This window comes from Ambystoma mexicanum, chromosome 1q (assembly GCF_040938575.1).
Source record: "Ambystoma mexicanum isolate Mex_15411 chromosome 1q, UKY_AmexF1_1, whole genome shotgun sequence".
Classification (NCBI taxonomy): Eukaryota; Metazoa; Chordata; class Amphibia; order Caudata; family Ambystomatidae; genus Ambystoma; species Ambystoma mexicanum.
In genome coordinates this window covers 1,545,356,284-1,545,428,372 of record NC_090922.1, presented here as the reverse complement: position 1 = coordinate 1,545,428,372, position 72,089 = coordinate 1,545,356,284, and positions in this window count along the sequence as shown.

Here is a 72,089-nt window from a genome sequence, read left to right as displayed (position 1 = left end):
GAACTCAACAGTACTCCCAACATGGCCGCTGAACACAAAACGCTGTTTACCAGTCTCCGCGTTGTACGCTCTGCATTCTACAAAGCAGACACGCCACCGCGGCCCTGCGCATCTCAACGCTACCGCTTGCAGTAGTCAGACGTGTGCTGCCGTAGTTCGTACAGCGATTCCCACTAATTCCTGGTTCCCGGTCCCCTAATATTCCTTCTCCTTCATCCTCCCCTTTTGTCCTCACCCTTGCATTTCTGGATTTCCTTGCACTCGTCTACCGAGTGCGGTCTTCGTCTTTTTCCTGGACTTTTTTCCCAGCCATCTGAACGCTCCTGGAGACGGGTCACGAACCGCACACTGGAAACCGAGGACCCACGCACAGGGTTATACAAAACCCGAACTGTGCGAAAGAAAATTTCTTCGAAGATCTCAAACAAGCAACACAGACAGGTGCGAAGGGGGGAAACCTGTGACAGATTGAGACGCCAACAAACTGATACAGTTACGGAAATGGAGGCTGCCGTTCAAGACCTCATGCGCGGCATGCAGGAGTTAACAACAGAAGTTCAAAATCTTAAGGCCGAAAATGCTGCATTGAAACAACTAGTCCTGTCATGTGATTCTGCGACCAAGGAAAGTGTGTTACTGGGCGATGTGGTGGATAAATATGATGGCTCATCAAAGAAACTTTGTGGATTCCTCGATTCATGTTTAGAGCACTTTACCTTTAAGCCCTACTACTTCTCCACCCCCAGGGCAAAGGTGGGCTTCATGATTTCACATCTTTCCGGGAATGCATTAACTTGGGCAACTCCCTTAGTTAATTCGGGTGACGCCCTCCTGGATGACTATGATGGTTTCGTACGGGCACTAAAGACCATGTTTGGCCGCCCAGAACAGGTGTACAGTGCCCAAGAATGCCTATTGGACTTCCAGCAAGGATCCCAGGATATGCTTATTACTTCAAGCAACTTGCCAAGGAAGCAGACTGGTCCTCTGAGGCCTGTTTTACCCTCTTTCGAAGAGGGTTGAATAAAGAGATAAAAGATGAACTAGCCAGGGTAGCTCGCCCAGGTTCCTTCCAAGCTCTCATGGATCTCTCCTTACAAATAGACTTTCTTATCCAGGAAAGAAAGGCGGAAAAGAAGAAAACCAAACTGCCCTACCAAACGACATCTACAGAACCCTCCTCTAGACCTGAGCCCACTCCTTCCCCGACCACAGACCCAGAACCATGCAACTAGGAGCCTTCCGCGGACCCATAACTCTGCAAGAAAGGATGCGACGGATTCACACCGGGCTGTGCATGTACTGTGCCTCTGATAAACATCTTGTGAGAGAATGTCCTATAGCCCCTCCACGGCATTCAGGAAATGCCAGCTCCCGATCCTAGATGGAGCACAGCTTCGGGAGAGAGATGTTTGCTCCACATCTATTCCATCCTTGAACTCTCCTGGACAAAACAATCTTGTCATTCTGCAGGCCTTTCTATCGCCTTCCAAGAGAGAAATCTATCCCATTCTGACACTAGTGGATTGTGGGGCCATGGGGATATTCATAGATCATGATTGGGTCACTACCCACAACTTTACATATTAAACACGAGACATCATGCAACCTGTAGAGACTATCGATAGAAGACCTCTCTCTTCAGGACCCATAACCGTTCATACTAAAGAGATCCTGCTTTCCATAAACCACCATCAAGAGAGGATCAAATTCGACATCATAAGATCTGCCCATTACCCTATGGTACTGGGTATGCCCTGGTTACAGAAGCACAACCCCTACATTAACTGGGCGGCAGGATCCTTGTTTCTTGGGTCAGAACATTGCATGTCCAACTGTCTATCCCTAGATTCCGCGTCAAGACCCTCTGAAGATATGCAAACTGACCAGCAAGGCCCAGTTACTGTCTCGAATATCATCCAGGTTCCCAGGGCCTATCAGGATTACACTGATGTGTTCTCGACTGCCATAGTTCAGGCCCTACCCCCTCACAGACCTGAAGACTGCGCTATTGATACCGAACCCTCAGCAGTGATTCCTTTTGGAAGGATGTTCATTCTATCAGAACAAGAGAAAAGAGCCCTCCGAGAATACCTGAAAACCAACCTGGAAAATGGTACTATACAACCATCCAAATCCCCGGCGGGAGCTTCATTGTTTTTTGTTCCTAAGAAAGACACCAAGGAGCTTAGACCTTGCCTGGATTATCGTGGACTTAATCAATGCACCCTCAAAGACCGCTACCCATTGCCCCTAATCTCGGATATCCTGGAAGCGGTAAGAGGAGCAGTAGTGTTCACAAAATTAGATCTCAGAGGTGCCTACCATCTGATCCGTATAAAGGAAGGTGACGAATGGAAGAGAACCTTTAGAACACTCTTTGGTCGTTTTGAATACTTGGTTATGCCCTTCAGACTTGCCAATGCCCCAGCAGTCTTCCAACGTTTTATGGACCGGGTGTTCTCTGATATGCTGTTCCTCTTCGTCATAGTCTACCTAGACGACATACTGATATATTCCAAGGACCATCTGAAGCATGAAGAACATGTTAAAGCAGTCTTACAGCATCTACGTGAACATAAGCTCCTGGCTAAACTCGAAAAATGCCTTTTCCATGTGTCCACTGTTCACTATCTCGGATTTGTCCTTTGCCCATAGGGAATCGGAATGGACTGCTCGAAAGTAGACTCCATTCTATCCTGACCTGTTCCAACTACTGTGAAACAGATTCAATCCTTCCTGGGGCTTGCCAACTTCTACCGGAAATTCATACCTTCCTTTTCGGAGATAGTACATCCGATCATTACATTGCTGAAAAAAGATACTCGCTTTCATTGGACAACACTCCAGGACGAGGCCTTTCAACGGTTGAAGTCGGAGTTTACACAAGCCCCCATCTTGGCTCAACCTGACCTTGATCGACCCTTCCTAGTGGAAACGGATGCCTCTAACTACGCCATCGGAGCAGTCTTAAAACAGGAATTTGATGACAAATTAGAACACCCCATCGCCTATCTTTCTCGCACCCTGATGCCTAGCGAAACCCACTATTCCGTTTTGGAAAAGGAACTATTAGCGATCTGTCAAGCCTTCACAGACTGGCGTCATCTACTCCTGGGAGCAAAACATCCCGTTCAAGTATGCACGAACCATCGGAATCTTCAAGTCTTGCAGGCCCTGGAATGTAGGAACAGTCGACAAGCCCGTTGGGCCTTTTTCTTTGCCCAGTACCAGTTTCAAATCCATCATGTTCCTGGAACACACAATATAATTGCTGACGCCTTATCCTGATGTCCTGACTACGAAATCCTCGAAGACCGATCCTTCCCAAAGATGTTTCCCAACACAATATTTGTTGCCCAAGCAATCAGTCTCCTAGAAGACATTTGGATCCAAACCCAGTCCTCTGGGATCTGGAAGGAGTTTATTGGGAAGAATCGATGGAATCTCAAGACAAAGGATGGATATTTGTTCAAGGATAATGGCCTGGTCATCCCCACACAGAGACTACAACAAAAGATCACAAGCCTGTGTCATGATACTGTGACATCACCAATACTCTCCGTCTCATACAAAGGCAGTTTTGGTGGCCGAAGATGAAGGATGACGTCCAGCATTACATCCAAACCTGTGCAGTCTGCACTCAAAATAAGCATGATATCAAGAAACCGGTGGGTCTCTTGCTCCAACCAGCACTGCTAACAAGACCTTGGAAATTCATTGCTACAGACTTTATTGTGGAACTACCACCTTCCAGGGGATACACAACGATCATGGTTACCATTTTTGATTTACCAATTTGATTTATTCACACACATGGCTCATTTTACACCATTATATAAACTACCATCCTCCTCTGAACTCGCTGGAATCTTCCTGGAACACATATTCAGACTTCACAGACTACCCTCTAAGATCATATCAGACAAAGGACCTGAGTACATATCTCAGTTCTGGAAACACTTATGCATACTTGCCAACCCTACCGATTTAGGCGGTAGGATACCGCTTTTTAAGCAGTCCTACCGCCTACTGATTTTTTGACACAAAATACCGTTTTTTTTTTGTAAAAAAAAAAAAAAATAATAATTTTTTTTACATTTTTTTTTTTGCCCACGCTAGCTCGGGGGAGTCTTTCAAGGGCTCCTCTGAGCTGGCGTACCGGGAGAATGCGCGGCATGCAGGCTTTCAATGTCAAAGGCACCCACGGCGGTAGGCTAAAGCGCCCCTCCGCCGCGGGTGCCTTTGGCAAAAGGCGCCATTAGCCCCCCACCACGCCAGCTCGGGGGAGTCTTTCAAGGACTTCCCCGAGCTGGCGTAGCGGGAGAAGGCATGGCATGCAGGCTGTTAATGTCAAAGGCACCCACGGCGGTGGACTAAAAGTGCCCCTCCGCCGCGGGTGCCTTTGACAAAAGGCACCATTAGCCCGCCACCACGCCAACTCGGGGGAGTCTTTCAAGGACTTCCCCGAGCTGGCGTAGCGGGAGAAGACGCGGCATGCAGGCTGTTAATGTCAAAGGCACCCACGGCGGTGGGCTAAAAGCGCCCCTCCACCGCGGGTGCCTTTGGCCAAAGGCGCCATTAGTCCCCCCACCACGCCAGCTCGGGGGAGTCTTTCAAGGACTTCCCCGAGCTGGCGTAGCGGGAGAAGGCGCAGCATGCAGGCCTTTGATGTAAAAGGCGCCCACGGAGGTGGGCGAAGGGCGCCCCTCTGCCACGAGTGCCTTTCACAAAAGGCGCCATTAGCCCCCCACCATGTCAACTCCGGCGAGTCTTTCAAGGACTCCCCCGAGCTGGCGTGATGGCAGAAGGCGTGGCAGGAGCCTCATTGTCATTGAATGCACCCGCGACGGCGGGCTCATTCAATGACAATGGGCTGCTGACGTGCCCTATTCCTATCATTACCTCCTCGCCTGACTATTTTTGAAACTTTAAGATTCCTACAGATTTTTGGTCACAGAATGTTGGCATGTATGCTTATGTCGTATACTAGGGATCCAATGTGTCCTATCCTCAGGTTATCATCCACAGACCAATGGAGCCACTGAACGCGTGAACCAAACCCTGGAGCAATATCTTTGCTGCTTTGCCACCAAGGTCCAGGACGATTGGTCACTTCTAATACCTCTGGCTGAATTCGCATACAATAATTCGGATCACTCGGCTGTCAAAACCAGCCCCTTTTTCTGTAGCCAAGGATTTCACCCTTCGGTCCTACCGTCCATACTCCCACATCCTACCCCAGTTCCTACAGTTGACTCCTGGATTGAAACCCTCATCAACGTGCACAGAGAAGCCAAAGAACACCTCGAAAAGGCCCGAACAAACACCAAGCATTGTGCAGACTCCAAAAGAAGACCGGGGCCTTCATACTCAGTGGGTGATAAGGTCTGGCTATCCTCGAAACTACTACCTCGACACTTACGACCCAATAAATTGGCTCCCCGGTACTATGGCCCTTTTTCCATAAAGGAAATCATTAACCCAGTGGCCTTTCAACTCAAACTACCAGAATCTTGGAAGAGGATCCACCCAATTTTTCACACTTCTTTGTTGAAACCATACGTCCAGTCCTCCCGGAATGCTCCAAGATCTACCAAGATCTACCCCTGTGATTGTCAACTATCAGTTAGACTATGAAGTGTCCAGAATATGTGACTCCAGGTATAGATGTGGTCAGCTACAGTATCTGGTCGAGTGGAAGGGGTACCCTCCCAGTGAATGCACCTGGGAACAAGTCTCGAACATAAGTGCCCCCAGACTGCTCCGAAGGTACCACCTTATTCACCTGGGCAAACCCGGAGGAACTAGGTTTCGGAGGAGGTATCCTGTCATGAACCACTGGACGCGTCCCTTCTGGACTTCGTGGCCCCTGACCCATAGGGGACTGAACTCAGCAGTACTCCTAACATGGCCGCTGAACATGAAATGCTGTTTACCAGTCTCTGCATTGTACGCTCTGCGTTCTACAAAGCAGACACGCCCCTGTGGCCCTGCGCGTCTCATCGCTACTGCTTGCAGTAGTCAGACGTGTGCTGCCATAGTTCGTACAGCGATTCCTACTGATTCCTGGTTCCCGGTCCCCTAATATTCCTTCTCCTTCATCCTCCCCTTTTGTCCTTACCCTTGCATTCCTGGATTTCCTTGCACTCTTCTACCGAGTGCGCTCTATGCCTTTTTCCTGGACTTTTTTCCCAGACATCTGAATGCTCCTGAAGACGGGTCACGAACCGCATACTGCAAACCGAGGACCCATGCACAGGGTTATACAAAACCCGAACTGTGCGAAAGAAAACTTCTTTGAAGATCTCGAACAAGCAACACAGACAGGTGAGAAGGGGCGAAACCTGTGACAGCTGCTCATTGAACCCCGCCATGTTTTTTGCAATACCTGTTCATCAAGGAGAGCAAGTGCATGATTAGGTCACATATAGAGGTCCTGAAGATGATTTAATATGAGCATGGGAGGATACACTTGAAGAAGGGGAGGTCCTCTTCATTGATGGGTCATTAACGATTGTTTGTTTGTTTGTTTGTTTCTATTACTTGTATTGCGCACCAGACCCAAGGGTAACGGGCGCATTTTTAAGACAACTTACAGCTTAGTTGCAGGCAAACACATGCAAGGAGCAACAAGAAATATACAAAGAATATACACGTATTTGCAGTTCTACTTAGGCAGGCGGTAACCGCTGGGTAGTAGGTGTGTGCAAAGTGAAGAAGTGGAGAGAGATGCAGGATAAGACCAGGCAGAATGGTGGTCTATTATTTGTCTGCGTCTTTAATCCATCTTGTAAGGTTGTGTCTGAAGGTAAAGTATGGTTGATTTGTCCGCAAGGTGGGTGGTAGGGAATTCCAGAGTTGAGCTGCTTTAACTTGGAAGCTACAACCACCGACTCTGGATAATTTAAATCTAGGTGTAGAAATGTTGTTGGCGTTGGTGGATCTGGTGAGTCTTGTAGGTTTAGTTCTTATGAGTCTCTCAGAAAGGTAGCATGGTGCTGCATTGTTTAGGCATTTGTAAACAAGAGAGGCCACTTTTAGCTGGATTTTCTCTTGGGTAGAAAGCCAGTTGTTGACCCTTCTGAGTTCAGTAATGTGGCTTCTCCTGGGGATGCCTAATGCTGCTCTTAGCGCATTGTTCTGTAAGATTTGAATTCTTTTGATAACTTCCATGTTGGCCCCAATATAGAGCGAGTTACAGTAGTCCAGCTTTGATAACACGAGAGCTCTTGCAAGTGTGATGCAACTACTATTGGAGAGGAAGGGTTGTTATATCAATTTACAAGTGTAGGCGGTGGCAGAAGCCATCGCATTCACCTGCTTGTTGAAGGAGAGGGTAGAGTCCAAGTAGAAGCCTAGTGTTTTTTATTATCTATGTTAAAGGAGGAATAGTTAGGGCCCAGTTTTTTAAGGGTAGCGGGTGTGCCAAGGTTAATGATTTCAGTTTTGTCATCATTCAGGCATAGTCCGTGAGTGGCCATCCATGCCTGGATGATGAGATACACCCTGTTCACCAAGGCCAAATCCTTGTCATAATCACCAGTAAGTTGGAGGAGAATCTGAGTATCATCTGTATAGTTAGTGATACCAAGAAGGTCAAGATCATCGGAAAGGGGCTTCGTGAAGATGTTGTAGAGTGTGGGGGAAACGCAGGATCCCTGAGGCACGCAGCATTTAATGGGGATGGAGTCTGCTGCCGCAGTGGTGGAGAAGACTCTCATGGTCCTATTATTGAGGAAGGATTGGATCCAATTTGTGGCTTCTTCGGAGAAGTGTGCAGCCATGTCCAAATGCCTACAAAGGACCTTGTGGTCAACAAGGTCGAATGCAGCTGATAGGTCCAAAAGGAGGAGTAAGGCTGGTTTCCCTTGATCCCTTAGCTCGTCAATTTGTGCTTTTAGATCTAAAAGGGCTGTTTCGGTCCCATGCTGGGGACGGAAGCCAGACTGCCATGCTCCTAGCAGGTTGTTGGTTTCAAGGTGTTTCTGAATTTGAGAATACGCCACTTTATCTATAATTTTTAGGAGGAATGGCATGGTGGTTATTGGGCGGTAATTCGTGGGTATGGCTGGGTCTAGCGTCTGTTTTTTAAGCAGTGGGAGAACCCAGGATTCTTTTAAATTGCTAGGTATAGATCCTGTTGAGAATGAGGCGTTAATACGTTTTGAGATAAAGGGAGCCAGGTCTCTGGCTGCATCCTTTATCAGTTGGGCTGGACATTGGTCCCCCTGGTAGTTTGATGGTTTAAGTGACAGTATGATTTTTTCAGTCTCAATAATACATACTTTGGAGAACTTAAAGCGAGGTGTGTCATTGTTGCTTTTTGCGGTGGTGATGGATGTTTTGGGCTTAGTATCCAAGCTGAGTGAGGATTGTTTCTTGGCAATTTTGGATTGGAGAGTTGACACTTTGTTAGCTAGGGCTAGCTGAATATTGGTGCACCAGAGTTTGTCTTTGACACAGTTGTCTGGCACTGGGATGGGCGATTCAATTTCCTTTAGGATGATAAAGAGTTCCTTCATACTAGAGTTAGCTTGGGCTATTCTAGTGTTATAGGTTTCTCATTTTGCCGACAGTATTTCCTTTTTGTAGAGGGTAGATATATCCCTCAGAGTGCTTTTATTTTCTTCCGACGGTTCTAGTTTCCATGCAAACTCAGATTGTCTTTTTTTGGTGCACAGTGTTTTCAGGTGGTGGGTGTACCAGGAGTTGAGGTGGGCTTTAGGTTTACTTTGTCTCATTTTCAGTGGAGCAATTGAGTCCAGTGCAGAAGACATGATTTTGTTATACTCATTCACTAAAGTTTTGGGGTCCAGGTTGTCTGGTAGTGAATGAAGTGTAGGGAGCATGAGAGGGAGTAGGTTGTCTGGGGTGATGTTTCTCTTATTCCTTGTCGGGATGGACGGAGCTGGCTGGGTTAAGCTAGGGGTGGGTCTGTCCATATCTAGAGCAAATGTTATAAGGTGGTGGTCTGTCCAAATTTGGGGGGATATCGATAGGATAGAGGCGTTACAATTGTGGTCTGCCACCAATCAAATATTTGTCATGATCTCTGCTTCCAAAAGATCAGGACTTGCCCGTCTCCCTTGGAAGCAGACCCATAACCCCGGTTCCGAGTGCCAGCCAGTCCCAATTGGGACCTTTTGGACCCTGTCCTGGCGCCAGTGGCACCAGGCTCATAAAGATGCCCAGTCCCAGCGCTGGAAGCGCCGGGCTCATAATGCTTGGGTGGACTTACCTGCAGCAGACCATGCTGCTTACTTACCTGCCAGTTGAACCCCTGATCCTCTTCTGTTTGGGACTACTTTTCCTGTTGGGTGGGGCAGGAGCCACTCCCTAGGTTCAGAACACTGGAACTCTTCTGGAAAGCAGGAACTCTTTTCTTAGGCGTGGCTGTGGAAGGAGACACCTAAGCACTACAGGAGGCTATTTAAACCACACCCGATGGATGAATCTTGCTTTGCGTTATTCTGCATTCTCTGCAGCAGAACGCTCATTGTGTCTTCTGCTTCTGATCCTGGGCCTAAGGGAACAAAGGCTTACCATCCTGAATCCAGTCTTCAGCAACACCTATAAAGACAAGAAAGAACAGGTTAGCATTACGGTCTTCAGTGACAGCGCTTCACTTACCTGGTCCATCGGCTGTCACCAACGCCTCGCGCTGCATTCCGGCATCTGAAAGACAAAGGCTTACCTACTCTTCGCATGCTCCGGAGGTCTTTGCACTGCATTCCGGCATCTGAAAGACAAAAGCTTACCAGCTCTCTGCACGCTCCGGAGGCCTTCGGCGCTGCATCCCGCATCTGAAAGACAAAAGAAGGTGCGTTTAAAGACATTGGGCAACTTTATTACTCACGTGCCATTACTCCTTCCCACGTCGAATCCAGTGGGTATTCCAGCACCCTTCAGCTTCTCTAAAGCTCCGAACTTGTACCTGCAAGATAAAAGGGACAGTTAGTGCGCATCGTGAAGCAGGCTACAAGCGCTTACTTACGTGCTTCCAGGCGCTTCTATTCCTCACGCGGGTTCGATCCTCAACTCTCATCAGCCCGCCATCCGCCATCGCCGGAACCCTGCAAAACAAGAGATATCATTACAAAAGACTTTTAAGACATTTGAAGTGCCCAGAACTTACCGTTCGTGCAGTTAACGACGGACAGCAGTCCTCTGAGGTCAAGAGGCCTGCACCCTTATCCAGTGAAGAAACTGGTTACGGCACCCTGCCCCGAGGCAGATGGAGAGCTCGGCGTTCACTTACCTAAGGTGAGGGTGTTAACCTTTGGGTTTCTACAGGAGAAGAGAAAGGGAAGAGGAGAGAGGCACCCAATAACCCCAGTTCATTAATCCCATATTTTCTATCTGCAGACATCTTACTCTTCGAGTCAGACATACAGTGCACAGAGGTCCAGCCCAAAGAGCCAACCGTGTGTTACACATCACCTTTGAAGATACGGCATTCACCCAGTCAAGACCGGCGCCTCTGCGGGAATCAGGTGAGCGTTACAGAACGCAAAGCCTATCGCAAAACTCCCACCCAGGCGCTATGGAAACCTCGGATACCGACCAGCTAGCCCAGTTACTTGGGGAACTAAGAGCAGAAGTGCATGCAGCCCGTCAGGAAACAAATGCTTTAAGAAGGGAACTGATTATTTCCAAGGAGCGAACAGACGATCTCGCTAGACAATTGCTACAGTCACAAGCCGGACAAACTCCGTTACCCGCATCAGGGGCAAATCTTCCTTCATCATCCTCTACGAACCCAGTGCAGATCAACCTACCTGGGAATGTACCTCTGGCTCCGCCCGAACGATTTTCTGGTGACCCAAAGAGGTTTGCAGTATTTATTAATCAGTGCCGGTTGCACTTCTTATGCCGGCCAGCAGCCTTTCCAACTGATCAAGCTAAGGTAGCTTTCGTGCTTTCGTACCTTAGTGGCAATGCGGCAGACTGGTCGATCCCTCTAGTTAATCAAGATGATCCGGTTCTCCATGATTTTCGAGCTTTTCAGCTCAGTATGGAAAAACTGTTTGCAAGACATTCACAGGGGCAGGCCTTGGACAATGAGCTCCTTTCATTGCGACAGGGTAATCAAGACCTTTTGGCTTATATTGCGTCTTTCAACAGACTGATAGTGGAAACTCGATGGCCTGAGGACAAAAGGATTACGCTGTTTTATAGAGGTCTACGTGGAGAGCTCAAAGATGTGTTAGCCCAAGTAGTGAATTCCCCGCAAGACTGTTCGGACTATATTGACTTAGTCGTTCAAATTGACCACAGACTGCAGAAAAGGAAGGCCGATCGTTCCAAGTTTGATGCTCGAGTATTTGCCAAACCACCAACTCCTACCAAAGGAGTAGACTCCGGGGAACCCATGCAAATAGGGGGCCTGAAAGGACCACTAACACAAAAGGAGCGGGAAAGGAGAAAACAGCTGCAATTATGCCTCTATTGCGGAAACTCGGGGCACTTTCTTCGAGACTGTCCGGTGAAACCAGCCAAGAAGGCAGTAGGAGCTGCAGTTACCAGGGTCACAAACTCTGAGCAGGGAAACGACCTTGCCCGACAAGAATAGAGGTCCTCTTGCCGAGCGTTAAAACCAGTTCCGTGACCTCGCATTTCGTGATACCTATGGTCCTCATTAGCCCTGAACATCCGGATCGATTACATGCGATTGAAGCTTACGTCGACAGCGGTGCCATCGGCAATTATGTGGATCATGAAATGGTTTTGAGGATGAATCTGACTCTTTGTCCAAAGGCTGTAAAGGACGTCATTACTATGGTGGATGGTACGGAGATAGCCTCCGGACCAGTAACGCATACCACCCAAGAAGTGACGCTAGTAAGTCAAGATGGACACCATGAGAAGATCGTGTTCGATGTGATCAAGGCCCCCCAGTTCCAGATTATTCTAGGAATTCCTTGGTTAGAGAAGCACAATCCTCAGATTGATTGGCGAGCAAGAACGGTTCAGTTTCCAGAATGTGTCTCTACTTGTCACCCTCGACCTGGTGTTGCACTGGCAGCAATTTCCTCGGAGGCTCCTCAGTTACCTCCTGAATACCTAGAATTCCAAGATGTTTTCCGGAAGGATCAGGCTAACTCTCTACCTCCTCATAGGTCTTATGACTGCCAGATAGACCTGATACCTGGATCTACTCCTCCTTGTAGTAGAATTTATGCCCTCACCGAGCCTGAGAATCTTCACCTCCGACAATACCTGGATCAATACCTAGCGAATGGGTTTATTCGTCCTTCCAAGTCCCCTGCTTCCTCAGCTTTGTTCTTCGTTCCCAAAAAAGAAGGGGACCTTAGAACTTGTATAGATTATCGCGCCCTGAACCAGATCACCGTTAAGAATAGATATCCGTTACCTTTGATCCCTGAACTCCTGGACCAAGTCAGAAAAGCATGCATATATACAAAGCTGGATCTTAGAGGAGCCTACCACTTGGTACGAGTAAAAGAGGGCGATGAATGGAAGACGGCCTTCCGCACCAAGTATGGGCTATTTGAATATCAGGTCATGCCCTTTGGACTTTGCAATGCCCCGGCCGCCTTTCAATATTTTATGAACGATGTCCTCAGAGAGCTCATAGATGTGTGTGTTGTTGTTTACATTGACGACATCCTCGTTTATTCTTCATCGGAAACTGAACATCGGAAACACGTGAAAATGATCCTCGAGAGATTGCGTCAACACAAACTTTTCGCTAAGTTGGAAAAATGTGTTTTCAACGTGACTGAAGTTGAATTCTTGGGATTCATATTATCACCTAGCGGAGTGCGTATGGATTCAAAGAAGGTCGATGCAATTCTCAAATGGCCATCGCCATCCTCCGTAAAAGGTGTTCAAAGCATGTTAGGCTTCGCTAACTTTTACCGCAGGTTTATCCCCGAATTCTCTCGAATAGTCCAGCCCATCACCGCCTTGTTAAAGAAAAACAAACGTTTTGAATGGTCTACCGAGGCGGAACAAGCTTTCCAGAATTTGAAGACTAGATTTATCTCTGCACCGATCTTAAAACATCCTCGCCCAGAACTCCCCTACATCGTTGAAACTGATGCTTCGAGCCTTGCCATGGGGGCAGTTCTATCACAAAAGGACCCAGTAACCAATCAGTTGCATCCCGTGGCATTTTGGTCCCGCAAATTCTCGCCTCCTGAAATCAATTACACTATTACTGATAAGGAACTTCTAGCTATCAAGTCCGCCTTTAAGGCTTGGCGGCATTATCTTCTGGGGGCCCGACACACCGTTACTGTGATTACGGATCACCGAAACCTGCAATATTTGAAAACCGCAAAAGCTCAATCCTCTAGGCAACTCCGTTGGGCACTATTCTTTGCCGAGTTTGACTTCATAATTACCTATCGACCTGATACAAAAAACGGTAAAGCTGATGCCCTTTCTCGGATGGGAGTGGAAGAACATTTGATCAATCCTAAACCTGTACCTATCATTCCCGAACAAAGAATTCTAGGTGTAATCGCCACACAATCCGTAGAGGAAGTTAAGGATAAAGCCAGGCTACTGGTAACTCCAGTAGACATACAGAATTGGCATCTGCAGGGAAAGGACTTTACGGTGAAGGACAACCAAATATATTTCCAAGAACGGTTATACCTGCCCAGCACAGATTTACAGAAAAAGGTAATCTCTTGTTATCACGATTCTTTAATGGAAGGACATCCCGGTATGACCAAGACCTCGGAAAAGATCAAGCGCTACTTCTGGTGGCCGTCTTGGAAAAAAGATATCAGAGACTTTATAATGTCCTGTGGAGTATGCGCCCAAAACAAGAGTCAAAAGGAAAAACCAGCCGGCCTCTTACGCCCTATTGACATCCCGCCTCGCCCTTGGCATACGCTTTCTATGGACTTCATCACCGATCTACCTCCATGCTCCGGATACAATACGATCCTAGTAATCGTGGACCTATTCTCCAAGATGGCGCATTTCATTCCACTCAAAGGGTTACCAACAGCAGCAACTCTGGCCCGAGAATTTCTTGAAAACATCGTCCGACTGCACGGTTTTCCTTCAGTTCTAATTTCGGATCGAGGTAGTCAATTTATTTCTCATTTTTGGCGAAGTTGCTGTCGGTCGGCTCAAATTGATGTGAGACTTTCGACCAGTCACCACCCTCAAACCGACGGACAAACCGAGAGGACCAATCAAACTCTGGAACAGTATTTGCGCTGCATGCTACAACAAACTGAAAAAACTTGGAAAGATATCCTTTGGATAGCCGAATATGCCTACAATAACTCTGTCCACTCGGGAACTGGGAAGACCCCGTTTTTTCTTTTATACGGTAGTCACCCTCGAACCTCGGAGTTGGATCCACTCCAAGATCTTGGAACACCAGCAGTAGACCACCTGCATTCTACAATCACCCAAGCCTTTAAGGAAGCCGTTTCTCACCTTCAAAGGGCTAATGAACAATACAAGAAAGGAGCAGACCAACATCGGAAGGAAGCCCCCCAATATCAAGTAGGAGATCAAGTCTGGTTATCCACCAAATATCTACCTCTAAAAGGACCATGCACATTCAACCCAAGATACCTTGGTCCCTATTCCATCACTACCATAGTAAATCCAGTAGCGGTCAAGTTGGACTTGCCCCCTCACATGAAGATACATCCGGTCTTCCATGTCTCTCTATTAAAACCCGTGCAACCGCAAACCTAACTACATCTCCAAAACCTATTCTAGTTGATGGAGAATTCGAGTTTGAAGTCAAAAGCATCCTGGATTCCAAGATCTCCAAATCTAAACTATTTTACCTGATTGACTGGAAAGGCTACGGTCCCAAGAAAGATCCTGGGAACCTGCAGAATATGTCCACGCGCCTCGTCTAATCAAAAGATTTCATCGAACATTTCCTAACAAGCCCAAACCCCCGGAGAAGCCCGGTTTGGGAGGGGCCTTGAGGGGGGGTGCTGTCATGATCTCTGCTTCCAAAAGATCAGGACTTGCCCGACTCCCTTGGAAGCAGACCCATAACCCCGGTTCCGAGTGCCAGCCAGTCCCAATTGGGACCTTTTGGACCCTGTCCTGGCGCCAGTGGCACCAGGCTCATAAAGATGCCCAGTCCCAGCGCTGGAAGCGCCGGGCTCATAATGCTTGGGTGGACTTACCTGCAGCAGACCATGCTGCTTACTTACCTGCCAGTTGAACCCCTGATCCTCTTCTGTTTGGGACTACTTTTCCTGTTGGGTGGGGCAGGAGCCACTCCCTAGGTTCAGAACACTGGAACTCTTCTGGAAAGCAGGAACTCTTTTCTTAGGCGTGGCTGTGGAAGGAGACACCTAAGCACTACAGGAGGCTATTTAAACCACACCCGATGGATGAATCTTGCTTTGCGTTATTCTGCATTCTCTGCAGCAGAACGCTCATCGTGTCTTCTGCTTCTGATCCTGGGCCTAAGGGAACAAAGGCTTACCATCCTGGAATCCAGTCTTCAGCAGCACCTGTAAAGACAAAGAAAGAACAGGTTAGCACTACGGTCTTCAGTGGCAGCGCATCTCTTACCTGGTCCATCGGCTGTCACCAACGCCTCGCGCTGCATTCCGGCATCTGAAAGACAAAGGCTTACCTACTCTTCGCATGCTCCGGAGGTCTTCGCACTGCATTCCGGCATCTGAAAGACAAAAGCTTACCAGCTCTTCGCACGCTCCGGAGGCCTTCGGCGCTGCATCCCGCATCTGAAAGACAAAAGAAGGTGCGTTTAAAGACATTGGGCAACTTTATTACTCACGTGCCATTACTCCTTCCCACGCCGAATCCAGTGGGTATTCCAGCACCCTTCAGCTTCTCTAAAGCTCCGAACTTGTACCTGCAAGATAAAAGGGACAGTTAGTGCGCATCGTGAAGCAGGCTAAAAGCGCTTACTTACGTGCTTCCAGGCGCTTCTATTCCTCACGCGGGTTCGATCCTCAACTCTCATCAGCCCGCCATCCGCCATCGCCGGAACCCTGCAAAACAAGAGATATCATTACAAAAGACTTTTAAGACATTTGAAGTGCCCAGAACTTACCGTTCGTGCAGTTAACGACGGACAGCAGTCCTCTGAGGTCAAGAGGCCTGCACCCTTATCCAGTGAAGAAACTGGTTACGGCACCCTGCCCTGAGGCAGATGGAGAGCTCGGCGTTCACTTACCTAAGGTGAGGGCGTTAACCTTTGGGGTTCTACAGGAGAAGAGAAAGGGAAGAGGAGAGAGGCACCCAATAACCCCAGTTCATTAATCCCATATTTTCTATCTGCAGACATCTTACTCTTCGAGTCAGACATACAGTGCACAGAGGTCCAGCCCAAAGAGCCAACCGTGTGTTACACATCGCCTTTGAAGATACGGCATTCACCCAGTCAAGACCGGCGCCTCTGCGGGAATCAGGTGAGCGTTACAATATTCTACCTTTGTTGTGGGTGGGGTGAAGTACTACCTGATTGATCAGGAGACGGGCTAGAAACACACAGGTGCAGCAGTGTTGCGCCTTGTAGATGAGGAATATGATGTTGTAGTTCAAAAAGGACTACCAACACACTATTCAGCACAGGAAGCATAACTGATTGCATTAATTGAAGAATTAGAGGGATCCCAAGTATGCTTAGAGACCATATGACTCTACAAACATTACCATCACTGTAAAATCAGGGTTTTCCATATGGAAAAGGAGGGGATTTAGGAGGTCTGAGGGCATGCCTGTGCAGGATGCAGCCTTGTCGGAGAGATTAGTTTACGCCTTGTCCCATCCATCAATAGTGGCAGTGGTTAAATGAGTCACCCACACCCAAAATACAGACCCCATTTCCCTTGGAAATGATGCAGCAGATAAAGGCTGCTTGAGAAGCAGCATATTTTTGGGAAACCAGATGTCACTGCATATCCTGAGGTGGCAAATACACAGTTGCAGCTAGCAATACTGTATACAGCAGTACCGCTCAAACAATTAATTGAGCTACAAGGTCAGGTGTCCTAGGAAGAGAAAGACCTGTGGGTTAAAATGGGGTGCTCACCATCACTGACTGATTTGATATAGATATATCGAAACAGCATGTTTCAGCTGACATTCAGGAGGACTGATTTGTCCCTAACCTGCATGAATATGTTAACATATTTGTGGCAAATTGCACTAGTTGACATCTTTACAGTACAGGACAAACTCCCAGGATATTGCGTGGCCCATTGCCCCGTCTATCTGGACCCTTCCGGGAACTCCACATTGATTACATGGACATGTTAATCAGGTGCAGTAATTACCATTACCTTATTGTTGTGGTTTGTCAATTTTGGATTGGGCTGGCCCTTGTGCAAAAACAGATGCTAAATCAGCAGCCATATTTCTAGTGCGCAAAACATTTCCCTGCTGGAGGGTATGCGAGGACCTGAAGTACGATAATGTAACTAACCTTTTAATAAGTTGTTCAAAGAAATGCATCCCTATAACTGTGCTTGATTTACCACCCTCAGGACATCAGAATTGTTGCAAAATGTAATGGACTATTAAAATCCAAACTGTCTCAAATATGTACCATATTTTACCTCATTGTCTCCCTCTGGCTTTGTTTAGATTCAGAACACAGGACCAACAATTGTCACAGTATGAGATAGTGATGGGGAGAAGGATGTATACACCTCACACCTGCACACACAGCATATGATGCTCACAGGGTATCAGGAGTATTGGGGGAGGTGTTTCAGGGTTTTTTGAGAGAGATGACCACATTTATCAAGATCATGTCTTAACAGATTGATGCTAGAAAAGATGATACAGCTGATAAGTTGTCAGTGGACCCAGTGAACTTACTAGCACTGCAACGGTATCTCAGGACCAGATTTCCATTCTGACCTTTGTCCATCGCTGGAACGAATAGAGTTTTTAAGGCCCCTATACAGTCATTTTCTTTGCCATCCTGTTCGCGCTTCCTGTGAAGGAGTTGCAGTACTGTGATCACTAGTCTCATGTTCGGAAAGCACCCAGCACCACTCCACCTTCTTCGAAAATTAAGCAGTTCCTGAGTATTATGAAAGTATACTTTGCAGCACGTTTTCTTACAATGTTTAGAATGGATCAACAGTTATAGAGTGATGAAAAGTGTTGAATTTTCTGCATGTTTTTCTGTTTTTTCTACCCCACTGGAGGTTCAGCACTACAATTGTTGTATAATCTATAGGTTATGTTGTCTGTGCTGTCTTCTTTTTTTAGTTTATATATTGTTTCTTTATGGTTATATGTTTGCTGTATATATATAGGGGGGTATGTGAATGACACACATGCACATTATGGGATGCCACGAACCAGGAGGACAACTGATGCAGAGATAGAATAAAATCAGTATGAAGGCGTGATATGGCGCAACATGGCAGATGCGCACCACCCTGCGACGGACAACATGTGGTATAATAATCATATACATGAAGTCAGAAGGGCGAGGTCAAATGAGAGCTGCTATGTATGCGCTTTGATACTTCACACGATGGGCCCACCCAAGTTGCTCATACCCCAAGAAATGCTGCCGATTATAGCCGAATGTTTAGTATACTTGGCCCTGTGCAGAGTATGACGTTTTTTCCAAGGGCACATGGTCCAAGTAGTGATAATGGACAGAGATGAAGAGTCTGCCAAGAAAAAAGAAGAAGCCTGCTGTATTATAAGAACATTATTTGTAAAAATGGAAGCAGCGTTGTTTTCAAACAATATATGGGTTGCAGGAGTAGTGAGCTGTGCAGCAGGGGCTTACTGGGGTTCTCAGAGGATGTAGTGGCACACGTCAATCAGAACTGTGGCAGGACATGCGGAAATGATATGCCAAAATTGACATGGATCGAGTTAAGTATGAAGCCAGCAGAAGTGCAGATTATTCTTTTTGAGGAAATGGTGCTATACCTGTAGGAACGAAATTTGTTACAATAAAATGCTCTTCATCCCTGAATAAAAACACAGCAGCGTTAATAGATGCCTATTGGGTGTGTGGACAATACCTATCCCTCCCACCATCATGGAGGGGGGTCTGTCCACGGGCCACCTTGCAGTTAGCAGTTGTGGTAATTCCTGATGCCCATCTGATGGTTATAAATGTTCTGCCACCAGAAACAACAAGGTCTACATCTACCTAGCGTGCCTGCTGTTCACCAAGGCTTTGTCACCAGAATAGATCCAATTACTTGTCCAAAGGCTCATCTGATAAATTAAAGGTGATAATAGACCACTTCAAATTCTTTAACAACACAGAAACCTTTTTCACCTCCCTCCCAGTTCCAGGTATCCAGAATACAGCAAATGCCAAGCGGCTGCAGGGTCTCAATTTCATTAAGAACGGGCAATCGGGCTCATGACCCTCCAGAACAGATACGTTCTGGATTTGCTCACAGCTATGTAGGAGGGCATTTGCAAGACGATTTGGTCATTTTGTTGCATGTACGCCCCCAAATAATGTAGAGAATGGGTCTTTGACCCACGCAATGGGGGCCCTTCATAACTTGAGGATTGCCATGTAGAAAGAAGCAGGAGTAAATGCTGATGACAGGTTTTATTTGATGTTCACGTGGGCCATCATGGTTGATATTGATATTGATATTATATTTCTATCGCGCTCATACACAAGTGTTTCAGAGCGTGACAAGGCAAGGGAAGGGGAACAGGGGAGAGCAAAAACAACAATCTTACTAGGCCCAGTGACATTGAGAACGTGCAAGTGCAGGGTAGAGGGGAAAGGGGGAGAAGTGCATGGAAGGGGAAACAAAACGAGAGTGCGAAGCGAGAAGGAAAAAACAACAATAATAATAAAATAATAAATAAAAAGGCATCAAACAATGGGAGTGCAGCTATCAAGTGGCAAGTGCTGGGTGTATGGCAGCAGGCCAGGGCTGTATGGGCACAGATACAGACCCCAGTGCAGGGAGTGGCCCGGAGGCAGTGCGTGAGGGAGGCAAGATGAGCAGGTACCTGGGCCCAGAGGACAGAGGGTGGCCAGGTGTATGGTGCCGAGGGAGAGTAGAATCAACAGGGGAGAGGAGAGGAGAAGGCAGAAGCAATGAGGAAGGTTTTGAGGTGCTTCCGGAACCGGAGATGGTTCTCCTCAAGTTTTAGAGTGGCAGGGAGGCTGTTCCAGAGGGAGACCCCAGCTGAAGACAGAGATCTACCCCCAGCTTGTTTCTTTGAGAAACGACTGACCCTGAGCGAGTTAGAGGTAGAGGAGCAGAGTGGTCGAGATGGGAGGTATTTGCAGAGGGATAGCTGTAGGTATATTGGACCCAGGCCCCAGAAAGCCTTGTGGACAATGCAGAGGGTTTTGAAATTAATCCTTGCATCCACTGGGAGCCAATGGAGAGATTTCAGAGCTGGAGAGATCCCAGGGCTTGAGGCCAAGGACAAGTCTCGCAGTCCTGTTCTGGATAAGTTGTAAAGGGCAGAGAGTAGAGGTAGGTAGATTAAGAAAGAGGCTGTTGCAATAGTCCAACTTAGAGAGAACCAGAGCTTGGGAGACATTGAGCTTCTGGGGGAATGAGAGGAAAGGAAGAATACCTCTGAGGAGGTGCAGTAGGGGGTTTCACTTTTTTGATACATCAGCGATGTGGGCGGAGAAGGAGAGTGTGGAATCAAAGGTGACACCAAGGTTCTTGGCCTCGCAGGTGGGGGTAGGAGGAGGGCCAAGGGAGGCCGGCCAGAGAGTGAGGGGAAAGGAAGGTGATGGTGTGCCAATGAGGAGGATCTCAGACAAAGATTGTTGGCGGCACACCAATCTTGAATGGCAGTTAGGCAATCAGTGATGAGGGAGGTGGAGGAGGTGGCTGAGGGCAGCCTGAAAATGAGTTGAGTGTAGTCTGCATAGCACTGGAAGTTTGAGCAGAAAATGGCAATACAGCGAGCGAGAGTTGCCAGGTATTGGTTGGAAATAGCTATAAAGTTACTGGTTCCTTTTGTGTTTTATCTGCTTGTAATTTTTTCATCTCGTGCCAGATGATCTTCAGATGTCCTACTAAGACCCTGCTGAAGAGTGTGTCTATGATGGTGTCAACAACAGTAGGGAAAGCTCCCCCTCTCATAAAACACAAGTACACCCAAACTGATAGATGGGATGGGGCTGTACAACCAAGGATCGTGAGAGTGGAGCAAGATTTCAGACTTCAGGTACCTTGACCTCACCTCCACCCGACGGAGAGAACTATGTAGAGCACTGTGTTGTCTTAGCAGGAGATGGGGGGTTGTTGCTTTATGACGCACACTCTGGCAAGACTATGCCTGTGGGAGAGGTGTACGGGAGTTTATGTCATGTGTATAGGATGTTGGTACCCAAAGATGATGACTATAGAAGAAAGGAAGCAGCAGAGTTAGCTAATGGAGTATTAAGTAAATGGGAGAATGTTGGGATGCACTTGCAGTGTCCAAGCCAGGGCAAAAGGCTCAAGCTGAGAAAAACCTATTAGCACATACCGCAGGGTGAGTTTCATGCAGCATAGTTAGTTTTGGCTAATATTACATACCCACATATAGCAACACAGGAGGAGCAATACATATATTAATTTTGCAATTGTAGAGGTTATAGATATGGCAGTGCGGTATAGATCTTGTGTTTAGAAGTAGTACAAAAGATATTATTCCAGTTTGGATGAGTTTATTCCAGTTTGGATGAGAGCTGAAGTAGGTGGAATATGGAGTCAGAAAGGAACTGTGGTTAGAGCGAGGTCAGCGTGCTAACATGGCAGAAGTGCCACTAGGTTGAATTTTGTTTTTCAACTGTATTTTTATTTGTTTAATACAACTGATACAGAAACAACTTAACAAACACACCCACCAACCCCCTCCCCCTGACAAACACTGAGTATTCAGTTCCACACTGGAAATACACCGCCATTACATACTGCTTGATCCCATGTGTCCTCCACCACTTTCGTGATATTGCTGCAGTGAATATTGCGGGGTCGGTCGGATCTTGGTAGCCATAGATTCTCATCCATATGGGGTCCTCCTACCGCCCTTTCCATTTGCACACATCTTTTTTTGTTGTTGTCCAGAATCAGTCCCTAATGACCCTCAGCTGCGCTGCTCGGTAGTTTTCCTGGAGGTTTGGAACGCCTAGACCACCCCTGTTCGGTGGGAACATCATGGTTCTGAGTGCGTTTGGGGGGTGGGTGTTCTGTTTGCCCATATGTACTTGAAGATCAATTTGTTTAGGGTTCTAAACAAGGCAGTTGTAATGTGGATCGGGAAAGCTGGAATAGGTATAGAGATTGTGGGAGTATAAACCTTCTGATAGCATTTACTCTCCCAGCCATGAGACTGTAAGAGGTGACCATGTCAGTAGTTGTAATGGGGATCGGGAGAGCTGGAATAGGTATATAGATTGTGGGAGTATAAACCTTCTAATAGCATTTACTCTCCCAGCCATGAGACTGTAAGAGGTGACCATGTCAGTAGTTGTAATGGGGATCGGGAGAGCTGGAATAGGTATAGAGATTGTGGGAGTATAAACCTTCTAATAGCATTTACTCTCCCAGCCATGAGACTGTAAGAGGTGACCATGTCAGTAGTTTTAATGGTGATCGGGAAACCTGGAATAGGTATAGAGATTGTGGGAGTATAAACCTTCTAATAGCATTTACTCTCCCAGCCATGAGACTGTAAGAGGTGACCATGTCAGTAGTTGTAATGGGGATCGGGAGAGCTGGAATATGTATAGAGTTTGTGGGAGTATAAACCTTCTAATAGCATTTACTCTCCCAGCCATGAGACTGTAAGAGGTGACCATGTCAGTAGTTGTGATGGGGATCGGGAGAGCTGGAATAGGTATAGAGATTGTGGGAGTATAAACCTTCTGATAGCATTTTCTCTCCCAGCCATGAGACTGTAAGAGGTGACCATGTCAGTAGTTGTAATGGGGAACGGGAGAGCTGGAATAGGTATAGAGATTGTGGGAGTGTAAACCTTCTGATATCATTTACTCTCCCAGCCATGAGACTGTAAGAGGTGACCATGTCAGTAGTTGAAATGGGGATCGGGAGAGCTGGAATAGGTATAGAGATTGTGGGAGTGTAAACCTTCTAATAGCATTTACTCTCCCAGCCATGAGACTGTAAGAGGTGACCATGTCAGTAGTTGTAATGGGGATCGGGAGAGCTGGAATAGGTATAGAGATTGTGGGAGTATAAACCTTCTAATAGCATTTACTCTCCCAGCCATGAGACTGTAAGAGGTGACCATGTCAGTAGTTGGAATGGAGATCGGGAGAGCTGGAATAGGTATAGAGATTGTGGGAGTGTAAACCTTCTAATAGCATTTACTCTCCCAGCCATGAGACTGTAAGAGGTGACCATGTCAGTAGTTGTAATGGGGATCGGGAGAGCTGGAATAGGTATAGAGATTGTGGGAGTATAAACCTTCTAATAGCATTTACTCTCCCAGCCATGAGACTGTAAGAGGTGACCATGTCAGTAGTTGTAATGGGGATCGGGAGAGCTGGAATAGGTATAGAGATTGTGGGAGTATAAACCTTCTAATCGCATTTACTCTCCCAGCCATGAGACTGTAAGAGGTGACCATGTCAGTAGTTGTAATGGGGATCGGGAGAGCTGGAATAGGTATAGAGAATGTGGGAGTATAAACCTTCTAATAGCATTTACTCTCCCAGCCATGAGACTGTAAGAGGTGACCATGTCAGTAGTTGTAATGGGGAACGGGAGAGCTGGAATAGGTATAGAGATTTGTCAGGTCTGTTAGTTGAATCAGTGCTCTCTTTGTCAGATGAATCAGATTCTGAAATTACCCCCTCCCCTAACTCCTCACCTTCTTCTTCTTTCCAGGTACCCTTCTTTTCTCTTCTCCTGGAAGGTTCTTTTTTTTTATGGAGGTAAGGACGGCCCCGAAAGGAAGCCACCGTGTCTCCAATAAGGAAGACCAGGGGGCTCCTCTCCCGGAATCGCCTAGGAGGGGAAAAAGCCTAGAAGGCACAAAAAACCCCTAAATCTTAGATTGTTCGTAGATTGGTCTCCGGAAAGGTGGGTAGAACCGTAGACCGGAAGTATTCCGTGGAGTGATACCTTGGAAGGGCGGTAGTCCACAGACAACCAGGAACAAACACCGGTGTCTGAATTCAAATCGATAAACGAAGGCAGTCCAAATGCAGGCAGGAGTCTGGTACACGGTGGGTAATAGGCATGTATCTTTAGGCAGCAAGAATAGACAATCCGGAGTACAGGCAAGGGTCTGGTACACGGCAGGGCAATGGTAGCGATACTCAAGGGAACAAGGAGTGAGAAAGGAAGGAAAGACCTGGTAAAAAGATATAATAAAGATAAGGAAAACAAGAAGGGGAAGACGGGAAAAGGGTAGGACGTAGAAGGAAGGAAGGGGGGTAACAGACTGGAAGGAGGCGAAGAAGGTAGGTATAAGAAAAGTTACGGGAAAAGGGAAGACAGCAAAAGGCTAGTGAAATAGGAAATAAAGGTGGAAAAAATTGGCGCCTAGAAAGGCGCAGTACCACAAAACAAAATTAGAAAGGAATGGAAGTAGTAGCTGGCAAGAGGGAGGCGAAACGGGAAACTAGCAGTAAGGCTCAGGGATACGAAAACCCGGAAGCGTTGCGACGCATCCCCGACCCGGAAGGAGCCGGTAAAGAGTCCGAGTCGGGGAGCGTCACAACCAATGAAATCAGGGCAGAGGGAAGAAAAATGTAGGAAAGGGGGCGTGGCCAAAACGGAGGTGATGAAAACGAAACTAGCGTTCGTGTCGCCATCGGTTCCACAAACGCCAGGTATTCCGTGATGTGACAGTATGCCCCCTCCGATAAGCTCCACCCCCTGGCTTCCCCGGGTGAAAGAAATGGAACTTGCGAAGCAAGAACGGTGCATTAATGTGAGTGATGGGTTCCCAAGAATTTTCTGAGGATGGATAGCCTTTCCACTTGACTAAATACTCCAATCTACCCCTGCGATACCTTGAGTCACAGAGTTGGGCCACTTCGAACTCTGTCTGTGAGGAACCCAGAGGGATCGGGTTTTGTTTAGCCCGACGTGCCCAAGGGTCAGACTGAAAAGACTTGAGTTGAGAGGCATGAAATACAGGGTGAACCCTCTTTAGTGTAGTGGGTAGTCGTAAACGAAAGGCCACTGGGTTGATCTTTTGGATTATCTCATATGGCCCTAGAAACTTTGGAGAAAGTTTGGAGGGATGGACCCAGCGAGGGAGATATCTAGTGGAAAGCATTACTCTCGTTCCTACTTCCCACCCCGGAACCGGCCGACGATGTTTATTGGCTTGAACGCAATAGCGCGCTTGAGCCGATCGAAGGCCTCCCTGTGCCTTCTTATGGGTTTCCTTGAGAAGAGAGAGGGATGAATCAACAGCGGGTAAATTAGAAGAAAGATCAGAGATAGGAAGTATGGAACGAGGATGGTATCCGTAGGTGCAAAAAAAAGGACTATACCCGATAGCAGAATGTACTGAGTTATTATAGGAGAATTCTGCTAGTGGGAGCAAGTTATTCCAGTTATCTTGTTGGGAATTGATGAAGCACCGTAGATACTGCTCTAGCGTCCCGTTCAATCGTTCTGTTTGTCCGTTGGATTGTGGATGAAAACCTGAAGTGAGTGCTCTTTCGATCCCTAGTCTGGTACAGACTGCCTTCCAGAACCGGGAGGTGTATTGACTACCGCGGTCCGATATTATCTTATTTGGCATACCACGCAACCGAAAGATGTCTTGGAGAAATATGTCTGCCATCTTATCCGCAGTGGGAACCCCTGGTAGTGGAGAAAAATGAGCTAGTTTGGTGAATGAGTCCACTACTACCATAATACATGTATAACCTTGAGATGGGGGTAAATCCACGATAAAATCAGTAGAGATGGTGCTCCAGGGACTCTTGGGCACTTCACATGGATTGAGGAGACCGATCGGTCTTTGGCGTGAAGATTTGTTCCGAAGACAGACAATGCAGGACTGAACATATCGATCTACATCCTCTTTCATCTTTGGCCAATAGAAGTGTCGTTGGAGATATTCGAAAGTGTTGGTTCCTCCTCGATGACCCGCTAACTTGGAGTCGTGGCACCAGTTGAGTGCCATTTTGCGGAAAGTTTGTGTAGGTAGGTACAGTTTTCCCTTGACTAGATACAGACCTTTTCTTACTTCATAAGACACGTTTTTGGGGTGTTTCTCCAACTCGAAGCGACCTCCAGAGTCCTCTTGTACTTGTCTGAGGAATGATGAAACCACACCAATGGTTTTTGGCTTGGGGAACATGTATTCGGTAGAAATTTCTGTCTCTGACAGGTAGTCGCTTCGGCGGGAAAGCGAGTCTGCTACCAAGTTCAGTTTGCCTGGAATGTAGGTGATACGGAAATCGAATTGTGCGAAGAAATGTGCCCATCGTGCCTGTCTGGTGTTGTAGCACTCAAATTGTTTTAGGACCTGTAAGTTTTTATGATCCGTCCGAATGGTGAATGGAAACACTCCTCCCTGGAGGAGGTGACGCCATTCCAAACATGCAGCTTTCATGGCTAGCAACTCTCGTTCTATGACTGAATAATTCCTTTGACTAGTGGTTAAGGTTTTTGAGAAGTAAGCCACTGGATGTTCAACGTTCTGTATCTCTTGAAGTAGGACCGCTCCTATAGCTGCTGAGGAAGCATCCGTCTCCAAAATGAAGGGCCGGTGTTGGTTAGGTTGCTGTAGGATGGGGGCTGAGCAGAAAGCGTTCTTGAGGGTCTTGAAACTCTTTTCGGCCTCGATAGACCATTGGAATGATGTTGTCGTCTTCTTTAGAAGAGAAGTGATAGGTAGGATTTTTTGAGAAAAGTTTGGGATGAATCTCCTATAGAAATTAGCCAAACCCAAAAATCGTTGGACCTCTTTGACAGAAGTCGGAGAAGGCCATTCCAGGATGGAAGACACCTTGTAGGGATCCATGGCGATTCCCTGGTCCGAGAGTATGAACCCGAGATAAGGGATGGAGGAGACTGCGAATACGCACTTAGTAAGTTTGACAGACAAATGATTTGTTTGAAGCCTATGAAAAACTTCTTTGACGTGCCTTTTATGATCTTCCGGGGTTTTGGAGAAGATAAGAATGTCGTCTAGATATACCAAGGTGGTTTGACACAGAAGATCCGAAAATAGTCGGTCCATAAATCGTTGGAATATAGATGGAGCGTTAACTAATCGAAAAGGCATTACTCTGTACTCAAAAAGGCCGAATGGTGTCCGGAACGCCGTTTTCCATTCGTCCCCGTCTTGGACCCGAAGGAGGTGGTAGGCATTTCTTAGATCAAGTTTAGTGAATATCTTGGCCCCATGAACTGCTTGTAGGATTTCGGTGATCAAAGGCATGGGGTATCTATCCTTGATGGTGACTTGGTTGAGACCGCGATAGTCTATACACGGCCTTAGTTCCTTAGATCCTTTCTTAGAGATGAAAAATAGTGAGGCTCCGGCGGGTGATTTTGAAGGTCTGATGAGTCTGTTTTCCATGTTGTGATCCAGATATTCTCGAAGGTATTGTTTCTCTTCTACAGTCAGGGAAAACATCCTCCCAAAAGGCACCAAAGCTCCTGGGGTTAGATCTATGCAGCAATCTTCAGGGCGATGTGGTGGGAGTTCGATGGGTATCTTTTCTGTTACCACCTCGTTGAATTCCTCAAGGTAGCGTGGTAGACAATGTACTGTTCGTACATCACAGCTGTTGGAGGTCTTTACCATCTCGAATTCGGGTTCAGGCAAGCATTCCGTCTTGCAATACGAAGAATGAAAGTCTAACAGATTACCAGACCAATCGATTTTGGGATTGTGTCTGCGTAACCAGCAGATACCCAGAATAATGGGGAAGTGGGCTGCTCTTATGAGATCAAATGTGATACTTTCAACGTGTTTTTGGACAGACAAGGTAAGAGCTATGGTGGTGTGAGTAATCATGCCCGAACTCAGGGGCTTGCCATCCACCCCTTCGACTTTCTGATTTTCTTGTTTAGCAATCCTCTTGATACCTTGCCTGTCTGCCCATTGGATGTCCATGAAATTTCCTGCAGCCCCACAATCAAGTAGGGCTAAAGTGGTGACTTCCTTCGAGTCGATTCTGAGAGTGACTGTAAGTACCATCAACCGTGAATCTTCAGAGACTTTGGTTGAAGATACTGAGAGAGGAGCATAGGGACTGTAAACGGCCCCTCGGTTATGTGTCCCAACATTTACCGAGGGCGCACGTTTCCCGACTTTCTGATTGGTACATCAGGACAATCTCTGAGTAAGTGGGAAGGCGACCCGCAGTACATACACAGGGAGTTCTCTCTTCGCCTTTTTCGCTCCTCTGGTGTAAGTGGTGCTCGAGCCATTCCGATCTGCATGGGTTCTTCTTTAGTGGGTCGTTGGAAGGGTACCGGTGAGGATGATGAATCCCAGAGAGGGGGTGCGCTCGATTTCCATCTTTTCTTCTCTTGACGTCTTTCTGTAATTCTGAAATCGATCCGCAGGGTCGTGGTAAGGAGCTCTGCAAAAGATCCAGGTCTTTCTATTCGTGCTAGCTCGTCCTTGAGATCTTCCCTTAAACCCCTCCGGAATATCGCATACTGGGCCTGCTCTTGCCAACCCGCTTCGGCGGCCACTTGTTTAAAGGTAGTAATGTAGGTTAGGAGATCTGAGCTACCCTGTCTAATGTCAAGCAGATCTTCTGAGGCAAGAAAAGTACTTTCAGTTCGTAGAAAAGTTTGTTGAAGTAGATTTCTAAAGGCATTGAAATCTTGAAGTACCGGATCCGGTAGATTCACAAGTGGAGTAGCCCAGGCTAAGGCGTTCCCGGTCATGTGTGTAATCATGAATCCTACCTTTGCGTGGTCAGAGGCAAAGGTCTGTGTGCGAAACGAAAAATGTAAATTACATGCATCCAGGAACTCTTTGACTTTCTTTGGGGAGCCGTCAAATTTCCCTGACACCAGTGGGAGCGGAGGTAAGTCCGGTGAGAGTCTTTCTCGATCCGTCAGTCGCTGTTGTAGGGTGGCATTAGCCGCCTTTAGGTTCTGCATTTCCAGATTTAAGTTTTGTACGGCAGCTACTAGCTCTTGTACCTGCTGTGGGGTGGCCATCACTTTCTTTAGGCGTCGCAATCTGTCAGGTCTGTTAGTTGAATCAGTGCTCTCTTTGTCAGATGAATCAGATTCTGAAATTACCCCCTCCCCTAACTCCTCACCTTCTTCTTCTTTCCAGGTACCCTTCTTTTCTCTTCTCCTGGAAGGTTCTTTTTTTTTATGGAGGTAAGGACGGCCCCGAAAGGAAGCCACTGTGTCTCCAATAAGGAAGACCAGGGGGCTCCTCTCCCGGAATCGCCTAGGAGGGGAAAAAGCCTAGAAGGCACAAAAAACCCCTAAATCTTAGATTGTTCGTAGATTGGTCTCCGGAAAGGTGGGTAGAACCGTAGACCGGAAGTATTCCGTGGAGTGATACCTTGGAAGGGCGGTAGTCCACAGACAACCAGGAACAAACACCGGTGTCTGAATTCAAATCGATAAACGAAGGCAGTCCAAATGCAGGCAGGAGTCTGGTACACGGTGGGTAATAGGCATGTATCTTTAGGCAGCAAGAATAGACAATCCGGAGTACAGGCAAGGGTCTGGTACACGGCAGGGCAATGGTAGCGATACTCAAGGGAACAAGGAGTGAGAAAGGAAGGAAAGACCTGGTAAAAAGATATAATAAAGATAAGGAAAACAAGAAGGGGAAGACGGGAAAAGGGTAGGACGTAGAAGGAAGGAAGGGGGTAACAGACTGGAAGGAGGCGAAGAAGGTAGGTATAAGAAAAGTTACGGGAAAAGGGAAGACAGCAAAAGGCTAGTGAAATAGGAAATAAAGGTGGAAAAAAGTGGCGCCTAGAAAGGCGCAGTACCACAAAACAAAATTAGAAAGGAATGGAAGTAGTAGCTGGCAAGAGGGAGGCGAAACGGGAAACTAGCAGTAAGGCTCAGGGATACGAAAACCCGGAAGCGTTGCGACGCATCCCCGACCCGGAAGGAGCCGGTAAAGAGTCCGAGTCGGGGAGCGTCACAACCAATGAAATCAGGGCAGAGGGAAGAAAAACGTAGGAAAGGGGGCGTGGCCAAAACGGAGGTGATGAAAACGAAACTAGCGTTCGTGTCGCCATCGGTTCCACAAACGCCAGGTATTCCGTGATGTGACAAGATTGTGGGAGTATAAACCTTCTTATAGCATTTACTCTCCCAGCCATGAGACTGTAAGAGGTGACCATGTCAGTAGTTGTAATGGGGAACGGGAGAGCTGGAATAGGTATAGAGATTGTGGGAGTGTAAACCTTCTGATAGCATTTACTCTCCCAGCCATGAGACTGTAAGAGGTGACCATGTCAGTAGTTGTAATGGGGATCGGGAGAGCTGGAATAGGTATAGAGATTGTGGGAGTGTAAACCTTCTAATAGCATTTACTCTCCCAGCCATGAGACTGTAAGAGGTGACCATGTCAGTAGTTGTAATGGGGATTGGGAGAGCTGGAATAGGTATAGAGATTGTGGGAGTATAAACCTTCTAATAGCATTTACTCACCCAGCCATGAGACTGTAAGAGGTGACCATGTCAGTAGTTGTAATGGGGATCGGGAGAGCTGGAATAGGTATAGAGATTGTGGGAGTATAAACCTTCTAATAGCATTTACTATTCCAGCCATGAGACTGTAAGAGGTGACCATGTCAGTAGTTGTAATGGGGATCGGGAGAGCTGGAATAGGTATAGAGATTGTGGGAGTATAAAACTTCTAATAGCATTAACTCTCCCAGTCATGAGACTGTAAGAGGTGACCATGTCAGTAGTTGTAATGGGGATCGGGAGAGCTGGAATAGGCATAGAGATTGTGGGAGTATAAACCTTCTAATAGCATTTACTCTCCCAGCCATGAGACTGTAAGAGGTGACCATGTCAGTAGTTGTAATGGGGAATGGGAGAGCTGGAATAGGTATAGAGATTGTGGGAGTGTAAACCTTCTGATAGCATTTACTCTCCCAGCCATGAGACTGTAAGAGGTGACCATGTCAGTAGTTGTAATGGGGAACGGGAGAGCTGGAATAGGTATAGAGATTGTGGGAGTGTAAACCTCTGATAGCATTTACTCTCCCAGCCATGAGACTGTAAGAGGTGACCATGTCAGTAGTTGTAATGGGGATAGGGAGAGCTGGAATAGGTATAGAGATTGTGGGAGTGTAAACCTTCTAATAGCATTTACTCTCCCAGCCATGAGACTGTAAGAGGTGACCATGTCAGTAGTTGTAATGGGGATCGGGAGAGCTGGAATAGGTATAGAGATTGTGGGAGCATAAACCTTATAATAGCATTTACTCTCCCAGCCATGAGACTGTAAGAGGTGACCATGTCAGTAGTTGTAATGGGGATCGGGAGAGCTGGAATAGGTATAGAGATTTTGGGAGTATAAACCTTCTAATAGCATTTACTCTCCCAGCCATGAGAATGTAAGAGGTGACCATGTCAGTAGTTGTAATGGGGATCGGGAGAGCTGGAATAGGTATAGAGATTGTGGGAGTATAAACCTTCTAATAGCATTTACTCTCCCAGCCATTAGACTGTAAGAGGTGACCATGTCAGTAGTTGTAATGGGGATCGGGAGAGCTGGAATAGGTATAGAGATTGTGGGAGAATAAACCTTCTAATAGCATTTACTCTCCCAGCCATGAGACTGTAAGAGGTGACCATGTCAGTAGTTGTAATGGGGTGCAGGAGAGCTGGAATAGGTATAGAGATTGTGGGAGTATAAACTTTCTAATAGCATTTACTCTCCCAGCCATGAGACTGTAAGAGGTGACCATGTCAGTAGTTGTAATGGGGATCGGGAGAGCTGGAATAGGTATAGAGATTGTGGGAGTGTAAACCTTCTAATAGCATTTACTCTCCCAGTCATGAGACTGTAAGAGTTGACCATGTCAGTAGATGTAATGGGGATCGGGAGAGCTGGAATAGGTATAGAGATTGTGGGAGTGTAAACCTTCTAATAGCATTTACTCTCCCAGCCATGAGACTGTAAGAGGTGACCATGTCAGTAGTTGTAATGGGGATCGGGAGAGCTGGAATAGGTATAGAGATTGTGGGAGTAAAACCTTCTAATAGCATTTACTCTCCCAGCCATGTGTCATGATGCCTGCCTCCAAGGAGCCAAACCAGGCCCGGCACCCTCAGAGACAGACACCATGCATTCAAGGGAAGTTCCAGCAGCCCCAGATGGGGGCCCTTTGGACTCAGTCCTGGCGCCGTTGGCGTCAGGCTCATAAGGGACGTCAGTCCTGGCGCCATCGGCGCCAGGCTCATACAGAAGTAGGTTGGGAGTAGTGCTTGGTGTAAACTTACCTGTGCAGACCATGCTGCAACTTCCAAGACTGGAAGGAACTATTTTTCTAGGGACTACTTGATCTCTAGGGTGTGACCGGTGGAAGAATACATATTTCTGGGGGAAGAATACATACCTGGAACTACTTGAAAGGCTATTTAAGCCACACCCTAGCAGCAGACCACGCTTCGCATTGTTCTGCACTTAGCAGCTGGACGCTCACCGTGCCTGCTCCTGCCTTGGTCCTCCATCACGCCTGCCAGCATCCTGGAAACACCTAAAGAAGAAAAGGGAAGAGAACAGGTGAAAACAAGAACCTTACCTGATACATCTGCACTCCGGATTCTGAACGCCGACGATCCTGCAAAGAAGGCAAACATTTTAAACGCGCATAGCGTCGCGCGCAGCACGCTGCATTTCACTCACCTGCACGTGGCGTTTTCGAGTCCTGCGACGTCCATCCGGAGCTTCCACCGCCATCCAGCACCTATTGGAAGGAAGGAGAACGAGAGGTGAGAAGGAAAACACAAATCTAAGTAGAACTTACCTGTGGTTCAATTCCGTCTCCGCCTTCGGGTTTGTGCCATACCTTCGGCATCTCAGCACCCCGGCCCCTAAGGGGAAAAGAAACAGACATTGTATTAGTGAGAGCATGTGAGAACATTAGCAATACGCTCACTCAAGACTTACCCATTTGCAAGAGAGACACAGCAGCTCTTTTCGGGTCGGCGCCTTACCTCCGGCATTGCCGTACCCCGGCCCCTATAGGGAAAAAGACATTGGGCATTAAAGGAGATACTTAAAACTGCAAAGGAATCTCTCATCGGAATTCTTACCAGAATTTGGCTTCATCCAAATCGCCTGCAGTCTGGAATCTTCTCCAGCAATTGCGAGAGAAAAGAACAGATGAGTGAATATAAGCCCAAACTTGCCATAAACATTTGCGGTACGACGGGAATGGACAAACTAGTTTAAACTCATCAATCCAGTGAAGTAACTGGAATCACAACGCGCCCCTGCATCAGAAGCAGGATGGAGAGCTCGTCATTTTGATCCCTAAGGTGAGTCTTCGCAGGGAATCCCAAAAGGGGTTTCACGGAGGGAGAGAAGGGAAGTGGGAGGTCGGAACATCACCCGCAGACTATTAACCCTTCCTTTTCACACACAGTGGGATATTCCTCCGAGCCAGAAAAGCCAGGTTGGGGAATCCAGTCCAGTCCATCTTCCGGGTCTTACGCATCTCTGCAGAAGAGGTCACAGCAGTCCCAGCCACGCCCGCGCCTCCGTGGGAGCTAGGTGAGCGTTACAGAACGCGAAGCCTACCCATAATTTCCCACCCAGGCGCCATGGAGACTTCCGAGACAGACCAACTGGCCCAATTATTGGGGGAATTACGGGCAGAAGTGCATGCCGCCCGCCAGGAAACTAACGCCCTTAGAAGGGAACTAATCTTATCCAAAGAACGAACTGATGATTTGGCTAAACAGCTTTTGCAGAGTCAGGCAGGACAAACGCCTTTACCCGGCTCCGGGATGAATTCCACTCCGATGGTTTCAACCAACCCGGTGCAAATTAACCTGCCAGGAAATATGCCAGGAAATATGCCTCTGGCCCCCCCTGAGCGTTTTACTGGGGATCCCAAGAAATACGCCGTTTTCATGAATCAATGTTGTTTACATTTCATATGCAGACCTGGGACCAAACCAAGGTGGCTTTTGTGCTATCTTATCTCAGCGGCAGTGCTGCCGATTGGTCGATTCCATTGGTAAATCAAGATGACCCAATCCTTCAGGACTTTCAAGGCTTCCAGGCAAGCATGGAAAGATTATTCGCTCGACACGCTCAGGGTGAGGCCTTGGATAACGAACTTCTGTCCTTGCAGCAAGGAAACCAAGATCTCCTATCTTATATAGCCACATTTAACAGATTGGTCGTAGAGACTGGGTGGCCTGAGAATAAAAGAATTACATTATTCCACCGAGGTCTGCGTGGAGAACTAAAAGACGTTCTTGCTCAAATAGTGAACCGGCCTCAACTCTGCGCAGAATAAATTGACTTAGTGGTCCAACTTGATCATAGACTCCAGAATAGAAAAGCGGATCGGTCCAGATTTGAAACCCGAGTTCTGATCAAAACCCACACAAGCCCCAAGGGTACCGACGCTTCAGAGCCAATGCAAATTGGGGGAGTTAAAGGACCACTAACTCAGAAAGAACGAGAAAGAAGAAGACAAAAACAATTATGTCTTTACTGTGGAGCTTCTGGACACTTCCTGCGGGATTGCCCGGTAAAACCACCTAAGAAGGTGGTTGGAGCCACAGACAGTAATCTTCCAGAACCTGATTCAGGAAACGACCAAGCCCGACAAGCGTAGAGGTCTGCTTGCCGAGCGTGAAGACAGACTCTTTGACCTCGCATTTCATCATGCCTATGGTCCTCATAGATCCAAAACAGCCTCAACGGTTGCACGGAATAAAAGCCTACCTCGACAGTGGGGCTATTGGAAATTATGTTGACCTTGAATTGGCTTCCAGGATTGGTCTCCCTCTCCGTCCAAAAACCACCAAGGATGTCATTACCACGGTTGATGGAACAGAAATTGCCTCCGGACCGGTAACACACTCTACCACAGAAATGACACTGGTTGGCCAAGATGGCCATCGGGAAACCATAGTGTTTGACGTAATCAAGGCTACACAATTTCAGGTAATCTTAGGGATCCCTTGGTTAGAAACACATAATCCTCGAATTGACTGGCGAGCAAAGAGCATAACCTTCCCTGATTGTGCACAAAAGTGTTATCCAGGAAATCCACAGATGGGTCTAGCCTCAGTAACCTCCACAACAGTACTATTACCTTTTGAGTATCAAGACTTTCAAGACGTCTTCCAAAAGGAACAGGCCAACACCTTACCCCCTCACCGGCCATATGATTGTCAGATCGACCTGGTACCCAATGCTCAACCGCCTTGTAGTAGAATCTATGCCCTTACTGAACCGGAGGACCTTCATTTGCGACATTATTTGGATCAGTACCTTGCCAATGGTTTTATTCGCCCGTCAAAGTCACCTGCTTCCTCAGCTCTATTCTTCGTACCGAAAAAAGAAGGCAACCTTAGAACTTGCATTGACTACCGCGCCTTAAATCAGATAACGGTCAAGAATCGTTATCCTCTGCCCTTGATCCCTGAGCTCCTTGACCAGGTAAAAGATGCTTGTATCTATGCTAAGTTAGATTTAAGGGGAGCTTACCACCTGGTGCGCGTCAGAGAAGGCGATGAATGGAAAACTGCCTTCCGCACCAAATATGGACTCTTTGAGTACCAGGTAATGCCTTTCGGGTTGTGCAACGCACGTGCTGCCTTTCAATATTTTATGAATGACGTTTTTCGAGAACTCATCGATGTTTGTGTCATTGTATATATTGACGACATCCTGGTGTACTTCTCCTCGGAATCCGATCACCGAAAACATGTTAGAACTGTCTTGGAGAAACTGCGCCAGCACAAACTGTTTGCAAAACTTGAAAAATGCCTTTTTTATGTTACGGAAGTTGAGTTTCTCGGATTCGTGCTAACACCTAAAGGAGTCCGAATCGACTCACGGAAAGTGGATGCGATCCTCAAATGGCCGTCTCCTAGTTCTGTGAAAGGTGTTCAAAGTATGCTAGGTTTTGCCAATTTTTACAGAAGGTTTATCCCGGAATTTTCTCGAGTGGTTCAACCCATCACGGCGCTCCTACAAAAAAACAGACGCTTCGAGTGGTCTAAGGAGGCAGAACAAGCCTTTCAGGAACTAAAAACCAAATTCACCTCCGCACCTGTGTTAAAACATCCTCGTCCGGACCTCCCTTACGTTGTGGAAACCGACGCTTCTAGTTTAGCCATGGGGGCTGTCCTTTCTAAAACGGATCCAGTTTCAAATCAACTAAATCCTGTAGCCTTTTGGTCCAGGAAATTCTCGGCTCCTGAAGTGAACTACGGAATCACATACAAGGAACTGTTGGCTATTAAGTCAGCTTTCAAAGCTTGGCGTCACTACCTGCTCGGCGCAAGACACATCGTTACAGTGATTACAGATCACAGGAACTTGCAATACTTGAAAACGGCCAAAGCTCAATCTTCTCGTCAACTCCGTTGGGCTCTGTTCTTTGCAGAATTTGACTTTATAATCACATATTGCCCGGGTTGCAAGAATGGCAAGGCAGACGCTCTATCTCGAATTGGAATGGGTGACATTGCCTCAAGTCTAGAGCCAGTTCCGATTATTCCCGAACAGAGGATTTTGGGTGTAATCTCTTCTCAAACTATTGAGGATGTTCAAGGTAGAGTTAAATTGCTTTTCGACGCTACAGCTTTACAAGAATGGAGCCAGAAAGGCTCAAACTATTCCATTAATAAATATTTACCCTATTTCCAAGGGCGGTTATTTCTGCCTCACAAGGAATTGCAAGAACTCGTTATAGCACATTATCATGATACACTAATGGAAGGACACCCGAGCATCGCTAAAACAGAGGAAAAGATCAAACGGCATTTCTGGTGGCCATCCTGGCGAAAGGATATTAAATCCTTTGTGATGACCTGTGGAGTGTGCGCCCAAAATAAAAGTCAGAAGGAAAAACCAGCCGGTCCTTTACGGCCCCTGGACATCCCTCCGGCACCGTGGCACACCTTATCGATGGACTTTATAACTGACCTGCCTCCTAGTCATGGGTATAATACTATCCTGGTGATTGTAGACCTCTTCTCCAAGATGGCTCATTTTATCCCATTGAAGGGGTTGCCTTAAGCCCCCACCTTAGCAAAGGAATTTCTTGAAAATGTTGTTCGTTTACATGGCTTCCCATCCATATTGGTTTCTGATCGGGGAAGTCAATTTATTTCTCATTTCTGGAAAAGGTGTTGCCAAATGGCCCAAGTTGATGTGCGATTATCCACCAGCCACCATCCTCAAACCGATGGTCAAACCGAAAGAACAAACCAGACCCTGGAACAGTATCTGCGGTGTATGTTACCTCAATCTGAGGGTAATTGGAAGGACATTCTTTGGACTGCCGAGTACGCGTACAACAATTCTGTGCATTCTGGAACGGGTCAGACTCCTTTCTATACCCCATTCGGCCATCATCCCAGGACTTCGGACCTTGAATCCCCTCAAAGCCTTGAAATGCCCGCCGTGGATCATTTACATGCCACAATAACCCAAGCCTTCAAGGAAGCAAAGACTAATTTACAACAAGCCAAAGAAAGGTACAAGGAAAATGCTGATTTACATCGAAGTAAAGTACCTCCTTACAAAGTAGGAGACCAAGTGTGGCTTGCAACTAGACATTTACCGCTTAAAGGTCCACAAACTTTTAACCCAAGATATATAGGGCCTTATCCAATCAAAGCTATCATTAACCCGGTAGCCTTCAAACTCGATCTGCCACCTAATATGCGAATCCATCCGGTTTTTCACGTATCACTGTTGAAACCAGTACCACCCGGAACCAGGTTATGCAAACCACCAGAACCAATTCCAATAGATGGGGAATTGGAATTCGAAGTTAAGGACATATTGGATTCTAAGATGTCCAAGTCAAAACTCTTTTATCTGATTGATTGGAAAGGATATGGACCTCAGGAAAGATCTTGGGAACCAAGTGAGAATGTACATGCACCTCGACTAATACGGAATTTTCACCGGAAGTTCCCAAATAAACCGAGGCCTCCAGGTTGGACACCCTTTGGAGGGGCCTTGGGAGGAGGTACTGTCATGATGCCTGCCTCCAAGGAGCCAAACCAGGCCCGGCACCTTCAGAGACAGACACCATGCATTCAAGGGAAGTCCCAGCAGCCCCAGATGGGGGCCCTTTGGACTCAGTCCTGGCGCCGTTGGCGTCAGGCTCATAGGGGACATCAGTCCTGGCGCCATCGGTGCCAGGCTCATACAGAAGTAGGTTGGGAGTAGTGCTTGGTGTAAACTTACCTGTGCAGACCATGCTGCAACTTCCAAGACTGGAAGGAACTATTTTTCTAGGGACTACTTGATCTCTAGGGTGTGACCAGTGGAGGAATACATATTTCTGGGGGAAGAATACATACCTGGAACTACTTGAAAGGCTATTTAAGCCACACCCAAGCAGCAGACCACGCTTCGCGTTGTTCTGCACTTAGCAGCTGGACGCTCACCGTGCCTGCTCCTGCCTTGGTCCTCCATCACGCCTGCTAGCATCCTGGAAACACCTAAAGAAGAAAAGGGAAGAGAACAGGTGAAAACAAGAACCTTACCTGATACATCTGCACTCCGGATTCTGCACGCCGACGATCCTGCAAAGAAGGCAAACATTTTAAACGCGCATAGCGTTGCGCGCAGCACGCTGCATTTCACTCACCTGCACGTGGCGTTTTCGAGTGCTGCGACGTCCATCCGGAGCTTCCACCGCTATCCAGCACCTATTGGAAGGAAGGAGAACGAGAGGTGAGAAGGGAAACACGAATCTAAGTAGAACTTACCTGTGGTTCAATTCCCTCTCCGCCTTCGGGTTTGTGCCATACCTTCGGCATCTCAGCACCCCGGCCCCTCAGGGGAAAAGAAACAGACATTGTATTAGTGAGAGCATGTGAGAACATTAGCAATACACTCACTCAAGACTTACCCATTTGCAAGAGAGACACAGCAGCTCTTTTCGGGTCGGCGCCTTACCTCCGGCATTGCCGTACCCCGGCCCCTATGGGGAAAAAGACATTGGACATTAAAGGAGATACTTAAAACTGCAAAGGAATCTCTCATCGGAATTCTTACCAGAATTTGGCTTCATCCAAATCGCCTGCAGTCCGGAATCTTCTCCAGCACTTGCGAAAGAAAAGAACAGATGAGTGAATATAAACCCAAACTTGTCATAAACATTTGCGGTACGACGGGAATGGACAAACTAGTTTAAATTCATCAATCCAGTGAAGTAACTGGAATCACAACGCGCCCCTGCATCAGAAGCAGGATGGAGAGCTCGTCATTTTGGTCCCTAAGGTGAGTCTTCGCAGGGAATCCCAAAAGGGGTTTCACGGAGGGAGAGAAGGGAAGTGGGAGGTCGGAACATCACCCGCAGACTATTAACCCTTCCTTTTCACACACAGTGGGATATTCCTCCGAGCCAGAAAAGCCAGGTTGGGGAATCCAGCCCAGTCCATCTTCCGGGTCTTACGCATCTCTGCAGAAGAGGTCACAGCAGTCCCAGCCATGCCCGCGCCTCCGTGGGAGCCAGGTGAGCGTTACACCATGAGACTGTAAGAGGTGACCATGTCAGTAGTTGTAATGGGGATCGGGAGACCTGGAATAGGTATAGAGATTGTGGGAGTAGTTCTAGGCAAGCAGTGCATGGTAGTTTTCTGCGCGTAGCCCATCTAATGTACTTGTGATTGACACCCCCAGGATCTGGATGCTTTCCGGTACCCACTTAAGTTGTGTTGCTGCTTTTGCTGCCCTCAGCTCCACCTGATTAACTAACAGGTTCAGGATTTCTGACTTCGATATGTTGATTTTTAGACCAGCAACCCTGCCAAACTTTTCCAGCTCCCCACTGCCTCTGAGAGGGATGAGATAAGTTCAGTGAGAGTAAGCAGGAGGTCATCTGCGTATGACAGAAGCCTGTTGTCCTTTCCACCAACGGAGATGCCCTTGATATAGTCTAAGTTGCTTAGCCTCATTAGGAGCAGCTCCAGATGCAATGCATAGAGTAGAGTGGAGAATGGACAGCCCTGTCTCGTTACCCTCTAGAGGATGACCAGAGACGATAGCTGGCCGTTCACCAACGACTGTGCTCTGGGGTGGGGATAGTTTGCCCGAATCAGTGTTACAAATTTTGGGCCAAACCCCATATTGTGGAGTGAGCTAAAGAGAAAGGACCATTCGACACAGTAGAATGCCTTCTGCACGTCCAAAGATACCAGCACTGCAGGGTCCCCTTTCTTTTCTGCCTTTTCTTACAGATGGCATATTCTCCTACGGCTATCGTGCGTTTGACAATCCTTTATGAATCCGGTCTAATCCGGATGGATCATTGTCAGCATTAGCTGTACCATCCTATTCACAAAAAACTTTGTATAGATTTTAACATCTGTATTTATCAGAACGATAGGGCGGTAGGACCCGCAGTTAGTGTGATATTTTCCCGCTTTGCGGAAGAGGACCATCTTGGCTTCCTCCATAGTGTTTGTAATCGTGCCTGTGTCGGCAAAGGAGTTAAACTGAGTTACCAGTCTGAGGGCCAGAGTTGCCCTGAACCACTTGTAAAAGGAAGCCTGGCCCTTTGTTGAATAGAGGCTTGCATTTGCAAGGAGAACTTCCTGCTGTGTAATGTCCCTCTCCAGGCAGTCCCTATCTTGGGCCGAAATCTATCTTTAAGGGAGCATATTTTATATACTCTTTTTGTAGATTCGGATCGGAGCCTGCTGATGTATAGAGATCTGTATAATAAGCATGGAACTGTGCTGCTTTGTGCTCTGTGATTGTCACCCTATTGCCCGGGGAGATTTCAATAGCCTGAATGGATTTCGCTGCACTCTTTTGGTGAAGCTGTCTGGCTAAATGTTTGTCTGCTTTGTTAGCTTTGATATAGTATCTGTGTTTCATGTAAAGTAAATTATTTTCTGCTTGTTTAGTGTGAAGTAGATCGAGTTGCCCCTTAGCGTATCTATATTGCCTGTACAGATCCAGGGAGGCGTCGGTTTCTATTTTATGCATGATCTGTTCTACCTCCACTTCCAAATTTCACTTGAGCTTCCTTAAAGTCTGCGTCTGGTGAGCCTCTGCCGTGACAAGCTCCCCCCTAATAGTTGCCTTGAACGTGCCCCATGCCAGCCTCAGCAGTGTCTCAGGCCCGCGTTGTATTCAAAGAACTCTGCAATTTTGTTTTCTATGGATTCACACGTGGGCTGATCAAGAAGTAGGGCCCTTGGGAGAGTCCATGACCACAGTCTGGTTTGGTGTGGTGGGACCTTCAGGGTAACAGCCATCGGGGCGTGGTATGAAATTGTTATGGTGTGAGACTCGATGGCCTTGACCCTCCCTATGAGCATTGCTGAGACCCAGGCGTAGTCAATTCCTGATAATGACTAATGAATGTGCGAGTAATGTGCATAAGCGATTGCATCCCCTTTGATCGAGATCCAAAATTTCTAAGGGTCAGCCTCTAGAAGCGCTCCTTGACGGTCCAAGACGCAGGGGGTTGGGAGTATTTTGTTACTGTGCTCCTGTCCCTCGCCAGGTGCCAAGCAATATTCAGGTCCACCAATAGCATTATGCCCCCTCTGGCGAAATATTTAAGTTTGGAGATAACCATTTTCAAAAACCTATCCTGACCTACATTTGGTGCATAGACCAATACCACCATAAGGGTGAGTGGGCTGAGCATCAGGAGGAGAAACAAGTAATGGCCAGCCCCGTCTGCAGGCACTCCAGGATGGACACTTGACTGCCCCCCTAAAAGCAATAAGGACCCCTGCTTTCTCCCCCCCCCCGCATTTGCCTGCGTGATCTTAGCGTAATGCTCCAATTTCAACTTGTGTTTGTGTAGTCTCCCAAAGTGGGTCTTCTGGGGAGCTACCAGGTCTGGTTGAAGTTTCAATAAAAGACCTTCCAGCTTATGTCTCTTGCCTGGGGTATTTAAACTCATAATATTAAGTGTCAGACAGTTGAACGAGGGACTAGCTCAGTGTGCCTTCATGTCCCATTGCTCGCAACCTTGTTAAGTGACATCTACCTTGTGGATGTTTGGCATGTGTGGTCTATCTTACCTCCTGTGTGTGCCCCCCACTACCTTCCTCCTCCAGCCATTCCCCCTCCCCTCCCCAGTTCCTCTCCTCTCTCCCACCTGGCGTAGGCCTCCCTAGCTACTCTCTATGTGGCTCCCATCCGTGGCAGAGACCTACTGGTATTAACCAGGGTCATATGCTGGGAATCCTAGAACCCTCTGCAAGTCCAACCCTGTACCCCCCCGAGACCCAATTTGTAACCTCCCTTAGTCACCCTCCCTAGGCTTTCCTATCAGTGTTTGCCCTTTCATTTCCTCATGCTCTGTGTCGTCTTTCCTGGCCCTCTGGTCGGTGGTCACTTCAGTTGGGGCTGATACCCTCCTTTCTTGCCGGATTGTAGCCCATTCCCAGCTTCTTGGGTTGCTTTGGCTGGTTGCCGCTGGGGTGGTCGGGACTTGTTCCTACTCCATGCCAAGCAGTTTTGGCCCTCCTCCAGCAATGTAAACCTTCTCTGACTCCTCTGCCACTAAAATACCAACATAAAGGGGAAAGTCTATATTTAGTGGAGATCTTTATCGTGGAACGCCCTTGTGACCGGAGCCTGGTGTTTCCTCTTTGTCAGTGTGATTGAGGATAAGTCTTAAAACAGGGACCGGTCGTGTATGTTACGTGATCCGCGTTCCTTGCAACTCCCAGAATCCTCTCCTACGTGGAGTAGTCATGCATGGCCATTAGCATATCTCTTGGCCCGGCCCCCGGACTGAACCAACTCAGGCCCAGTCTGGGCACCCTGTCCAGTTGGACCGCCCCTGCCATCTACCCCTCCAGCAGGTCTGCGAAGATGTTCTGGACAACTACTTTCAGATCCTTATTTTGTACCTCTCCGGCAGGGACTTTATGCAAATGTTTGATCTCCTCGATTGATTTTCCAGGTCTTCCGTCTGGATTGCGAGGGTGAGCGTTGCATTCGACAACTGTTCCAGTAGCACCTCTGTCTTTCTAGAATCATCCACCAACTCTTGTAGAGCTCTTTCATTGACATCTACCCTCTCTTCCACTTTGCTAACATCTGTTTTCTTTTCTTGCAGGGCAACTGCCATGTCCATCCTCATTTTGTCCATTTGGGTCTGAACCTTGTTTGTGATCTTATCTTCAAATTCCATGAGAAACTGCATGAGGACCAAGCGAGTGACTGTTTGGTCCTGTGGGCCATGAGGAGATGGGTTTTCACTGTCTGAGTGTTCCTGGTTTTGCCCTGACGGGGGCGGAGAGGCTGCTCTCACATCTTTTGTATGCCTCCTTCCTGGGCTTTCCTTGTGCCTTTTCCTGTCCTGGGGTTGTCCTTCCCCTTGGATTTTGACATTGCCTCCTGCTGGGGGCTAGGAGGTTCGCCTTCCACTCTGTTGGCCGCCCACTGCTTTCTTGGATTGGGGATCTCTCTTGACTCCCCAAGTGTGGGGTGGTCTAGGCTCTGAAGGGCCTCCCAGGGACCCTGCCCCCCGACCCAACCCTTTGGTGCTTCTTGGGAGGCTTCTCTCCAGGCCAGGGGTGTTGGGTCTGATGTTTTGTAGGCCACCACCAGATGCCCCCTTTCCTGAGTCTGGGTGCTTGGATTACCAGTCCCGTTGGTACGTTGTAGGTGGGAGGGCTTCACCCCCTCAACGTTCAGTGCCCGCTTATGTGCCTCACTCCCCGCTTCCCAGTGTGTACTGATTGCGTCCCCTTTTGGGAAAGGGACCACCCCTCTGCAGTGGCTGTTGCTGTGAAGGTGACAATAATGTGCCACTACAGCCAGTTGCCAGCCCCCCGGTCGCGGCCTCCATGGCACTTGTCTGCTGCTGGGGGAGCTTTGAGGGGCTGGTTTCTGACCAGAGGGCTATCTGTGCAATTAGGGGCCGCCAGGTGCTTTGGCTCCACGGAGAACTGCAGGCCACTCCACTGCCGTTACTATTTGATCCGGGGGGGTGGAGGTGCAGGGGTTCCCGGCTCTGGCTGATAGATGCTCACCTTCGGTTCCCATGCTGGATCCGGGTACATGTCCTCTCCCTTGATGCTGCGCTGTTGCTGAGGGGCTGACGTCCGCTTATTGTTCCGGACCCTGTCTCACCTAGTGCCATGCTTATGACTCCTAGTCCTGAACCTCGTGTCAGGTGCTTCAGGGATCTGCTTCGCTGAAGGGAGGGGAAGCTTTTCCCTTGCCAGTCTTCCTGTCAACCAAGATGTCTCCTTGTGGGCTGCTCTGCCAGGTCCCAAAGTGGGGGGATGCTACACCCTGCGATCTCTCTGCGGCACTCCACCTGCAAGACGCATAGCAGTCCCTGCCAAAGTGTGAAATTAGCAGGCCCGGGTCGCCCCCGTAGCTCCAACCACACCTGTGCTGATCAGGGCACTGCAGATTACCTGGGGTAGGGTCAATTCTGCTCAGGGTCACCCCCTAGTTGCATCACGAGTTTGGGAGTACATCTAACATGGAGTGGTCCAAACGGCCCTCTTGGATCCTCCACCAGGTTGAATTTTAAGCCTAGTATACAAATAAACAGAATGTAGGCCCTGATATTGAGCTGCGGCTCAGTTTAGTTCAGTCTTATTTATTTATTTATTTTGACATTCATATAGCCCACCAAACTCAGAGGTATTTGGGCGCTTTGAGCTTATGAATGTGGTTACAGTAAATTAAAGTGCAGTAATATCCAGGAACACGCATTTGAGAAACCAATCCTCATGTTACAAGGCGACTACCTCAGTATATATAGATATAGAAGGTAAAGTTCAGGTACATGAGATGGGAAAGCCTGACCTCATGTTGCAAGGCACATCAACTTCCTGTGGAGATAGAAGAGAAGAGTGTGAGAAGATGAGAACCAGGACGTGCCATGGGTAAAGTGGAGGAAGGGGGGGGTTGGCAGCACGATCTCGACAAACTAAAAAGAGAATTACACCAGTAATTGAAAACAGATTACATTTGAGATGGCAACATGCACTGAGAGTAGGCTAAATTCAATTTTACACCGGTAAATGAAAAAGAGGCTAAATTCAAGATGGCGGCAGTAAATCAAAACAATCTGAACTCGCACCAGCAGCAAGAGGTGTAAGATGCAGTTCAGACACATTGTGTAGAGTGAGTGAACAGGAGGGATGGAGAGGGGTGAGGGAACAGACAGAGGGAACTAACCAGGGAGGAAAAAGTCACAGTAGATCAGGTTCTACTGGAAGGTAAGGGGAAGGCAAACTCAGTGCTTCCATGAGGGGGGTGCAGGGGCCCTTACAGCGTAATGGCAGTGGACATGGAGCAGACAGGGGCCTTGGAGGCAGGCCTTTGATCACAAGGGCCGGCTCCCGCCTCCCGGTGCTGGTGGTTGGCTGATAGTGAGGTAGCCAGCCAATGGGAGCGGGAGCAGGCTCAGGCCACAAACATTAGCTGGGGAAGGCAATAAGGGCGGCCATGCTATAGAAGCCCTGCCGGTGCGGTAACAAATCCCTTTTTGTCATCCCCCAAAAGAGAAGCCGAAATCAGAGACACCCACTGTGCACAGATAAGTGCTGATTGTATCCAGCTGTAGGGCCTGAAAGCGGTGGGAACGGAATGTTAGCTGTAGGGAGGGCAAGTAGGGATGCACCCTTTGAAGGACAATTTAGGTTTTGCAATTCCTATAGGCCAGGCAAAGATTTAGAGCACTTCCAATCTCACTCAAGGAGAACTCATCAGTATGCACATAACCAAAAGTAAAGAAATTCAGACGTGTGGTGCCCTGGTCACGTCATTACTAGACATCTGGGGTTTGAAGGAAATAAGGGGGAGCCATGTCTGGAACGTTCCTTGATTTTGGCTAAGAGGAGCAGAGGTGATGCCAATAAATTTTGTTCAAAGTCGGGGGTGCAGCCTGTGAGCGCCTCAGCAGCTGGTGTAATGAGAAGGGCCATTGTCTTATCAAAGCAGAGTTGGCCTCGCCGGTCTTATTCTGAACGTGTCTGGATTGTAGGGGTGCATTTCACATGTCTGTCACAATTTATTAGTGTATCAATATACTCATTAGCCAATCCAGAACCTGGATTCAATAGTGATTATGTATTGGGCCACAGGGATAGAGGAGTGGGTTTAGATAAGGTGTGGACAATTAGTCCAGGAACTAGAAGGGTGTATTAGCATGTTCAATAGGGGTGCTAGCCAATGAGGGTAGTGGGATGACTTGCAACCTATGTATGCTGATTTGCAGTTTTCTTGCTCTATAACCTGTAACTTCTTGGGGCGTGCCAAGCTCTGTGTCAGTTTGGTTATACAGGACCATCTGAGACCTTTTGCATGTAATAGACCTTGTTTTCCCTTGCAAAGTGGTGCAGTGGTCCTTTGGTCGCTTGGATTATTCTCATCGTGTAGGCGTTGGGTCACATTTCTCTTTACATGCCCCTTTGAAGAAAATCACACATTTGACATTTGAGTTAATATCATGAATACTCAGAGGTAAAACACATGGAGTGCCTTCTCTTGTAACTAGGGTCCCCTCTTCTGCAATTCCCTGCTATCAGTAAAACACAGAAGAACTGATTATATTGAAAATCCTCAGCAGCTGATCATAGAAAGAAACAGAAGGGTAGTTCCCTAGACCGTTACTAGAGTGTTCTATTATTTAAAGGAAACAGGCACAATTGCTTCACTGTACTGTAATTCTGAAACATTGGACTTAATATTTGAAAGTTGCAAATGTGTTGTTCTCCCACATGAGTGTTCTCATTCGCCCATCCGCCTCTGGGCGCAAACTCTCATGGGATTCTGCGATAGCCTCAAATACAAGTGAATTGGGCTCTGCAAAAAGTGAGGGATTGTAGAAGGAAATTCCTCAATGTGATATTTGTATACTCCAAATAATTTGCAATCAAAACATATTTAAAGCTACACAATGATATTGGAGGCAGTTTAAGAAAATGTCATGAATAACACACTATTATTTTGCAGTGCAGACAAGATTGCTTACAATATCCCCCACCCTCATTTTGTTGTGTACGATTATACAAATGCTCAGTGAAACCCTTTTTTATAGAAGAGTTTTACCAGATCATTTCTTAAGGTCTGTTTGACAAGTGAAACTCTGAAAACTTTGAAAGTATGCAGTTTGTGTGAAAAGCATTGTAACTATCTGAATGTCGGTTGCCCAACTGCTGCGTATGAAATGGGCCAGGCATAATGTTCACTCAAAGCACAGGGGAAAATAGTGCCCAAAAGACAGGAGTGTAAGGAGTCCTGCAGACAAGGAGGACAAGGCTATAATCATTTCACCTCTAAAACTCAGGACATCCTGTCCTCTCTCTTTTCCTTTCCCCTCCCCCCTCTACTCCCTGCCCTTCCTCTGACCCTTCTTTGGCCACCTCTCCTCCCTTCTTCTTTGCCTTTCCCCTGTTCTCTCCAGACAAGGTTTCTAGACAAGTCTGATCTATGAAAGTCTTGTCAAAACAGGTTCACCCATGTTCCTCCAAAACCATCAAGGACCACATTGACACCCTGGCTCTTGCTCTGTCCGATTTCTGCAACCACTCCTTCACCACTGGAGTATTCCCATCCCCCTGAAGCACTCCCTTGTGCACCCTCTTCTTAAGAAACCCTGCACCGACCTGTCCTGTCCGGCTAACTATCGCCCAATCTTCATCACTCCTTTCCTGGGCAAACTCCTGGAAAAGCTGGCCATCTCCCAGCTTAATCTTCACACTGAAACTGTTGGTTGTCTTCATGACCATCAGTCTGGCTTCAGTGTTGCCAGAAGCATGGAAACTGATACCCTGAACATCCATGAAGACCTGCTCTCCAACCTTGATTCCAACACCCCCTGTGTCCTCATCTTACTTGATCTCTCTTCTGTCTTTGACACAGTCAATCAACCATGCAATCCTGCCTAACCGTCTCCGTGATAACTGGGTATCACCGGTCAGGCCCTGGCATGGCTGACTTCTATCCTCTGATGGACCCTCCCAGGTCCAACTTGGGTCCTTCCTCTCCTCTATCTCTATCTCTACCTGTGGTGTCTCACAGGGGTATAACCTCTCTCCCTGGCTGTTCAACCAATACATGGCACTTCTTGCCCACCGCATTGCCGCTCTCTGCCCCAACTTTCAGTGCTATGCGGATGACACTCAGCTCATTATCAGGCTACCTTCGGCCACCTCTTCTTCGTCGCTCATCTCTGACTGTCTGTCTGCTATCCAAGAGTGGTGTGCCGCCAATGATCTTTGCCTTAATGCCAGTAAGACTGAGATTCTTCTCCTCAGCACACCCGCTCCCGCCTTTCCTGTCACTCTCTGGCTGGCCTCCCTTGACCCTTTTCCTGCTCCCACCTGCGAGACTAAAAACCTCAGGGTCATCTTCGACTCAACACTCTCCTTCTTTCCTCACATCTCTGACTTCTCTAAGAAGTCGCACTACCAGTTGCACCTCCTCAGAGGTATTCTCCTTTTCCTCTCCTTCACCCAGAAGATCACTGTCTCCAGAGCGCTGGTTCTCTCTAGGCTGGACTACTGCAACAGCCTCTTTCTAAATCTGCCTGCCTCTACTCTCCGCCCTCTGCAACTCATGCAGAACAGGACTGTGAGACTTGTCCTTGGCCTCAAGCCCAGGGATCATGTCTCTCCAGGACTAAAATCTCTGCACTGGTTCCCAGTGGCTGCGAGGATTAAGTTCAAAACCCTCTCAATCTGTGTCCTCAATACCTTCAACTCTCTCTTCCTAAATATCTTCCTTCTCGAGCTCTTTGCTCATCTATCTCTGACTCCCTCAGAGTCTGTCGCTTCTCCAAGCAACGAGTTGGTGGTAGATCTCTTTCTTCGGCCTGGGCCTACCTCTGGAACAGCCTCCCTGCCTCCCTGAAACTTGAGGAGAACCATCTTTGGTTCCGGAAGCACCTCAAAACCTTCCTCTTTGCTTCTGCTTTCTCTCCTCCTCTCCCCTGCTGAATTCCTGGCTGAAACTGTACTGGTTACTTGGCCACCCTCTGATTTCGGGCCCAGGTCCCCCCCCCCCTGACACCTGCACTGCCTCCCTGGCAACCCCTGCACTTGAGAACAGTTTTCTGTTCCCCTACAGTCCCCCACCAGCACTTGACACCTGATGTCTGCACTTACCCTTGCACTTGAGAACAGTTTTTTGTATCCCAACATTCCCCCACCAGCACTTGACACATGATGTCTGCACTTACCCTTGCACTTGCCACCAGCTGACCCTACTGCTCTTTTTGTTTTTATTTGTTCTATTACCCCATGCACTGCACTCTCCCCACCTCCTCCCACTCTGCACTTTTCCTCTCCCCTGCACTTGCGCAAATTGAATGACACTTAGCCAAGTAGGTTCGCTGTCCCTGTCTTCCCTTTGTACCCCCTCCCTTGCCGCATCACGCCTTGAAACACTTGTGTACAGGTGTGTTCTAAATGCCATATCATATCATAACCACACGCAAGCAACAAAGGCTGTGAACAGAAATGCCCTGGGAATGCAACTAAGACAAACATGTTAGCTTCCCACGTAGGGTGTATGATGAATGAGGGGAGAGTTTCCCACAGGTCAGGGAAATCTCGGGGCCCAGTCTGAATGATCATGGAAAGGAGCAGCAGGAGGGGGCAGCTGTGTCTGGACTCTAAGGCACGAACAATGAAACAATACTCAAAAGACGAAAGCCTGTACGGGTCCAGCAGGAACAGAACAGTGACTGCCCCATGAAACAGGTACCAGCACACTGTTTGCAAAAGTGGCACAATGGACAAGACTGAGATGCAACAAAGGAAAGGGGCAGAGATTGCATGCCAGGAAACCCAACACCCGAACTCTATACAAAGGATTTACACAAGCACAAGTAAGGTCAAGAACCGTAACAGAAATATATGCAAGGAAAGAACAGGACGTCAAAGTGAACAAGGTGCAAAACAGAACAGGAAGAAAGGACACGAGCAAGGAGAGAAAGAAGCTAAGCACAAGGGCACAGGAGACTAGAACTGCAGACTGGAAACTAAGGACTGGAATCAAGGAACAGTGGACTGAACTGGAGACCAGAAACAAGAAAACTCTGGACTGAAACTCTGGACTAGGATATGTGACGAATCTGTGAGGCTCGGGAGGTAAGCCCACTCAGCAAGACCCACCCTATGGGGGCAAGGACTCACATTCTGACAAGATACTCATGGTCCATGCTATCCGCCTACATGGGAATCGAAAAAGTCTGTTAACCCTGTTTTGGATTCACCGAATAGTGACACTTCTTCAATCTCTTAGGTTTCAGGTAATGCTGGGTCTTGCTTGCACGCCACAGCCAAAGAGCAAAGACACACTCCTTTTGTTTGTGAAGATGTCCATACAAGAAAGCTTGAATAGAGGAGAGAGACTCCTACACAGAGGCGAGCCTCTGACGGGAAGACGTTCTGGCGAAGCATAGCTGCACAAACCACATAGTCAGTGGTAGCGTGGAGAGCGAACAAATCACTCACAAGACACCAGAAGGATGGCATCCTGACTGGCAAGAAAGACAAGCTTGAGGGACGGAGACGGTAAAGCGGCTGTCTCACCTGGAGGCACGAACACACAGAAGCGTGGTGGGCCTGTGGCCTGTTAACCAATATCAACATCAGTTTACAGTAGAGAGCCTGGAAATCCAAGCTCTGCACAAGAAGCACATTAGCTGCAGAGCCGAGCAGCGGAAGGGATGTAAATGCTCCCGAAGAGGTAACGCTGTTGAGAAGTGTGAACTTTGACATTCGACGCTGGGAAAGTCACAAGAGTTACAGGAGTCAAGAAAACCTGAATGGGCAGAAACACCACCGAGAGCAAGATAAGGTAAGCCTGTCAGAGGGTTTTGGGAAGCCCAAGAACCACGAAATATAGTGAACAGAAATGGAGGGAGGGAGAACCTGGAGGGATCTAATCCTTAAGTACAAAACAAGTACATTGTCCTTGTTACCTTCAGTCTGTTGGGGGACCATCACCGGGACCTGAACAGGTGTGTGCCGACCTCCTTCTCTCAGTTTCTCCGTCGACCCAGCGCGGTTCTCCCACTCCCTCTAGGTGTCTCCGTATCCCGATAGGAGAGCAGAGGGTTTGCCAATTCCTGATCGGTACAGTATCTATTTTGCTAGATGGGCATCCTGCCCACCATGACGTCCTTGTGGTCACGCCACCGTCCCACATTGGGCTACACTTGCCTCTGCTTCCCGCTTTCTGCAGACCACGGGCATCTAGCGTTTCTTTCTCCGTGTTCAGAGCACTTCTGAACATCGCAGGCTCTGCAGCTCTTCAGCGCCACCTCCTTCTACTCTTATGCTTCCAGGGGTTCTCCCCAGCTTGCTTATGCATTCCTCTCTATCAGCGTCTTTCAGCCTGCACTCTCTCTTCAACCTCCTCGTCCCAGTTGATTGGAAACTTTTATTTAAAGAGACATTTTTATTTTCTTCCTGGTGATGGCATAGAATATCTTTCTCTTCAGTCAAGTCTACTGGGGATATTACATCTCCATCTCAATTCATGCAAGACTGGGCTTCTTTTCTTCCCTACTCTCTCCTCTTTGCTGCTCCACTCGTCATGATATGCACCGAGTAGTAAAAACACAGAGAGGCCAGTTTCTTAAAAGCGTGTGCTTTATTCATTTTATAAGTAGTACTTATGATGAAAGCTGTCAGGTTCCTAGGGCCGGCCAGTATGAGTGTAAGTTGCAACTAAACAGAATCATTTATTTAGATGGATGGGGGGTTTTACACCAGGACTGTAAAATCACTTATGAGGATTATAACCTCAATATATTAAAAAGAAAGTCAATTTTCCAATAAGAACAGTAAAGTCCTGGAAACAAAAATTAAGTCCCTGTTGAATTTCTGACCGATATGTTACCTTGGTCTCTGTCTTCCGTCCTCCCCCATATTAGGGTCTCCCCCTCTAGCCTACGGTGTCATGTCCCCTACACCGCCTTCCTGGCAAGTATTGCATTTTTCTCCCATCCAGCTATTGCTCCTGACGGAAAGCTTCCTCCTGCACAGGCTCTCCCTTCAGCTGTTGTTCCCTCTCCACTCTCTTATAATAGCTGGATTGTGAAGCAGACGTGTGCTATATAAAACCCCGACCCCACTAAAGGAACCACATAAGGACCCCTAGCCCTATTGAAAAAAGGTACTTGGGTGTCAGTACAGAAAAACATTTCAGGATGGATTTTTTAAATTGAAAAGTATAACATGGACTTAATACAAACAAATAACAAGTGTGTTTTGTGTAGGCCTGGGGGTTTTGCACACTCCCTGTAAATAATAGCAGCACGTTTGGTGGAACTGCTGAATTTGTGTGGTGGTACGAGTTTCTGAGAGCACCTGGCGACCTAGTTCATAGCCTCGTGGTGCAGGAGGGTGCCACATGTCCTAATTAAACCAGGTCATTATTCTAAGTCATTAATACCTTTTATGGGACTTGAAGTTTCTCAGAAGAAATGAAACAGAAATGAAACCGAGTTTCGCAGCAAACGGGCCTGGAACGAGAAGGCGCTTTCAGGCATTGTGCAAAACATGAAAATGCGAGTACCTGCAGCCTGGACGATAACCACGGGGACAGTGTCCCCCCAACCTGCCTCAAAAGGCTTCCGATTAGGCATCAACACCAAATGTAGAGGACCGGTGATGGGCGACCTCTGTGTACAGCCTCTATTAGCAAGAAGCCTCTTCTGTAGCTGGGGATTTCTTTTTTTATAAATGTAATTAATGCCAAATTCAGTCATTTCTGAAACGCCTTATTAACAAATAAAAACACAATACAATTCCATCAGAATATCGGTTCCATGAATCACTGCTATATTTAACTTCATCTACTGCATAACTACCTCCATCTTTACTCTGCCAACTTATTACAACCGCCGCAAACACCACCCATCTCAAACATTACTGTGGGCCACTAGTCCCTGGCGTGTTTCATCATGTGTACGTAATGTGGGAAATCTCACAAAATGAACATTCGCTGGGCATCTGTGAAACAAATCACAAAGTACAAAATCAAAAAGCATGTTAATTTAATTCACGACCTTTTATTTTATTTTTTATACGGTTTATTCAAACCTTTAAAAAAGAACAAACATACAAACACAAGCTGTTTTATCCCACCTCTTAGGTACCCACCACATCTCACAAGCATCAGATTGAGAGTACATTGCTCATGAGTGTGTCGACTCCCGCGACCTAGCTCTTTTTAGCGTCACCCGCGACCTAGCTCTTTTTAGCGTCACCCGCGACCTAGCTCTTTTTAGCGTCACCCGCGACCTAGCTCTTTTTAGCATTACCTGCGACCTAGCTCTTTTTAGCGTCACCCGCGACCTAGCTCTTTTTAGCATTACCCGCGACCTAGCTCTTTTTAGCGTCACCCGCGACCTAGCTCTTTTTAGCGTCACTCGCGACCTAGCTCTTTTTAGCATTACCCGCAACCTAGCTCTATTTAGCATTACCCGCGACCTAGCTCTTTTTAGCATTACCCGCAACCTAGCTCTTTTTAGCATTACCCGCGACCTAGCTCTTTTTAGCGTTACCCACGACCTAGCTGTTTTTAGCGTTACTCGCGGCCTAGCTCTTTTTGCGTTACCCGCGACCAAGCTCTTTTTAGCGTTAGTCCAGGTAGTTAATCATCTCCAACTGATTTACTTAGTCACACTCATCAATCGGGTTTTGTAGTAGGTCCCTTAACTCACCCAGGAAGGTGGTCAGGGCATAGGAAAGTTTTCTGTCATGCCCACTGAACATCAAGGTCCACCAATCTTCACCACTCAGAGATGGACACTTTTGAATAGTTGCAGCAAGATGTTTGGTTCTCAACCCTCGAAGAGCACTGCAGTATAACACAAGATGTTTTAACGATTCTTCTTTTTTGGTACAGAATCTGCAGGTTAGGTCCGTATTAAGATATTGCGCCCACAAACCTAGTATTAAATATATTTAGCTGAAAATTCAAGAACAAGGATCTTTCGACAACGATCAGGACAGACTTCCACAAGCTTTGAGCACTTGTTGAAGGCTCTCGCATGGCACGTCCTTCATCAGTCTTTTCTTGGATCTTAGTTCTTGTGTTGAAGTCCAATCGTTCCTCCACAGTTTGGTTTTTGCTTCGGTCGGATTACAATGTAAAATCGAAATCTCAATTTCTAAATCCATGAGCAAGGCCTCGCAATGTTGAGCCCATAGAGTTGGAATGTATCCTGGTTTGCCATTTCCAAGACTCTGTAAAATCTTGAATTGAGGGACTTCCATAGTTGTTTTATGGTAGAGAGCTAACATGTTCCAGCATACACGAGCATGAATAGATATGAGCCCTAGCTCATATCTTATACATACCATTGGAGTCCCTCTAGGGAGCTGGAACACCCTAGTCCAAAAGATGTTTTCTAGCGTGTCCCAAACGTCATAAGGACATCCCAGGGCGCATTCCGAGCTGAATATCAAAGCTGGAACCGCATTTTGATTATAAAAGTTTATCACAGGTTTTAGTGAAAATGTTCCATATTTCTTGTTGATAATGGATGCCTGACATGCCAGTTGGCGGCACTTTGTTTTCGCCATTTCAACCCATGGGCTATCATCAATGTTGGAGCTAATCGTCATTCCCAAATACCTGGTGTTAGTCACAATATTTAAGGTTTCAGTCCCAAGGTGCCATGTGAATTGTTTCCCATTTGTCCTGTGAGAAGTTATTAGATTTTGCAAGACCAATACCTCACACAGCCATTATTCTTCACATACGTTTCTACTGCTTTCAATTTCCGCTGAAGGCCGATAGGAGTGATCAGATCATCAGCATATAAGAGCCAACTCACGTGACTCCCGTGAATCTCAGGTAGAAATGACGATGCCTCCTCCATTGGATAGCCAATGTCAGAGATAAACAAGTTGAAGATGTGTGATGCTAGCGGGCAGCCTTGTTTCACGCTGCAAAAGGTGTTAATAGCGGCTGAGAGCGTACCTTCCAGATCTAATCGGATTTGTATGTTTGGTTCTAGTCTGTAGTTCTTTTATTGCTGCCAAAAGACTGGCAGGACAATTCCACTGTTTCATCTTGGACCACAGCATTTCTCTATCGATACTGTCAAATGCATATGAGAAGTCTATGAAGGCCAGGCAAACTTTACTTCCCGATCTTATTGCCTCCATTTTGATTAGATTTCCTATTAGCATCCGATGGGCTTCACGAAATCAGATTGTTTAAGATCAATATGTTTTGAGATTTTGCCAAGCAGTGATATTGGCCTATAATCCTTTGGGTTAGCCTGATTGCCTTTTTGGAATATAGGCACACTAACAGCGCTTTTCCAGGACAAAGATATGGTACATGTGCTGTTGATTCTGTGAAAAGGTTCTTGGCATATCGATGTCCACATTTCGGGGTTCTCCTTCAAGGTATAGTTGGTTAAGCCATCAGGCCTCGGAGCCCTAGAGGAGCTTGCTTTCTTTTTGATTTCGAAGATGTCATTCTTTTCAAATTCTATGTTCCAGGAAGTTAGGGCGGGTAAGTTTGGCTCTTTGACGTTGCCCTTTTTACTTTACAGTTCGCTGTAAAATTTGATCCAGTCTGTTTCAATTACCGAGTTGATCTGCAAAGCTGTTTGAGAAGCACACTCAGTATTAATTATCTTCCATAATTCTCGAGAATTCTTACCTTTCAGTTTTTGCAACATGAATTCAGTGTCCTTTTGGAGTATTGGGGCTATGTGTGCTTTAACCCAGTTCTTGTATTTTTGCTTTGCAACTCTTTTATGCTCTGCCAACTCAGTTTTATTGGTGCTAAGCTGGTTCCTGATGTCACTATTGTCACGCCGCCCGTCCTGGGGTCTCCTTACCCGCTACGGCGCTCCCCGTCCTGGAGGCTGTATCCTCGTTTTCGGCTTCGGGGTCCGGGGGCGTCCTGGGTCCCGGGCGCTTCCGGGTCTCCTACGCGCACTACATTGCGCATGCGCGGGCGCCCGCTCTCTGCTCTTCGCGCATGCGCAGTGCGCAGGATGCTCGATTCCGGAGGGTATGCGGCTCAAGCCTTGTTGTGGGGTGCCTGATGCCTGGGAGACGGCACGGCTTGCTTTGCAAGCCTCCCAGGTGCTGGCGGGCTTATTTAAGGAGCCCTGATCCTTTTCCAAACCGCGTCTCAACGCGGTTTGTTCGGATCGTGTCTTTGCTGCCTTGCATTGCATTCCCGTTGCCTGTTGCCTACCACCTTCCTTGTTCTGCCTGGGGAACCCCTGCCTACCACCTTCCTTGTTCTGCCTGGGGGACCCCTTTCTTCCTCCTTCCCCGTCTTCCTCAGTCCTTCCTGCTCCAGTGGTTCCGCTCTCCCTCCTTGGTTCTGGTCCCCGCTCTGTCCTTCCTGGTCTCCTTACGCTCTGAGTCCTTCCCACTTGTTCCGTGCTCCTCTCCTTACCAGCCTGCTCTTGTTGCTTCCTTGTCATCGTCCCTGGAGGGACCGTGCTGCTTCCAGTCCCCGGACCTGCCTTCCATCGGAATCCCACTAGGATCCGGACTATCTGCTCAGAGGCTCCCCCTGCCAGTGCTTGCACTGTCCTGACGCCACTCAATCAGGGGTGAGCCAACCCGTGGCGTTGGGAGCCGGCTCACCTCCAATCCGGTTCTATTTGGGCTGGTGTTGGGCTGGTTCCCCGCGCCATCTATCACGTCTATCCGGATCATCTGACAGCCTGGCCTCATCATCAAGGAACCCAACCGGACGAACAGGTACGCAGCGTTCTCGTGACGCTATTTACAACAGATTGAAACGCCTGTCTTCTGACACCTCGGACTCTACGATGGAAGAGGATCCGGGTCTTCGTAACGAACTTCAAGCGCTTCGTGCCGAGATGGCGGCACTCCGTCAGGAAAACGTAGCCTTGCGCCAAATGGTGACACAGAACGTTGGTGCCATTCCACAACCTGAAGGTCCCATGGCTCACACAGCTCCCATCAAGTTCGATGGAGATCCCCGCCGTGTGGATGAATTCTGTAATCATTGCCGCATACACTTTCTCTTCCGTTCATCCCACTTTACCAATGACAAGGCCAAGATCGGATACATATTGGGTAACTTATCTGGTAACGCGCTTGCCTGGGCAACTCCTTTGGTCGTTACTAATAACCCAATCCTGGATGATTTTTTAGCCTTCGAGAAAGCATTCTTGGATGTGTTTCAATCCCCCAATCTGGCCTCAACAGCGCAGAACCAACTGATGGATCTACAACAGGCCAATACCGACATCATCTCTTACATCAGCTGTTTCCGTCAATTGGCAACTGACTCCTTATGGCCAGAGGTAACACAAAAGACCTTGTTTCGCCGGGGATTAAGAGAGGAATACAAAGATGAATTGTTGCACATACCAGAACCAGATGATCTACAGAAACTTATCGAACAAGTTCTGAGGATAGACCAGAGGTTGACCGAGAGAAAAGGAGAGAGACGACGGTTTGAGAAGGGAAACCCCAGACCACTGACTCTTCCTACTGGGATATCAGCACCTTCGGATGCTACCCAAGAACCAATGCAACTAGGAGCTGTAAGGGGCCCATTGTCGGAAGAGGAGAAGAAGCGCAGAAGAAGACTACGACTGTGTTTATATTGCGGAGGCGCTGGACATTTTCTGGGAACCTGCCCTCTACGTCCTATCAAGAAAGGGGGAAACTAGAAGACCTGTCGTCTAAGGGAAAGGCTACGACAGGTCCTTTCTTGCTTTCAGACCTTTCCAGCCCTGGGTTACAACTGCCCCCTATGCAGCCTGCCGTCTTGATGACTCTAGGGATCACTTTGAAGTGGCTTGATAAGACGATTGATGTCCATGGTCTATTGGATTGCGGGGCCTCCGGAAACTATATTGATGAGGCATTCGCCATCAACCTTGGTATGCCCTTATTTACCAGAAGAACGGTTATAGCAGTAGAGGTCATCGATGGTACACCCTTAGCTTCCGGTCCCATTCGGTTGCATACCATAGGCATGCTGTTACAGGTCAAGGGGCATGAGGAAAGGATTGCCCTCGACGTCATCAAGTCACCATCGTATCCTGTGGTTTTGGGACTGCCTTGGCTTTTGCGACACAATCCTACGATCGATTGGGAGTCCCGTTCTTTGAGATTTGTTTCTGCCTTTTGCCTCCGTGAAGGTTGCTGCCACAACACCTCCTTGAAGTCTACAACCTTGATCCCTCTAATCCCGGGAGAGGACTCATCTGCCGTATGTTCTCTGTCCCAGATTCCGAATGATTACGCCGACCTTTGTACGGTGTTTTCGGAACCCAGTGAAATACCTCTTCCTCCTCATCGGACATTTGACTGTTCCATAGACCTGATCCCTGGTGCTGTGATTCCTCATGGGAAGTTATACTCTCTGACTCAGTCTGAAAAACAAGTACTCCGGGAGTATCTGGATGATTGTTCTAAGAAGGGTTACATCGTACCCTCCAAATCCTCCGCCGGTTTCCCGTTGTTCTTTGTCAAAAAGAAAGAGGGGACCCTGCGGCCCTGTATCGATTACCGTCAATTGAATGACATAACACTCAAGGACAGGTACCCATTACCTTTGATTCGGAACATCATGGAGTCACTACGTTCTGCCAATATCTTCACTAAGTTGGATCTCCGGGGAGCCTACCACCTGGTTAGAATCAAAGAAGGCGACGAGTGGAAGACGGCATTTAAAACACCCTTTGGGCACTACGAATACAGGGTAATGCCCTTCGGGTTGTGTAATGCCCCAGCCGTCTTCCAACGGTTTATGGACAGCGTCTTTGGCGATTTGGTTGGCATCTCGGTCTGGGTTTACCTAGACGACATCCTGATCTTCTCAGACGATCTGAAGGAACATGTCTTGCATGTCCGTGAAGTACTTTTACGTTTGTCACGTAATCACCTGTACGCCAAAGCCGAAAAATGCTCGTTTCACCGGAATAGCATGGAGTTCCTGGGATACGTAATCAGTAATGCAGGTATACACATGGATTCGGGCAAAGTGAAGGCTATTCAGAACTGGAAACAACCACATGATTTGAAATCCCTTCAGCGGTTTTTGGGGTTCGCCAATTTTTATCGGCGCTTTATTCCGCTGTTTTCACAGGTCACGGCCCCGTTGACACGTCTGACCAGTGTTAAGATACATTTCCTTTGGGATCAAGAAGCATCGACAGCTTTTGAGTGCTTAAGGACAGCGTTTAGTACAGCTCCTGTTTTGCGTCATCCTAACGATGAGATGCCATATGTCATCGAAGCAGATGCCTCCGACTTCGCTGTTGGAGCGGTCCTACTGCAAAAACATCCTACATCTGGCGATGAACACCCTGTGGCCTATTACTCTCGGAAACTCACCTCTAGTGAGCTGAACTATGCAGTCATTGAAAAAGAACTTTTGGCCATTAAGACGGCGTTTGAAGAATGGAGGCATCATTTACTTGGTGGTCGTTTCCCTGTAGAAGTACGTACCGACCATCGCAACTTGCAGTTCCTACGAACATTGCAGTGTCGCACTGCTCGCCAAGCCCGATGGGCCTTCTTCTTCTCTCACTTTGATTTCAAAATCACATACATCCCTAGCTCCCAGAACCAGAAGGCTGATGCCTTATCTCGATCCTTGGACAAGGAAGAAGTGGGAGCCGGTTTGGACACGCCTATGATATCGCCCAAACACTTTCTACTAACCTTAGCTCCGCATCTCCAGAAGATCATACAAGAGACGTTGAGGGATCCGGAACGTGTCGATCTGCTGAGGAAACCCCAGATCTGCGAACGCGATGGTTTTCTGTTCTTCCTGAACCGATTATACATACCTTCGACTGCCCTTCGCTTGGACATCCTCCATGGTTTCCACGATTCTCAAGTAGCTGGTCATCGTGGTATCAAGGCTACCCAGGAGCTGATCTCCAGACAATTCTGGTGGCCTGGATGGGCCAATGATGTAAAGTCATATGTGGAAAGTTGTCCTATCTGTGCTCAGACGAAGACACCCAGAAGAAAGCCTTTGGGACTACTTAAGCCTACTGAAACTCCTCCCTACCCTTGGCATACTATCGCCACCGACTTCATTGTTGAGCTTCCGCCCTCTGCAGATTACACTTGTGTCATGGTGGTTGTGGATTGTTTCACCAAATATGCTCATTTCATTCCCTTCGTAAAGATCCCGACTTCCTCCCAGATGGCTTTGGCATTTCTACACAACATTTATCGGTTACATGGACTCCCTGAGAAGATCATCTCTGATCGTGGTTCACAGTTCCTTTCTTCTTTCTGGCGTCAGTTGTGTAATCATCTAGGTATCCACAGAGCCTTGAGCTCAGGCTATCACCCGCACACCAACGGTCAAACCGAAAGGACGAATCAAACCCTGGAGCAATACTTACGTTGCTATGCCAATGCCACTCAGTCAAACTGGCTTCAGTACCTGGACTTGGCGGAAGTTTCATACAACAATGCAGCCCATGCTGCCACCGGCGTCAGTCCTTTTCTATGCTCAGCTGGACAACATCCCAAGCTGGTTCCTTTCTCACCTGTGGTGTCCAGCTCTGTTCCGTCTGCGGATCACTTGGTCTTCAAGATTCAGAAACAACATGTCCTGGCCCGGAGAACCCTTACGGAGACACGTGAGCGCATGAAGGAGCAGGCTGATAGGGGCCGAACCACGGAACCCGATCTCCAGGTGGGAGATCTGGTTTGGTTGTCTTCCAAGAATCTACCTATTCGTAATCTACCCACTAAATTGGCACCCAGGTTCTATGGGCCTTTCAAGATTGCCAAGCGTTTGTCCTCAGTGGCTTTTCGATTGGTGCTGCCCCACACTTGGAGGATACACCCTGTCTTCCATGTCTCCCTTCTGAAGCCCTATGTGAAAGATGTCTTTCGACGCTCTGGTCCTCGGCCCTCCTCTGTTCTGGTACGGGGGGTTCCTGAGTTTGAGGTTCGGGAGATCTGTGATTCACGGATTCGTCAGGGTGTGCTCCAATTCTTGAACGATTGGAAGGATTATCCCGCTTGTGATCGCACTTGGGAGCCGCACTATAATGTGCACGCTCCCCGGCTTATTCGTGAATACTTTCTTCGTTTTCCTTGGAAACCTGGGGCCCCGGGCCTTTCTGGGAGGGGGCATAGTGTCACGCCGCCCGTCCTGGGGTCTCCTTACCCGCTACGGCGCTCCCCGTCCTGGAGGCTGTATCCTCGTTTTCGGCTTCGGGGTCCGGGGGCGTCCTGGGTCCCGGGCGCTTCCGGGTCTCCTACGCGCACTACATTGCGCATGCGCGGGCGCCCGCTCTCTGCTCTTCGCGCATGCGCAGTGCGCAGGATGCTCGATTCCGGAGGGTATGCGGCTCAAGCCTCGTTGTGGGGTGCCCGATGCCTGGGAGACGGCACGGCTTGCGTTGCAAGCCTCCCAGGTGCTGGCGGGCTTATTTAAGGAGCCCTGATCCTTTTCCAAACCGCGTCTCAACGCGGTTTGTTCGGATCGTGTCTTTGCTGCCTTGCATTGCATTCCCGTTGCCTGTTGCCTACCACCTTCCTTGTTCTGCCTGGGGAACCCCTGCCTACCACCTTCCTTGTTCTGCCTGGGGGACCCCTTTCTTCCTCCTTCCCCGTCTTCCTCAGTCCTTCCTGCTCCAGTGGTTCCGCTCTCCCTCCTTGGTTCTGGTCCCCGCTCTGTCCTTCCTGGTCTCCTTACGCTCTGAGTCCTTCCCACTTGTTCCGTGCTCCTCTCCTTACCAGCCTGCTCTTGTTGCTTCCTTGTCATCGTCCCTGGAGGGACCGTGCTGCTTCCAGTCCCCGGACCTGCCTTCCATCGGAATCCCACTAGGATCCGGACTATCTGCTCAGAGGCTCCCCCTGCCAGTGCTTGCACTGTCCTGACGCCACTCAATCAGGGGTGAGCCAACCCGTGGCGTTGGGAGCCGGCTCACCTCCAATCCGGTTCTATTTGGGCTGGTGTTGGGCTGGTTCCCCGCGCCATCTATCACGTCTATCCGGATCATCTGACAGCCTGGCCTCATCATCAAGGAACCCAACCGGACGAACAGGTATGCAGCGTTCTCGTGACGCTATTTACAACAACTATGCATTAATCTTTTTTGCTTCAAGACTTCCAGATCAAATATGTGTCTTGGTGTGAGTTTGCAGTTTTTTTAGACCTTGACTTTTTCCATGTATTGTGTTAGTATTTGAGCATATTCAACTCCATTTTGTTGTTCACAGAATTTACTTGAGATTGAATTTACGTCATCATCGTTGAGACAAAGCCTTACTCTGTTGGAATCGCAAATCGACACTTACACGGCAATTCCACCAACTGCTCTTTTGATCTTTGCCCATTTTGAATGTTATTTTCAGCATGTTGTGGTCACTATGAGGTCCCACCACAACCTGCATGAGTGTTACTTGCTCCTGTAAACTGCTTGATACAAAAAAGTAATCGAGAACTGAGCTTAAACTCATATTTCTCCAGGTGTGGTGGCCGGTATGTGCAGATTTCGCAAGTCCATTTCAAGACACCACCTAGATGCTGTATTGGGAGTTTTGCCTTAATTTAAATTGATGCAGTTGATAGTTAAGTCTCCACAGATTATGATACTTGACTTGGTATCAACTTCATATATGTCGTCAATTAATGCTGAGACCTGATCAATAAATATCAAAGTCCCTGCTAATAGATAATGCCAATGTATGTTGATGACATATATTACTCCATGTTTTGTAGTACTGATCATTGAGACCTGTATATATGATGATGTGTTCCATGATTTGATGAGTCGTAGTCCAGAGTTTTTCCTGATAAGTGTTATCAACCCGGCCATGGGTCGTCCTTTTAAATTCCCTATTGCGGGATTAAAGGCAACTTCAAAATCAGCAGACCAGGGACACTCTAAGAGCCAAGATTCTTGTATGCACATTAAATCAATACCAGTTAACCAGTTATTCTGAAATAAGTGTGGAAATCCTCTGGTGTTCCAAGAGCCAGTGACGATAGTGTTCTTATCTGAGTCTATTCGGCATTATTTGTTATTGCTTTTCTGGGTGTTCATTGAAAGAGCTTCCGCTCCCAGAGCCAGTCGTTATTCCGTTCGCTTGAGGACTGGCATTCTTCATGATCAGCGATGTCCACTTTTGCCTGGTTTTCACATGCAAAGGTTAATTTGATTGGTTGTTTGTCAGACCATTTTTCCAAAGAGTTGTCTGCACAGTGGATGCTTACTCCAGGCAATTCGTTGCGTGTTTATGAACATACAAATCCTGTAGTTGCCTCATCCCTGCAACTTGCAGCTCGTTCCACGTTGTTTTCCACTGTTTGTTCAGATGTTTTTATATGTTTGGGAGACTCTCCCGACCCTTTTATGTCAACGTCCTCTGAGATTTTGAATATATCAAAACCCAGTGACATGAGTGTGGGAGCTGCATCCAAGAGAATGTTGAATATGATCTTTGAGTTCAAATGTAAGATCACAAACAAAACGTAATGAAGTAGGCACAACACATTGTTTCGATTCAGAATGAAATTGTCACTACTTACTATACGTTCCAAGCCAATTTTGAATGGAGCCTGTGATTTTTTATCAGACTTTCCTGTTTCTTTTTATAATTTTTCAGCCCGTGGCCTTGAGCATCCTGTGTCCAATCAAATAGTTTTACAGCATTTGTTTTGCAGGAATTTGAGATTCTGTCGAGAGGTTAGAGACATTAGTAGGATTATAATTGACTCTTGCTTCATTGGTGGAAGGAGTTTTTGTTGAGGCAACAGCACCTTTGCTTGCAGTCAAGGTGCACGATTCAAGAGCCAATTTTTCCCATCTTTTACTTAGAGAAATGAAAGGCGAGGTAGAGTAATACAATGGAACCAATGCCACTTGCACCACTTGAATCAGAGCACATATTCTCCCTGAGGGAGCCTGTTTGATCCCCTTTGGGGTATCATGTTAGTGTTTGTTGGTGGGGCCATATGGGGGCCTAGGTCTACTTGTTTATCCAGGTTGATCTTGATAGCCGGTACATCTTGTGACTCCCTATCACCGGACTTAGTCTCAGGAGTCTTCGGTGAAGAAAACGCCACTTGAGCATCCGAGGCAAGTCCTTAGCAAAGACAACTACCTCCTTTGCGCATTTTGCTTCCAAACTTTCATGCTCTTTTGGTTGTTTATTATCCTTCACTACGTTATTGTTAGTGTTAACAGTAACGTTTATCGTCTTGATGTTGCATGAAAATGTCCTTAATGAGTTTGTTGTGCGTTGTTTTTTTGAGTTCTGATTTTTCGTTTTTTTGTTTCCACATTTTTGCCATCCTTTGTGCTGAATTTCACAATGTCTTTGTTAAATATGGAAAATCGCTCAGAGTTCTTTTCTTTTGTTTTAATGCGCTCAATATTGCTTTCAACAGGTGCTATGTTATCACCTCCCACCATACCAGGTGTGATTGGCTCAGAGTTCTTTTCTTTTAGTTTGATGTACTCAGTATTGTTTTCAGCAGGTTCTGGGCTAACACCTCTCGCCATACTTGATGTAGTTGGCAGCTAGAAATCCTGATAGCTGGATTGTCTTTCCCCAAGCTGCTTTTCATTGCGCTAGAAAATGAAGACATCACAGTTAAGTCTTGAGTGTCCTCGATTACAACATCTGTGTCTTCAACATTTGCAGTCATAGGAAACCACGACTTTGGTTCTGGATCTTTCAAAGATGTTTGTGTGAGTTGGGGTAAGCCTACAGTTTTCCCTGCCACAAACCTTTCACTGCTTAGGGTGGGACCGTCCACGGTATGTTCAACCAGCCGAGGAGCAGGTGTGTTTAGATTCTCTAATGGTAGCTCCATGAGATTCAAGCCAATTTGCCTGTCATCAATAGTACCTACTGTTCCACAGGCATCCACTTGTGAAGTGCAGGTTGTGTAACTATCATGAAGGACCACTTCTTTTGCACACTCATTTGGTACTGTCTGGTGATAATGAGCCATAGGAATGCCATTTTTAGGCGAACTACACCCCCTTGATTCTTTTAATCTCAGTAGAAGCAGGGCTTTCTTCGCCACTTCAGCAAATACATTTCTTTCCATGGTACAACATTTCTTTTGTTCCGTTATCAGATTCAACGGTCCTTCAATCCTTTTGTACATGTCATGATAGGTTTACTTAAACAAAGTATTATCGTTTTCCAAATTTAGAACTTTCAAATTTATTAGGGCGGTCAGAATCGTCACGTCTTTGATGTTCTCATTAAGTTGTTGATAGAGTTTTATAAAAGGCGAGATTGTAATAGCCATTGACGACAACAAGATGGTTTGTAGCTCCTTTAAAATGTGTTCGATGAGGGCTTTTGATTCGTCATGTTTGGTCCGAGTCCGAGTCCGAAACTTGGTTTTTCTGATTTTCGGATATGCACGTTCCATTATTGATGGATCAGTAGATGAGGAATCAGTAGTCAAAGAGGATTCCTTGTTCAAAATGATTCCATTCTGTTTATGTGTAATGTTGTCGTTCTGCGCTACTGGCTGCATTTGTATTTTTGAATCTCTTAGTTGAGAGCAATTTAGGCTTGATGATGAGCTCAGATCAAGCCTTCAGCATTTGTACCGGCCACTTTGCCATTTGTTTTTAGGCGTTCTTTCATTCAAGGTGGATTTAGAGATCCTGTTCAGAGCGTCATTAAGCTCTGAGTCTGTATTCAATATCTCTGTTTAAATTTGTATCTTTCCGTGTTTTAAGTGAGATATGTCAAATAAGAGTTTGATTACAATTTCCAATGAATTGCGTGTTTCGCACCTGCCTTCCTGTTCAATTTCAAGTCCTGTGGCTCCAACATCCTTAAAGGGTTCAGGATGCAAGTGAGGTGAAAGAACACAACATACCTCGTCTTCTTTGTCCACTTCTCCTTCACGTATGCCAACAGATTGTAGTTTGTGCGTATTTTGTTCATATGACACAGCGGTCCGTTCTTTTAAAGGACCTTGAGTAAAAGCCTTCGGGTCACTGCATGTGTCAGAGTTGACCAACGGGTCACAGTGTGAGTCTAGGAGCACCGAAGGTATTATGACCTTACCAGAGGCTCTGGAAGACCACTGAGTGGACTGTGTGAAACGTGGAGCTTGACAGCTTCTGAAGGCCTGGTGTTCAGTTTGACCAATGGGGTTCATTTGCCTAAGCTGCTGGATAGAGACAGCCCCTTCCAAACGTTGTGTGGCACGCCACGCAAGTACGCAAAGATATGGAACCTGTGAGGCCAATAGATCCTGAGTTAGATCCCCAGGTTGATTACCATCAAAAGGTTTGGTTTTGTGATGGCACTGATCATGTGATTTACAAACATCACCAATACCATCAATAGAGCCATCCATAAAAGAATTTCAAGGAAACACCAATACGATCACCAAGGGTGTACAAACTGAGTGAGTCTGGGTTTGAGGTTTGGCCCCCTGGTTTCAACAGTTCATGCAACCCACGTCCTTCTTCACTAGTGGAGCCATAATTAGATGTGTCTGAATTTACTGTCACCCCCCCCTCCTAGTGACATTATTGCAGAATCGCAAGCACTTGAGCAGCTCAGTCACCAGTCGGCCACTTACTCGTTGCACGTGTCTTTGGTTGAGATGTTTTGCTTTCAGCAGGTTCTGGGTTTCCTATGACTGCAAATGTTGAAGACACAGATGTTGTAATCGAGGACACTCAACACTTAACTGTGATGTCTTCATTTTCTAGCGCAATGAAAAGCAGCTTGGGGAAAGACAATCCAGCTATCAGGATTTCTAGCTGCCAACTACATCAAGTATGGCGAGAGGTGTTAGCCCAGAACCTGCTGACAACAATACTGAGTACATCAAACTAAAAGAAAAGAACTCTGAGCCAATCACACCTGGTATAGTGGGAGGTGATAACATAGCACCTGTTGAAAGCAATATTGAGCGCATTAAAACAAAAGAAAAGAACTCTGAGCGATTTTCCATATTTAACAAAGACATTGTGAAATTCAGCACAAAGGATGGCAAAAATGTGGAAACAAAAAAACGAAAAATCAGAACTCAAAAAAACAACGCACAACAAACTCATTAAGGACATTTTCATGCAACATCAAGACGATAAACGTTACTGTTAACACTAACAATAACGTAGTGAAGGATAATAAACAACCAAAAGAGCATGAAAGTTTGGAAGCAAAATGCGCAAAGGAGGTAGTTGTCTTTGCTAAGGACTTGCCTCGGATGCTCAAGTGGCGTTTTCTTCACCGAAGACTCCTGAGACTAAGTCCGGTGATAGGGAGTCACAAGATGTACCGGCTATCAAGATCAACCTGGATAAACAAGTAGACCTAGGCCCCCATATGGCCCCACCAACAAACACTAACATGATACCCCAAAGGGATCAAAACATTGGTGCATCACAAGCATGAAGCATTCTACCTGCTTGTTTTCCTTTTTTTCTCCACAATACACTTGTGGCAGACCGGTGAATCCAGCAATCACACAGCCTCACCCCACCTCCACGGCTTCACGGAGGCTCTGGTACAGTAAGAGTAATGGTCAGGTACTCAATGGGGAAGGCGCAACAAAGCAGCAAACAGCCAGGTAGCAAAGAACTCGCCCTTGACTAGCTCGGGCTTTACTTTAATTCACTACAGCAAACACACAGGAAAGCACAAGCTCGAGGTTAATGTCCATTAGATGAAACGATGTGGTGCCATCTAGTCACACAAACCGATCGTGCCTCAGATGATCGAGAGGGGGTATGCATCACTAAATGTGGGCTCATCCGAGATTATAGAATCAAGAATCTAAAATGTGAATGTGGTCAGATTGAGGGAAGACGAAACTTCTCTGATAATGAAATGCAAATCCCAGATGTATGCTGCAATCATCACCCTAATGTGACCAAGCATTTCTTCTTTCACTGCCTGCTCTTTTATGTGAAACAGGATAACGGTGTGTGAAGGGAAAATGAAAAATAATGAGACGGACACTGAACGGGGCTGAGTGATAATCGTGTATTTTTAGACACAGATGAGATTTGGAGAGAGTGTGACAGCAAGTCTCACAGAATTGCCATGGCCAACTCTGACCATTTACAGAAACATCAGCTTATATAGACAGACCAATAACACAATGTGACATTGGCCCAAATCCAGGTGGGCGCTACCAGACAGTTTGCAGAATGGTAATGGCGTCTTGCAACGTGTGGCTTCTAAGCTGCAGTTAGGCCTTGCGGTTACTACATTTCCTAACTTAGGTTCAGCTGGCATCGCTTGGCATATATGATATGAAAACAGTAACTAAATAGCACATACAGCAATAGCGGAAGAACGAGGACAGAGAGGTGTGATGTCTGGCTACTGCAGCCTAGCAAGAATGCCAGGCCAGGAAAGGGTGCAGAAATGGGTTACACAGACTGGGCCTAAGGAAAGTATATGGACATTCTGCCACAACAGCGGTGAAGCTTCTCAATAGACTGAGAGGTTTCTATTCCTCCCCTTGCTTTCTCACATGTGTTTTGCCAAGTTTAGTCTAATTAACTAAACTGAGAATACATCCTTCTCCCATTGTATTGACAAGGGCTCAGGATAATTTTTATTTGGAATATATTACTGCCTTTTTTTCGGCTCCTAGCGATAATGTAAAGTAAAATATGCATTTTTATTTAACAGTTTCTCTATAGGTCAGGCAGTAATACCCCTAGAAAACCTTCCAGAGGTACTGCATGGCTGGTATCACTGGGATGAACATATCCACGGAGCTTAGTGGGTGAAAGCAGGACGGCTGGTACCTGAGTGTCCAGTGCATGTTACTTTACAGTTTCTCTACAGGTCAGGCAGTAATGCCGGTAGAACACCTTCCAGAGGTACTGCATGGCTGGTATCACTGGGATGAACATATCCATGGAGCTTAGTGGGTGAAAGCAGGAAGGCTGGTACCTGTGCGTCCATTTTGTGTCCAGGTTTTAAGTTGGGAGTATTGCTGCATTTTTGTTGGGAGTATTTGCAAATTTTGCTGGAGTAAATGTGGCCAGTACACCGCTAGAATCTGAAGCCGGAAGGGTAGATTAGACTGGCCAGAGGCAGAACATAACATGTTAACAGAGGGAATAAGGTGGAACCCTGGGGCACGCCACATCCTGTTAATAAGGGACTCTGATATCAAATGAGGCACCATAGTTCCTTATGTTCCATTAGGCTGGAAGGATTGTACAAAGGAGCAGGTGCAGTCTCTGAAGCAGGCATCGCTTACATTAAGTAGGAACTAAATATCGATGTCAAATGCAACCGAGAGGTCCAAGAGAATACTAAAAGCTTCACATATTCACTAATGCACTTTCTCCTCTGTGTATGTTCTCTAAACACATGATTACTCATTTAGTGGTACGCAGCCTTTTGGTAATGAATTCAGAGGACAGTACCCGAGTATATCCTAGGGTCTATAGTTATTGATTCTACCAACATGTCTTGAGGCTTTTTTCAAATGTTGTTGCCCATTAATTAGTCTAGGGTTCTTAGGCAAAGGGCTTCATGGGATGGGCACCTTAACACAAAAGGTACAGTTTCCCTTCAGAATATTAGAGATTAATGCATTTCAAACAAGTGATTCAACCAATCATAATCAGCCATTATTTGTGTGTCTTAATAGAAACTGTGAACAGCTTTGGTGACAGGTTCTCCACAGTTTTGATAAATAGCCACGCCAAACAGTACCACTCAAAACGTGCTTTCTCCTCTGCTAAGTTTCAACTGTAGTGGATATTTCTCCACAGGCATGTCCTCACTCCTGACATATAAGAACATCCACTACACTGAAATGGTCCGTCAGGTGCAGGATCTGTCTGATGCCTGATTATCACTGAAATATTTTCCACATTATTTGCTCTGATACATTTTCTCACCTGTGTGTGTTCTTTGATGGGAAATAAAATTCCCCTTCAAAAAGAAGCTTTTCCCACATTCAGAGCACTCGTGAGGTTTCTCAAGTGTGTGTGTTCTCTGGTGGAGAGTAAGCTCTACCTTCCTAGCAAACCCTTTCCCACATTCAGTGCACTCATGAGGTTTCTCACCTGTATGTGTTCTCTGGTGGAGAGTAAGCTCTCCCTTCTTAGCAAACCCTTTCCCACATTCAGTGCACACATGAGGTTTATCACCTGTATGTCTTCTCTGGTGGAAAGTTAGCTCTCCCTTCCTAGCAAACCCTTTCCCACATTCAGTGCACTCGTGAGGTTTCTCACCTGTATGTGTTCTCTGGTGGAGAATAAGGTCTGCTTTCCTAGCAAACCCTTTCCCACATTCAGTGCACATGTGCGGTTTCTCATCTGTATGTGTTCTCTGGTGGAGAGTAAGCTCTCCCTTCCTAGCAAACCCTTTCCCACATTCAGTGCACTCATGAGGTTTTTCACCTGTATGTGTTCTCTGGTGGAGAGTAAGCTCTCCCTTTCGAGGAAAACCTTTCCCACATTCACTGCACACATGAGGTTTCTCACCTGTGTGTCTTCTCAGGTGGAGAGTAAGCGTTCCCTTCCTAGCAAACCCTTTTCCACATTCAGTGCACTCATGAGGTTTCTCACCTGTATTTGTTTTCTGGTGGCGAAGAAGATTACCTTTAGAAAGGAAGCTCTTTCCACATTCAGTGCACTTATAAGGTTTCTCACCTGTATGTGTTCTCAGGTGGTGAGTAAGCTGTCCCTTCTGAGCAAAACGCTTCCTACATTCCGTGCACTCATGAGGTTTCTCACCGGTATGTGTTCTCTGGTGGCAGGTAAGCTGTCCCTTCCTAGCAAATCCTTTTCCACATTCAGAGCACTCATGAGGTTTCTCACCTGTATGTGTTCTCTGGTGGAGTGTAAGCTTTCCCTTCATAGCAAATCCTTTCCCACATTCAGTGCACACGTGAGGTTTCTCACCTGTGTGTGTTCTCTGGTGGTAGGTAAGCTCTCCCTTTCTAGGAAATCCTTTCCCACATTCTGTGCAGTGATGAGGTTTCACACCTGTATGTGTTCTCTGGTGGTAAGTAAGCCTTCCCTTCCTCGTGAACCCTTTCCCACATTCAGTGCACACATGAGGTTTCTCACCTGTATGTGTTCTCAGGTGGAGTGTAAGCTTTCCCTTCACAGCAAATCCTTTCCCACATTCAGTGCACATGTGAGGTGTCTCACCTGCATGTGTTCGCTGGTGGAGAGTAAGCTGTCCCTTTCGGGCAAACCTTTTCCCACATTCAGTGCACTCATGAGGTTTTTCACCTGTATGTGTTCTCTGGTGGATAGTAAGGTCTCCCTTACGAGCAAACCCTTTCCCACATACAGTGCACTCATGAGGTTTTTCACCTGTATGTGTTCTCTGGTGGCTAGTAAGCTGTCCCTTCCTAGCAAACCCTTTCCCACATTCAGTGCACTCATGAGAATTCTCACCTGTATGTGTTTTCTCGTGGTATGTAAGCTCTCCCTTTCTAGCAAATCTTTTCCCACATTCAGTACACTCATGAGGTTTCTCACCTGTATGTGTTCTCTTGTGGAGTGTAAGACATCCCATCTGAGCAAACCCTTTCCCACATTCAGTGCACTCATGAGGTTTCTCACCTGTATGTGTTCTCTGGTGGAGTGTAAGCTTTCCATTTGCAGCAAATCCTTTCCCACATTCAGTGCACACGTGAGGTTTCTCACCTGTGTGTATTCTGTGGTGGTAGGTAAGTGCTCCCTTTCGGGCAAACCTTTTCCCACATTCAGTGCACTCATGAGGTTTCCCACCTGTATGTGCCATCTGGTGGCAGTTAAGTATATCGGGCAAATGGAAACTCTTCCCAAATTCAGTGCACAGATAACGTTTTTCACCTTTGTTCTCACCTGGGCAATCTGCATTGTCATTAGAGTCCCACCTTTTTCCACATTCTGCCATTGGTAGTTTTCTCACCAGTTAGATCCTTACTAAGAGGCCTCTTTCTAATAAACCTTTCACCAAATTCAGAGTGCAGAAACGCTCTATCATGTGTAGGTCAGAACTGGTGACAAACAAGATTATTCTTCTAACTGCAACGTTTATAATATTCGGGGCATTAATATTTGTCAGTTCACATTTAAAGGTGTTTAAAAAAAT